General features: G+C 36.7%; 1 protein-coding gene across 3 annotated transcripts; it reads right to left on the reverse strand.

The window, feature by feature from the left end:
• Positions 1-1977: 1977 nt before the first annotated feature.
• Positions 1978-38248, reverse strand: PUM3 (pumilio RNA binding family member 3). 3 transcript variants are annotated; one of them, XM_074197435.1, is made up of 18 exons: positions 34776-36428; positions 34280-34371; positions 32540-33043; positions 31115-31250; positions 30523-30598; positions 27744-27837; positions 27215-27281; positions 26233-26407; positions 25348-25451; positions 22331-22409; positions 20854-20952; positions 19249-19302; positions 16610-16690; positions 13255-13397; positions 11655-11877; positions 7456-7543; positions 5748-5838; positions 1978-2257 (listed from the first exon to the last, which is right to left on the reverse strand). In XM_074197435.1, exons 2-18 carry the CDS (start codon positions 34359-34361, stop codon positions 2128-2130), a joined length of 2226 nt encoding a protein of 741 aa, XP_074053536.1. In that variant the 5' UTR covers positions 34362-34371; positions 34776-36428; the 3' UTR covers positions 1978-2127. The 3 variants fall into 3 exon arrangements, with proteins under 3 accessions (XP_074053536.1, XP_074053534.1, XP_074053535.1); XM_074197433.1 differs by lacking the exon at positions 34776-36428 and adding an exon at positions 38143-38248 and having other exon boundaries at positions 1979-2257; XM_074197434.1 differs by lacking the exon at positions 34776-36428 and adding an exon at positions 37829-38056 and having other exon boundaries at positions 1979-2257.
• Positions 38249-72089: the final 33841 nt, after the last annotated feature.

A 72089-nucleotide genomic window follows, 5' to 3' on the forward strand; every position in this document is an offset into this window, starting at 1 on the left:
ACATGGGAAGATAATACTTTTAACTCCCAATAATGTCATTATTAGGGCAGTGAGGAGTATAACAAAAAGGGAGAAGTTGAAGGATTATTTCTTAAAAATAAAATTAAGGGATGAAAGAGGAATGTACTGGGAGAAAGGTAAAGGTAAAAAGGGGCAAACCCTTTACAGTGGAGGGGAAGATGGAAGTAAGAGGGAGTAAATGAATCTTTTTAAGGCTTTTGCAAGGCAAATGGGGTTAAGTGGTTTGCCCAAGGCCACAAAGCTAGGTAATTATTAAGCGTCTGAGACCGGATTTGAACTCAGGTACTCCTGACTCCAGGGCCAGTTCTATCCACTGCGCCACCTAGATGCCCTGGAGTAAATGAATCTTGAAATGGTTCAAAAGAGGAACACTCAATTGGGTACAGAAATCTATTTTACCCTACAGGAAAGTAGGAGGAAAAAGGGATGAGGAGAGGTGATATTAGAGAGGACAGATTTAGGGAAGAGTTAATCAGAAGCAAAACACTTTTGAGGAGGGTTAGGATGAAAGGAGAGAAAAAAGAACAGAATAAACAGAAGAGGAAATAATATAATGGAGGGAAATAGCAATTGTAATTGTGAAAAAAATTTTGAAGGAAGTTTCTCTGATAAAGTCAAATTTATAAAAAAGGTCTTACTCCAATTGATAAATGATTAAAAATATGGAATTAGAGAAATGCAAATTAAAACTACCCTCATAACTGTTAGATTGGCTAATGGATCAGAAAAGGAAAATAAATCTTGAGGTGATGTGGGAAGAATGAGACAATAATGCACTTACTGGTTGAGTTGTGAACTGATTCAACCATTCTGTGAGCAATTTGGAACTATACCTAAAGGGCTATAAATAAATGCATATAGTAGGTTTGTGTCCCAAAAGAGCTAAAAGGAAAAAAAAACTGTCCACAAAAATATTTATAACAGTACTCTTCTGGTGGCAAAGAATTGGAAATTAAGGGGATGAGCATCAACTGGAAAATAGCTGAACAAATTGTGATAATGTGATCATGATGGAATATTGATGAGCAGAATGCTCTCAGAAAAACCTGGAAAGACTCAAATTAGAGGATGCTAAATGACAATGTACTATGTACAAACCAACAGCAATACTGTTAGGATAATCAGTGGTGATGACTTAGCTACTCTCAGCATTAAAATGACCCGAGCCAATTCTTAAGGACTTAAGAAAAATGCCATTTAGTCCCAGATAAAGGACTGATGGTGTCTGAATACAGATTGAAACGTACTTTTTTAAACTTCATTTTTCTTCAGTTTTTTGTGCTTCTTTATACATGTCTAATATGGAAATATTTTTGCATGATTATGAATGCATAATTGCTTGACTCTGCAATGAGTGAAGGGGAAGGAGAAAGGGAGAAACTTTGGAACAAATTATTACATGTAATTGGGGAAAAATAAAATACTGAACACAAAAACCTCTCAATATTTATTCATTTGACTTACTAAATTTCTTTACTGTGAATCATCTGTAATTTTCTGCAGACTGCAAAATTTCTAAAAAAAATCTCACTTAATTATCATTATAATTAGTAAAATAAAGTTATACAACCCATGAATGTTGAGGGATGATTACCATATTGTTTCTGAAGGGATGCCAACTCTTTGAGGGAAAGGACTGATTTCTGCTATTGTATCTCTGGTACCCAGCAATGCCAGACAATAAATGTTTCTTTTTTGATTAAGTACTAAATTGTATTTTTTTTTTATCTTAAGTTGGGAAATACTAGAGGGTCATGCATTAAATGGCTTTGTACTCCTCATGAACTCTTATGAAAATGTTGGAAGATGCTCAGGATTTGTTGATTATCAATGAATAACCACTGAAACTATTATCTGACAAATCTGATAAAGAAAATAGTTGACACCTTGAAAGAGGATGATTTATATTTTAGAAACTATTTATTTTAGAAATAGACAAATAGATCTACAAAAAGACATTTATATTTATATCCATCTATATATATATATATATATATATATATATATTATATATAAGGCTCCCCCCAAAGACCATTCTAGATGGTACCCTTTAACCTGAATCAACTGTAAAAGTGATTCATTCTCATTCTCAGCATTATTATTCACTTAAGCTCTTAATTTCTCAAGTAAAGCAGTCATGCCTTTGTTGTTTTCTTCTTTTTCCAATGTAGGGATAAGGCTTTTCAGTCCAGATTTAACTTTATTTACCACTTCAGGATCAGGGCTTTGGAGAAGACTGAATAAAGAGGGAAAAAAACGTTAAGTTCATGAAATGTCAAAGGACCTCCTTTAGATCAAGTAACAAAATTCCAGGGTCAGATACATAGAGATTTCACTTAAACTTATGTGCAGAATTAAGAGGGTTAGATTAAATGATTTACCCAAAGTCACAGAGGTACATGTGTGTGTGTGTGTGTGGGGGGGGGGGGGGGGGGGGGGGGGGGGCATTATTCAAACACAAGTTCCATGACACAAGATTCGGTATCCTTTCTACTGTATCCATGGCTATTCTGGTAATTACATGATTGCTAAGAACTTAATAAAATTCTTTTTTTTTTAAGGTTTTTGCAAGACAAACGGGGTTAAGTGGCTTGCCCAAGTCCACACAGCTAGGTAATTATTAAGTGTCTAAGACCGGATTTGAACCCAGGTACTCCTGACTCCAGGGCCGGTGCTTTATCCACTGCGCCACCTAGCTGCCCCAATAAAATTAATTCTGATAATCCCCAAGCATTAAACTCTAAACCCAGAGATAGTAAAAGTGCTCAAGCCAAGACACTGTCAGAGTGATTCTCTACATTTATACAGATGGCACATATGTACTGTTGTTTGCACATACATTGTCTTATTTGCTTTCTGGCCTGGTTTCTCTCTGTTGCAATCATGTGGTGCACTGTGAAGTGTTGGATAAGCTACAGATATACTTTCTAAATGAATGGCAAATCAACAAATCAAAATCAAGGTTAAGTAAGAAGCTAAGAATGAGAAGAAACTAGGGGTACATTCTTGAAGAGATGTTTTGACTAATACAAAGTGGTTGCCATGAGTCACTAGTATGACTGCACCATGCCTTTACTTTGCTATAGGCAAGGGTTAGAGGGTCCCCTAAGAAATAGAACATTGGCTTCTGGATTTTCACTGTTCTTTTGCTTTTTTGGATGACAATAAAAAGAGTTAAATTTCCCAAAGTATAATGTAATCATATTGGAAAGTAAGTACAAGGGATAAATGGCCAGGTCCCAGTCTCTTTCTAGGTTTTTGGCTCTACCAAAAATTAAAATGCCATTATATAGGTAAGGAAGAAAACATATTTCTGTATATCCATATTATATCCTGTGAGACTCCTCAGTATAAAGCAAAAATTTACCTGAGGTGTAATAAAATATTAAATTGTGAATCAGGAAGACAAGAAGCAAAGAGATCCATAACTACATGCCCAAAATGCAGGCCACTGACCTAAAAATGAATCACAGTACATTAGACAGGATAACTCTTGTCTTTCATTTTTTAAGAATACATCAGGGAAGTGACAACATGACATGCAAAATCATCAGCCTCACTTTATCTTCAAGAGTCAATTGGATCCAGTGACCAGATACTTCCTGGATGCAGTGGGAGACACCTTGACCTTTTTGAACTGATGTCTTTTACCAGGTCTCAGTTTGACTGAGGCAACACCCATTCAGTGAATAAGACTAAATTATAAAGGGAAAGAATGACCACTTTTATCTATGTTACATAGCAATTCTTTTATTCTTCATTCCAGTGAATTTGGAGATTTGAATTGCATCCTGGTTTTGCTATATATTTCTCTGTGATGTTGGGCAAATCACTTTCCCCCTCTTGTTACTAAAAATTTCCTTTTTTTATTAGAGAAGAGAGTTGGATTAGAATCTACTTGAATTCCACATTTACTCACAGGTCAAAATCCCAAGATAGGATCGTTAACCATGACTTCAAACACTTAGGTTTAGCATGAGTACTACAGATGGGAAAAAAAATTGACACAAAGACTGTGTCTGTATGTATATAGCAAAAAAATTGATGTAAAAATGTTTACATTTTTACGCAGCAATGGACAAAGAAGAAAGGCAAAAGAGAAAAGATGATAAGATAGTTCACTTTCTGAAAATGCCATAATGAAGAATAATGAAAATAAATAACAAGCATTTGTAATCTTTTAAGATTTACAAGATTTAGAAGGAATTATTTCATTTGAGCCCTATAATGCTTTAACTAGCATAAAGGATAGAGTGAATATAATCTTTAGCACAATAACTATAGAATTTTGTTTGTAACTTGCCATTGCCATTCAGTCCAAATCTGATATTTCTTACATTTTTATTAGAGTAGTAAAATTGTAAAAATTCTGTTTCTCCAAATGCATTAGTTACTTACATCTCTCCAGATGCATTAAAGTCACAGGATTTTATTCTGACACTATCAGTTCCAGTTTAGCCTTCTCCAGACACCAATGCAAGCTTCTGGGGTATACCCATTTATGTTACCAACTATTTGCTTAGAAATTCAAAATTAATTTGAACTTTGGCAAAAATATAAATTACAAAGGTAAAAACAAGGGATCCTTCTATTATACATTGTTTAGAATGGTATAAAAGATGGAATATTAGTTTTGGGTTTGGATACCTGGTTCAGTTACATCACTTTTCTGAGCTCCAGTTAACTCATTTGTAAAATTAGGGAATTGGAACAGATAATATTCTCTTCCAGTTTTAAATTTATGTACTCAGATAATGGAGAGCTGAGTGCAAATCCTTGTAATTCGTAATGACAGATTCTATACCAAACTTATAGGCAACATTCAGAGGTTTAAATAAAATGAGAGGCAATGTGGTACAATGGAAAGAAAGCCAGCCTTGGGTCAAAAAGACCTGGGTTGAAGTTTTATATCTGACACATACTGGCTGCATGATCCTAAGCAAAATAGATGCTGATCTGAACTGCTAAGGGAAGTTCTTCATCAGGAATATTCTCCACTAATGAAATGCCAGACCCCATAACAAATAAATATTAAAATAAACCAGAATTCCTTTAAGCTGACTTATCTAAACAATGGGACTTAAAACAAGGTTTCTTGACATTCTGACTCCCCTAAAAATAAATTTGATTCTTCTCCAAATCACTACAATTAAGAAATATTTTTTGAGACAACTTCCCAAGGTGTCAAACAGTTATTAAGTATTATTAAGACTGGATTTGAATTCAGGTCCTCCTGATTCTAGGGAATTCTGGATTCCACTACATCACCTAGCTGCCTCACTGATGGAGAAATTGGATTAGAACATATTACTTACATTCAGGGTCCAGAGGACAGTATGTGTATTGAAGGAAAAAATACAAATGGAATGGAAAGAAAAAAAAATAAGAACAATTCAGATGAAATCACTTAACAGAGTGCACATGGAGAGAGTTCAAATTCATAGCTATTGTTAAAAATACAGTCTTCATTTCAGCTATGATTTTCTAATTTTTAAGAAAGAAGTTACTTCTTCATTGACATTCTTAAAATTTTAGGAGGCTTGGGAAGAGAGAAAAGAACTTGTCTGCTTTCAAACATGCAATGTACTTGTGTATGTCAATATCTTGAGAGAAGCATGGAGTGCTGTGAAGTGAATGTATACTATCTTCTGCTGTTAATATGAAAGAGAATCTGCCAATGAACATAGGGTTTGAGGACCAAGATGATTCCAAGAAATAATACTCACCGAGAAAGAATAATAGCACCCCGATTAACTCTTGCCCAGGTCTTCAATTTCTCGACACCAACATGTTCTACCAATATTTTTGCAAAAGAACCTAAATTGACAGGTTTAAAATTAGCCAGTAAAACTTTACTGAAGAAAAATTTATGAAAAAAATCTGCAAAACAAAATTCTTAGGTATTTTCAGTAAGAAATAGTCCCTAGGGGCGGCTAGGTGGCACAGTGGATAGAGCACCGGCCCTGGAGTCAGGAGTACCTGAGTTCAAAACTGGCCTCAGACACTTAATAATTACCTAGTTGTGTGGCCTTGGGCAAGCCACTTAACCCCCTTGCCTTGCAAAAACTAATAAAAAAAGTCCCTAGACTATTAACTTTGTCTTTTCTCCTAAATGCCACTTGAAGCATAATAAAAACAGTCACAATGAAGGATACAGATAATGAAACAAGGCCATAGAGACATTTTAGGGGTATCATTTATGATCTGACATTGTATAAAGAACTATCAGTATTTATAAAGTGTGTGTGTGGGGGGAGATGAGTTCATGAAATCAAGACCTTCATTAGATCAAGTGACAAAATTCCAGGGTCAGATACTTAGAAATGTCATTTAAATCTAACCCTCTCAATTCTACACATTAGTTTAAGTGACTTATCCAAGGTCACACAGGTATTAAGTGGCAGAGACATTATTCAAACACAGGTTCCATGACACCAGATTCAGTATCCTTTCTACTGTAGCTATGGCTATTCTGGCAGTTCATTACATGGCTGCTAAGAACTCAATAAAAATTAATTCTGATAATCCCCAAGCATTAAAACCACAGATATTAAAAAGTGCTCAAGCCAAGGCATTGTCAGGGCAATATCCGCCCCCCCCCCCTGCTTTTTCCAGTGTGGGGATGAGTCTTTTCAGTTCAGATTTAATTTTATTTACCACTTCTGGATCAGGGTTTTGGAGAAGAGAAAAGTACTTATTAAGCGACTACTGTAAAAAATCAAGCACTGTACCAACACAAAGAATGAACAATTCCTACTCACAAAAGCAATTGCATACAATATATAGAAGAAAAAATACAAATAACAGTAGTTAATTAACTACAAGGTTGCTCAGGAGGGAGGGCAGTTGGGGAAGGAGGATCAGTAAAGAGTTCATTTAAAATATGGGGTCTGAGTTGTGTCTTAAGGGAAGAGAGTATCTATGAGACTGAGGTAAGAAGAAGGGCATTTCAGAGATAGGAAATAGCCAATGCAAAGGCACAGAGACACAAAATGGAAGAATATGAATGAAAAGGATTAAGAAAGTTAGTCTGCTTGGACGAAACAGGGAATATAATTTCTACTAAGAATAGAAAGGATATATTGAAGTCAGGCTGTAAAAAGTTTTAAAGGGCAAAGAGAATTTATGGTTTATGTCCAGGAGGTAGTTAGAAGTCACTGCAGTTAACTTAGGGGAATCACATGGTCATATTTACATGTGCATCATCAGTGTGTACAATAAAAGGACATTGAATAGATGAACAGAAACAGTCTGATAAGAAATCAACATAAATATGCCTAAATCAATTGATATGCTGTACTGCCTTGTTATATCTGCAGAACTTATTGCAGTAAACTTCAGCTTAAAATTTATGTTCATCCTAAAAACATTAAGGTAAAGAAATTGTTGGATTTCTACACAATCTTTGAGAAAAATTCAATTTTCATGGCTCACCTTCTCTTCCATTTTCTTTCATTTTTTCATCTTGTTCTACTAACCATTTCAGAACTAGATGTCCAGCCGGATGTTCTGCCACGTGGAGCTATGGAGGAATCGGAGTGTTTAATATAGATGTGGCTTTCATTCATGACTTCACATTCATATAGCTCTGCTCTTAGATTAAGACTAATTAAATTGTACCAATGTAGACTACAATAAGGATTGATCCATGTATTCTTGTTTGAATATAACTTCCCCTAATAACATTTTCATACTACAAACCACCTATTATTTAAAGACAACATGACTCTTGGAAGTTAATTATGGCGGGGCAGAGCCAAGATGGCGACAAGGGATCAAGTCTTAGGTACTCTCTGATAAACTGTGAAAATAAGGACTCTTAACTAAACTTTTGAGAGACAGAACCCACAAAGGGACCCATTGAGGCAGTTCTCCTACTCAAGGTAACCTGGAAAAGAGCAAAAAGGCTCTGCTCCCCGGGTCGGAGGGAGCGGCCCGCCAGAGCAAAACAACTTTAGCCTCCTGGAGGCAGCCCCAGGCACAAAGTGGGGGGAACAGCGGGGGACCTCTGCCAGAGGAGAGCACTTGGAACCCAGCCCTCAGGGCACACAGCTAGCAGCTTGGTCTTTCCCCAGCCCTGATCCAGGAAACGGGAGCAAGCAGAGCTGGTAAGGAGGAGCCTCCAGGGCATAAGCCCATTGAGCTGAGGGAGAGGAGTGAAGAGAGACTGCAGAGCTCTGTCCCTGCCTCTGGGGCTCTGACCACATTCAGATCCTGATAGTCTAGGCCCCCCCATAGAACAACAGGGCCCCCCCCCCACCTCAGCCCCATAGCAGAAGGGGGCGCATATGGTCATTCACAGACCAGGAGGAAGGACAGAGTCTCACACACTGAGACCCTTGTGGGAGTGTCCCAAAAGCTCAGAAAGCACTCTAAAACCAGGCTTAGGCTGGGAAAATGAGCAAGCAGAGAAATAAGAGGAAGACCATTGAGAAATATTTTGCTCATGAGCCCAAGAAGGATCAAACTAGTCAAGTCTGAAGATGAGGAGGTACAAGCTCCTGCATCTAAAGACTCTAAGCAAAACAGAAATTGGGTTCAGGCTATGACAGAGCTCAAAAAAGACTTTGAAAATCAAATGAGGGAGTTGGAAGAAAAACTGGGAAAAGAAAGGAGAGAGATGCAGGAAAAACATGAAAATGAAGTCAGCAGCTTAGTCAAGGAAATCCAAAAAAATGCTGAAGAAAATAGCATGCTAAAAACCAGCTTAGGTCAAATGGATAGAACAGTTCAAAAAGTTATTGAGGGGAAGAATGCCTTAAAAAGCAAAACTGGCCAGATGTAAAAAGAGATAAGAAAACTCTCTGAGGAGAACAAATCCTTAAGACAAAGAATAGAATTCAGGGAGACCTGATGAATTTACCAGAAATCAGGAATCAACACTTCAAAAACCCAAAAAATGAAAAATTAGAAGAAAATGTGAAATATCTCATTGAAAAAACAACTGATATGGAAAACAGACTGAAGAAAGATCATTTAAAAATTATTGGAATATCTGAAAGTCATGATCAGGAAAAGAGCCTTGACATCATTTTCAAAGAATTACTGCAGGAAAATTGCCCTGATATTCTAGAAGCAGAGGGCAAAATAGAAATGGAGAGAATCCACTGATCCCCCCAAGAAAGAGATCCCAAAAAAACAACCCCTAGGAATATTACAGCCAAGTTCCAGAACTCCCAAGTCAAAGAGAAAATATTACAAGCAGCCAGAAGGACATAATTCTAATACCATGGAGCTGCAGTCAGGATCACACAGGACTTAGCTGCAACTACATTAGAAGCTGGTAGGGCTTGGAATACAATATACCGGAAGGCAAAAGAGCTTAGAATGCAGCCAAGAATGAACTACCCAGCAAGGCTGAATGTCCCCTTCCAGGGAAAAAGGTGGACTTTCAATGAACCAGGGGAATTTCAAATGTTCCTTTTGGAATGGCCAGAGCTGAACAGAAGGTTTGATCTTAAGATACAGGACTCAGGTGAAGCATAGAGAGTGGAGGAAAAGGGGAAAATATGAGAGACTTAATGAGGATGAACTGCATGTATTCCTGTATAGAAAAATGACACTGATAATACTCATATGAACCTCCTCAGTTAACAGAGCAGGGAAAGGGAGCTTTTATAGTAGAAGCACAGGAGAAAGCTGAATTCGAAGATAAAATATGGTGTAAAAATGGAGTCAATAGAAAAAAAAGGGAAATGTAATGGGAGAAAGAAAAAGGAGAGGGGGAATAGTCCAAGATATTTCATAAGATTTTTTTTATTATTACAATGAGCTATTGCAATGATATAGAAGGGGGGAGGCAAGGGGGAATGAGGGAACCTTTGCTCTCATCAGGTAGCTAGGAGAGGAAACAGCATATATACTCAATGGGGTATAGGCATCTGGAGTAAGAAGGGGGGGAGCAGGGGGAAGGGGTGAGGATGTGAATAAAGGAGGAGAGGATGGACCATGGTGGGACAGTGGTCAGATATAACACATTTTCTTTTTTACTTCTTGCAAGGGGCTGAGATTGGAAGGTCTGTCCAGGACCATAGGGCTAGGTGGATTCTAGGCCTAAGGGGTGGTATGGGGGCTCAGGGCTTCTTGGCCCCAGGACCAGGGATCTGTCTGCTGCGCCACTCAGCGACCCTACAGCAGAGTCAGAGTGAACGGAGGGAGAAAATATAGTACATGGTAGTGGAGAAATAATAAAGGAGGGAGTTGCAATCAGCAATGGCAACGTTGGAAAAATATGGAAGTAACTTTTGTGATGGACTTACCATAAAGAATGTGATCCACCGACGACAGAGTTGTTGGTGTTGGAACAAAGACTGAAGCACATTTTTTTTTATTATTATTATTATTTGGGGGAGGGTGCAGGGCAAATGGGGCTAGGTGGCCTGCCTGGGGCCACATAGCAGGGTGATCTTTGGGTGTCTGAGGCTGGATTTGGACCGGGGTGCTCCTGACTCAAGGGCCAATGCTCTGTCTGCCACCCAGCCACCCCCACTATTATTACTATTTTATTTTATTTGGGGTCTTTTTTTCCCCTTCTTTTAGGTTTTTGCAGGGCAGATCAGGTGGCTTGCATGTCACACGGCTGGGTGATTGTTGGGTCTACGGGGCTGGATGTGGGCTCAGATGCTTGTGGCTCCAGGGCTGGTGCTTTGTCCATTGTGCCACCTGGCCATACCTACAATTATTACTATTACTATTATTCTTTTTTTTAATTTTAATTCTTTTCTTTCCCCTTTACTTTATCGCCCAAGCAAGTCTATATTCATGGGAGGAGGGGTATTTTGTTTACTCTTAAATAAAATTAAAAAAAAAGTTAATTATATACTTAGAAAGGTACATTAACACACTTCCTAACTTTCTCTAGTTTTTTTTGTAGGAATCATTCTACAACATTTTAGAATTACACTGAAAGTCAGTCAACATTTTTCAATCATTGGTTCTGTGCCAGGCAAAAGACAAGTTCCTGCTCTCAAGAAGCTCAGAGTCTAATGGGAAAGACAATATGCAAACTAATGTACAATAAAGCTATATACCAGATCAACTGGAAATCATCAAGACAGCATTCTAATTAAGGGGTGCGAAGTAGAAGGTTTCCTATAGAAGGTTAACTGTTAGATGTGAAGTCAGTAGGTAGAGATGGGGGGGGGGGGGACACTGCAAAACTAGGGAGTCAGACAAAATGCCCAGAGTTTGTAGATAATATGGTAGGGGGTTGTGGAGGGGTAGGAATAGGGCTCTTAGGTGAGCAATAGCAAAGAGGCCAGAGTAACTGAATCATACATGGGAGGAACAATTGGAAAGACTGAAGAGCTCTAAACAGCAAAACAGATAATTCTGTAAGTCTGAGGAATTGGAGTGGGGAGAGACCTGTGTCCAATGGGTATGTGACCAATCTGCAGACTACTGCAGTAGTCCAGATGCAAGGTCATGAGGGCTGCGTGGGGGCTTTATCAGAGAAGGGGATTTATGTGAGATGTTACAAACGAAGGTTGTGATATATTAGTCTGTTAAATTTTGTTTACCCTCAAAAATGTTGTAACCTTAAAAGTAGTTTGTTTAAATGTACTGATGTCAGCTGATTCAGCCTTTTTTACAAGTAAGCCTCTTTCCACCGTTTCACAATTTGGTGTATTTACCTCGCCATCCTTGCCACCAGGAATCATTTCAGGAGCAGCTAATTTGGCAATGGTATTCATAGCAGGCTGAACATCTCCAATAGCAGATCCCAGGACATTAACAACAAATACACATGTCGATTTGTCTGTCATCAATTTTTGGACATGCTCCTGCATATAGCTTAACAGAGCTGGGGAAATAGACTCCAAGAGCTCCTTACGGCGAATTATATTATCTTTCTTACTGAAGGGGGAGAGAGATAGAGAGAGGAGAGATAATGTTCTTATTATAGGTACTTTGCTTTAAATAATGCACTCATAAAAATTCAATGAAACCTGTTGTTTCAGAGCTTACAACCCTGCTAGAATACAACAGGCTAAGTAAATTTAAGCATTTTCAGAACCCATGGAACTTATGTGAACTTTGAAAAGAAAACAGATTATTTCATCAAAACCCAATTTTATACAATTACTTCCCTCCTTTTATGTTCCAAGAAAGAAATATCTACTTGTCTTTCTAGCTAACTAAAATATACACATTTCCTCAATTCATGCTATTTTTACTCTTTTCCTAATCTTATGCAAAAAGGAGAAATTTAAATGTTAGAAGAGACTTCAGGTTTTCTTGTCCAACCTCCTCATTTTATAGAAATCAGAAGCTCAGAGAAGTTAAATACTTGGACACAGGTAAGTTACAGAGGCAGAATCTCAAGTCTCCTGACTCTAAATTCAATGCAAAATGACCATAGGGGAAGTATGCGTCTTGAAACAGAACCACATAAGATAGCATCTGAGAAAATATAGAAGCCAGATGAAATGGTGAGTTAGGAACTAGAGACAAATATTTCCTTTTGTTCTTACATCATCTCTATCTCTAGATCAGTAACCTGATTTAACAAAGCTGCCCTGCGTAACATGTCATTTAACCATTTTAGGCCTGTTTCCACAAATGTAAAATTGAAGGAGTATTACTAGATGGCCACTGAGGAGCCTTCCAGTTCTCCACTGAAGGTGCCTATGCATAGTTCTTTGCATTAAGACATGAGTTTGGTGGGGATAGGGAGATATGATATTTCCAAAGGAAGGAAGTAAAAAAAAATCTGTGGATTTTGGAACTCAAATTTTATAGTAAGGTAATATATACCAGGTTTTCCAAATTAATTTTAGGTTTAGAAAAAGCAATTTTCCTTACTCTCCAAGTATCTGGCAAAAGCACAGTATTCAGCAAAACTTTTTATAAATTGAAAGATTCAACAAATATTTTATTAAGAAAAAAGTGACATGTTATATATTAAGAGGTACTGAGGAAGGATTACTTCAGTTTAAAAAATTAAGAAAGGATTTCATTATGTAGAGATAAAGGGTAAAGGGAAACACACCTGGAATTCAATGGAAAGAGATGAGGAGAAGGTACTCAGGAAAACTGAGCAAGAAATACATTTGCTCTAAAGACTGCTATATGAAGGCATGCCACCTAAATGTTTATTTCTGTCAAAAAATATTAAGAATCCATTTAACAGTTTAAACATGAAATTATACATATATAGTTTCAAAGAAAATTGCTGACAAGCATACTCTTGTAAAAAAAACCCAAAATAATAAAGAGGAAAAAATTATTTACCTATGTGCATTTCCATCACCCTTCTGTAGAACTTCAATGATTTCAGGTACAAGGTGTGCAGGATCTCTAGGACTTAGTAAATACAAAAGAACTTTCCTTCCATATTTATTGCTCACTATATTTGATAGGGAACTGATGATTTCCTATAAGAATATATGAATAGTAAAATCAAATTACAATCAAATTGTGTTCTTAAGTGTTGGGACTATTGATGAGACATTATTAATTTTTAACTGCATTTAAATGTAGCAGTAGTAAGTGGAGAATAACTTTTCCTTGAATTTGGCTATTGAGGTGCATGTAATGGGGCTATTATAAAAAAACTCTTACCAAAATTAGTGGATAAAACTTTGTAAAATTAGGATATCTGTCTGTTTATAGTAGAGAATAGGATAGAAGTCTATTTATAGTAGAGGAAAGAAAACTTTAAAGGGGGGGGAATTTAGTCACAATATAATGAATACTTAAATACCAACTATAAGAAATGACATTTTTGACTTCCTCACCCCAGATTAAAAATGTGTTTTCTAGTTAATAGGAATCATCTTAAAGCAAAGGAAATATTTCTTTGCATCTCACTCAAAAGTAAAGTATATGATGTCTTCAAGTATAGAAAGAAAATCCTCCAAAACCAATGTTTTCTAAAACATTTTATTCTTTGCTGAGAAGATAAATCTTTTTTTTAATTTTTTTTTTTTTTTTTTTAGATTTTTCAAGGCAATGAATGGGGTTAAGTGGCTTGCCCAAGGCCACACGGCTAGGTAATTATTAAGTGTCTGAAGCCGCATTTGAACTCAGGTACTCCTGATTCCAGGGCCGGTGCTCTATCAACTGTGCCACCTAGCCACCCTGAGAAGATAAATCTTTTTAAAAAAATCATTTACTAACTCCTATTATAAAACTAAGATGAATTAACTGTTCTCTTATTTTACCTACCAAATTTAGTAAATATAAATATTATTGATAAAATGAGGTTTACATATGAAAACCAATCAAGGTAAATTAATTCACCAAGATGCCTAGTTGATCTATCTTAAGTACAGTTACAAGAAAAAACAGCAAATTGAAATTAATGGCAATGGTGAATAAAACACAGAAATGGACAGGTCTCAGTTCAGCCTTAAATCCTATGACAGTATCATCTAGGCCAGGGCTGTTCAACCTTACTTTTAAAAAACTTTATTCAAAAAATAGACAATGGATTTTGATTTGCCATTTTAGTGGGAGCTCTGTGATAGCTTGGCTTTGTTTACTAAAGCATTTAGTAAACCCACAGGCGGGCCACATAAAGTTGGCACAGGCCGCATTTTGGACAGCCTTGATTGAGGCTTACTTTCATTTGTGTAAAGTTGTAGGATGAGGTTGATAGCTTTAACATTTACATTGAGCTTTCAGGTTTACAGTTTTATTGGATAATAAGTTATTTTAAAAAAATATTAAGATTGCATTTCCATCTGACAGACTCAGGTAGTTGTGGCAGAAAAGCATTGCAATGGACAGTGTCAGACCTAGGATTCAGAAAGAATTTTTTTTTAAACTCTGGCCTCAGACACTTCAATCTGTCTTAGTTCCATGTCTGCAAAATGAAGAGAATAATAGCACCTAACTTCCTGGGCTGTTGTGAGGCTCAAATGAGATAACATTCTAAAATGCTTCACCTGGTGCCCAGAATACAATGTGCTAGGTAAATGTTAATGATTATAATGATGATGTTCATATTTATAAAGTAGTAAAAGAGGAATCAGTCAGAAGAACTCTGATGATTCTAAATCTGCACCTCTTTGATACTCCACTTTGTGTCATCTTGGGAAAGGGATACTCTTGCCAGTCAACTGCTTTTCCCAAAGTTTCCAAAACAACACTACAAACATTAGGGGAACAAGAAGTATTTTAGATCATGATAAGGTCTGTGTTCAACAGTGTCAAAGCAAGTGTTTGGCATATAGCAGTTTCTTAAAAATGTATACTGAAAGACTGGGTTATGGGTCTGAGATGTCCACGGTTGATAGATTGGTATATTTCCCATTTGATATTTAAATAATTCATGTGAAAAGGTAGTATTGGTTTCTGTATTTAATTAATAAAAAAGGGACAGATCTTAAAAATCTGGGGTCAATTTCTATATATTCTAAAGTCCATGATACTTCTGAATCTGGATCTTAATTCGTAATTTTTTTTTTGGAGAGAAAAATTCCTATGGTAATAATCAGTTAAGACACAGTAAAGGACCCATGTGGACAAAAATGTTTAAAGTAGTATTTTGGAAACCAGGGAGGTGCACTTCAATTTGGGAATGATTGAACAAATTCTGGTACAGGTATAATGGAATATTATTATATCTTAAGAAATGAGATCACTTTGTAGAAACTGAAGTCAATTTCTATGAACTGATACAGAATTAGAACAATGTATACAAATGTAAAAACACTGTAAAGAAAAACTACTTTGAAGACTTCAGAACTTTAATCAATGAAACAAGCAAGATTCCTAAGGACAGATGATGAAACAAGCCTATGTCCCACTACCTGACAGAAAGGAGGTGAACTCAAGATGGGGATTAAGATATCTGCCTGCCTGATACAGGAATTTATTTCTTGATTATACATATTAGATGGCATACTGCACACTTGACACTGAATTAGGAAGACATGAATTAAAACATGGCCTTCTTGGCAGTGCACCCTGGACCTATAGCTGCGTCATTTTCTGGGGTTAAAGATAACATCTACTGCCCAGAATTGTAGTGAATATAAGATAGTATTTATAAAATGTTTTGTAAACTTTAAAGCTCTATAAAAAATGCTAGCTATTATGATTGTTGTAGTTGTCGCGAAGGCTTTATTTTTTTTCATTTGGGAGAGAGGTGGAGGTGAGAAAGAGGGTTCCCAACCCAAGAAAACAAAGGAGAGGAAGGTCAGCCATGATAGCTCTGAAAGTTACAAATTATATTTGTTATATATTTAAAAAGGAAAGTTGTGTTTATAGTAGGAATCCAGTTTTATGTATCATCTTTTTCTGTTCAATTCTGTATGTGAATAAACTATTATATGGTGTTTGCTAGATTCAGAATTCAAAACTATATATGGACCCTGTAACCAAATAATAATCAAATATTAACAAGTTTTTTTTTAAAGTGGGGACAAAGGAAAGACTAGCAACAGTGATGTCAAAAAGCAGAGGAAAGGTTCATTAAATACATTTTTCAATAATATACATGAAAAGATATATGGAAGAAAAAGGTATGATTTTATATGTAAATCTCTCATGTTCTATACTTAGTATATGGAAACATGGAATTTTTTTGTTTGTTAATTTAGAATATAAACTTCAAAAAATTTAAGGAGATATTACTCACCGACATAACTATTTGCTTCATAAGCTTAGTATCATCAACACAATCAAATGCTGCCAGCAAAACTAAATGAGAATATTCACCCTGTTAAAATTTAAAATAAAGGTTAAAAATGTATTTTTCTTCTTAATTCATTGATTAGTACATTTTATAAAAGTCATTAGTAATGGCAACCTTTGTGATTGAACATGCACCAAGAAGTTAAGCTGGATGAAATGAACGACCAAGCTATAAACACCAATCATTGTTAAGTTGTCAGTTTATTATATAAAAATATGAACTTTACTAAAAAAATATCAACTTTATCAGAATGAAACAATGAAAAGAATATTGAAACATTCCCCAAAGCGGTAGTTGCTCCAATTACACCACTAGGTCTTAGCTTACCCCACTTTGGGAGTTGGACTTAATCTCCAAGATTCCCAAAACCATATGTTTACATATGCATGCTGTTATTGTTTGTCATGCATTCTCTAAAACTGTGACATTGGGGAGATGATGCTATGACAAGCAAGTGAATTAACTTTAAGAGAAACAGAGTTGTGCAAATGCAAATGAATTAGGGAGGGTTGTACAAAATCCCCAGCCTCACTTTCTCCTCCAGAGCCATCTGGGTCCAGTGGCCAGATATGGATCAGTATGACTGAAGATGGCCTTAGATCCAGTGAAAGACCTCAGCCTTTTAAAGCTAAAGTCTTTCCCAGATCAGTTTGGCTGAGGCAACACCCATCCATTCAATGATCAAGACTAACAAGGAGGTTTTTGCTTAGTTACCCCCAAAAGTTGAGGGGACAAGACCCTCAAGGTTTCTCAGTGATTAAGGCAGGTAAGAAAGAAATGAAACAATATTTTCTTTTGCAAAGTCAACCCCCATAAAAACAAAATCAAAAAATAATCTGGGAGAGGAAGACCCTCAGAGTTTTCTGGCCAAAGCAGAAACAATTACTATTTGCATTCACTTTGACTCAATTAGGACCCAAATAATGACCAAGTGAGCTTAGCCTGAGATCCATTGTGGACCAATCAAGAAGAGCCAGGTTTTGAGGCACTATGGGGAATATATAAATAAAAGTTTGTATTATGTATATTGATTTCAACATGAAGATTATAAGGAAAATATGGTTTATAAAGTTTTTGCTTATTTCTTTTAAACACATTTTATAACAATAGGTAACATTTCTATAACCTTTATGTGTGAGGCACTGTGCAAAAATGCTTTTACAATTATCACCTTATTTGATTCTCATAAACATGATGAAATGGAGACAGAGGTTAACTGACTTGCCTGGGGTCACTGCTAGTAAGTGAATGAAGTGTGACTTAAACTCAGATCTTCCTAATTGCAGTTCAGATGCACTATCTTTTAGTAAGAAATTTATTATCTAACAATACTTTCTTCTAAGACCATATAACTCCTTTGCTTAAAAACCATCCATGGTCCCAATTCTCTTAGATAAATTGTAAACTTTTCAGCCTGGCTTGTAAAGTTCTCCAAAATCTGGCCCCAAATATACTTTTTCAGACATTTCAAAGTATTCTTCTCATGTATTATTCTGTATTCCAGTTAAATTCATTCCCTACATCTCAGATTGTTTCCTAACTTCACGCTTTCATAAAGGCTGCCTCCTAATCCTAGAATAGCTTTTCAATTCTACATCTACTGATTCTTATTCCCTTTGAAGGTGAGTTCAAATGCAATCTCCTCTTTGAAGTCTTTTTTCTCCTCAAATCACCATAAATTAATGTGAGCACCTTGGAAGCAGGGATTACCCCTTTTATATTTTTGTATTCCAGCCCCAGGCAGTTTGTTGAATTGAGTAAATACTAAACACTATTATGAAGATACAACAATCTTCTCAGAGATTGGGAGGATATAGATAAATGTTAAGTAACAACTCCAACCTGTCATATTAAAAAGTTATTGATGATACTAAATAGAAAACGACTAAAACCCTAAATCAGATAAGGTGCTCAACCTTCCAGTAATTTAATTTATATAAAGCAATTACCATACCAAGTCAGACAAAAAGGGCAAGCTGCAGACTTAATTGTCTTGTCAACATGGTTGCAGAAGTCAATGCTAAATTAAAATATGAACTCATTTACAAAATGTTTTGCAGAACAGAGACTGTGTAGTTGATAAGAATTTTACCCTATCAATAAGAACTCAATTCATCTGATCACCTCTCATATACATTGACTTATATATACTTATACTCTCAAGAGCCCTAGGCAACTTTAAATTAAATATGCTAATTTCTATGGGGAAATGGTGTTTCTTAATTAGTAGTTATACCAATAAAATTGAAAAACATCAGTTATTTGTAAAGCATTTAGTATATTGCCTAATACATAATAGATATTTAACAAATACTTATTTCCCTTCCATTAGTTGATTGTTAATAAATAAATCTTCCTCCCCGCTCCCTGCAATAAAGATTTTGACTGAAAAATATTTCTCGAAACCAACTATACATCCCCAGTTGTGTGCTCCTGTGTGCACACAAATTAGTTATATTGAATAAATGTAAGTTTGCTTAATTACATTAAGTTCAGAATTATTAGTTTCAAAAGAATAGACGTTATAAAACTTATCTTTCTCTAATCTGCTACAATAAGAATGTATTTAAGTTTTTACTTACATTGGCTACTTTTTCAACATAAGTCTTCATTGTTTTAATAATAACTTTTCTGTCCTATAAAAAGAAAAATCCTTCAGTGAATCTGATCCAATAAAACAGTGTTTTTCCTGATGAACATTATTATACTCTCATTTATTGATTTCTCACAGGATACCCATATATTCTTTTTCTTTGTTTTTTGCAATGCAATGAAGTGATTTGCTCAAGGTCACACAGTTGCTCCTATATACTCTTTCTATAAACTTTTTTAAATTTACACATTACTAAAATATTCTTGTTTAAGAGTAAACATAATACCCCCCCCCTTCCCCACAAAAATATAAAACCTCATGAGAAATAAAGTAAAAGAAAGGAAAAAATGTGTTTCAGTCCATGTTCTGATACCATCAGCTCTGTCTTGGGCGAATCAAATTCTTTATCATAAATCCATCATAAAAGTTACTTCCATATTTTTCTACAGTTGCTGTTGCTGATTGTAATTCCTTCTATCCATTCCTCCCCACTACCATCTATTACATTTTCTTTCTCTTTTTACTCTGTCCTTCAAAAATGTGCTGTGTGCCCCCATATATACTCTTAACAAATGTAAATGATGTCTCTACATTTGGTTCTTGAAGTCTACATTGAGATCTCCAACAATAACACTAAAATTCACAATAAGATGTGGCGGGTACCATCTTATCAGAATCTACATATTAGGTTGGAAATGTGAAAAAATGGACAGGAGTTCCAATAAATTCAGGTTGCTATAAAACCATTTTTGGAGCTAGCTAAAATATGTTTCAAAGACTAAGAATTTGAACTAACTCTGAATTGAGTGCAATGGTCTAAATTTAGATAAAAGATTATTACAAGGCTTCTTTCCATAGTCCACTTGCTTCTCTTTTTTTTAGTCTTTGGCTCACTAGCCCTAAATGATGAATGGCTATCAACATCTAGTCTTACCTAGCATTAGTTCAACTAACATTCTACCCCTATGCACCTCAACCCTTTTCTTCAGATTATGTTTAGCTTGGAGACCATGAAACTAGGAATTGGAGTGCTACTACTACTGTAAAGAGCTTTAGGCAAATTAACTGATGGCTAATGACTACACTCATGTGTCCAAGAACAAATCTGAAAGGTGGAACTTTCTGCAATAATACAGGTATATAATCTAAAGGATTAAGTAAAATACTAGGACCCATTTTAATGAGATCATGCCCTCTCAACAAATGAGCTCTTTCCTGATTTATTAAAATAAGAAAGAATTATATCCTCTATACCAGGGAATAACTGACCAGAATGGAACAGCATGGCAAATACTAATCCCTTTATATAGTTATGCCAAACATATAAGTAGTTTTATTTAAAAAAAAAATCTCTACAAAACATTTAAAATTATATATATAACTGTGGAGAATTTCTATATCCAAGAAAATGCTGATCTATATTATCTATATGAATACATAAAGAGGGAATTTTGGAAAGAGAAATGCTATTAATGTGCATTAGGTCAAATTTCAAAGGAGATTTTATACCTAAATAGAGACAAAGAAACTTGGTGACAACTTAATGGATTTGTTACATTCTCTCCCCCTTGGTTGCTGAGTCTGTACGGCATACCTTTGGTGTGCCATGCCATAGACAGTACATGGCTACTCTAGCTCCATCATGTGTGTGTGCAAGGTATATTACAGCTTCTCTGATTGCTTCAATCATTTCCTAAGGAAGGACAAAAGAAAATGGATTTACTTCTGCACAAAGCCTTTCCTCATTTCCCCAACTGATTAGATTTGGGTAGACATGGTATTAGGGAATGATCACTCTAAGAATGATATCCTAGATTCACCATCAGGGAAACAGACACAATAATGGTGGAGCTGTAATTGGTAGTTTCATTCTTTAAGTATTTTGGAGCTATGCCCCAAAAGTTAATACACTGCAAATATATTTTGATTAACTGATACCACTAAGAGGTCTTTATCTAATATGACTATATTAGATCTTTTTGAAGAAATAAAAACTGGAAACTAAGGGGTTGTTGCTTATCAATTGAAGAATGGCTGAAAAAATTATGAAGGCAATAGAATATTTGTGCCAGAAGAAATGATGGAGATGGAAGGGTTTCAGAAAGTGTCTAGTTTTGGACCTGGTGAATTTGAGATGTATCCAGGACACATTATCTGAAATGTCCAATAAATTGGTAATTTCAGGACTGAAGCTAAGGAAAAAGAAACCAAGGAAATCATTCTTAGAGTGACCCATTCCTTCTATTTCTTTATGGCCAAACCCCAAAATAGACCTTCTCATTGTATTCTTGGTTTTAAGAAACTTAGTCATTCCTCTAACCCCTAAGAGCTCCTGGTCCAGTTTATTGTTAAAATGACTATATGAAATATTTTTAAACAAACTTCCCTTTTACCTCCATCATACAGTCAATAACCAGTTTGTATCTGTCTTGCCATTGTGCAGTAAGGACTGATAATATGGAAAGGTGTTAAAGAGGTACTAAATAAGGCCTATTGTGGAACTTAGCTTTTTCTTCAAATTCATTATTTGTGGGGCAGCTAGGTGGCACCGTGGTTAGATCATCAGCCCTGGAGTCAGGAGGACCTGAGTTCAAATCCAGCCTTGGACACTTAATAATTACCTAGTTGTATGACCTTGGGCAAGTCACTTAACCCCAACCAATGCCTTGTAAAAAAAATTCATTATTTGTTATTAGCTCAATATTGGAGGCATCACCTTTTTCTTCAATTATATAGTATCTCCCTATTGGTGTTCTATCTATCCCTAGAAACTTTTAAGTATCTAGCAAATGCATTATTGAGGGGAATTATAAAAGCAATAAAGCCTATTATTTATCTTCTAGGATGCCTTTTAATCTATTGGGAATACTATTCTAGGTCATTAATACTCACCTGGGTGAGAATGAAAACATTCCTCCTATGGAGTAGAATTCTATATAATGAATTACTCTTATTTCTTGGAGCAATATTCATTCCCCCTCCCCAATTCTGCCCAATTTCAAATAAGAACATCTGGCACTAAAAAAAAGACTCTACATGGTAAATATAAAAACAATTATGGAAAAACTTACCGATCTGAGTTTTGGTGGTGCATAAGTAAAAAAGTCCAAGAATACTTTATGCACCAGTGAATGCTTAATTACAGTTTCTCTGTAAATTAAAACAAAAAAAATTTCAGAGTTAATCACGTTGAGAATTTATTCTACATTAAAAATAATAGCATCAGACACCATTTAAAACTGACAAACTTTTGCTAATTGCAACAACAAAACAAGGCCTAATGTAGGTTGTTTGGAATATTGCAATAACTATTTTTTTTAATCTTTAACACTCAAATGAGTTTTAAGACTAAGGAATTAAAAGTTTTAGTACCTAATTAGAAAATATAAACTAGTTCCTATAAAGATAGTCACTTAACAGAATTGCTTTTAAAGTCAACTACAATGCTGCATTTTTTTTGCAAGTACATTTAACTGTGATCAAATGACATTTGGTATTCATATGTATATTGTGCTATATGAAACAGGATAAAAGAAAGTGTTTTTATATAATCTACAAGCTTACAATATATCAATCAAAAAGCTGTATCTATAAAAAACTATTTTACAATACCACCATCTTAGAACTTTCTTAATTTTAGAACATCAAAAAAGAAAAGAAAGAGGGTGATTGATTTGATTCTTGACCCTGTTATATAAGGGCTGTTGTTGCTTAGATTTGGTGAAGGCAACATTGGCAAGGGTTCTAATTAAACTAACCTATTCTTCTAAGCTCTAGGATACAGAAAAATGGAATTTACCATTTTTCCTTGAGTTACTAGAAATACCATCTTCCTGATGACATGGTTGAGACATGGCCAAACTATTAAATGATATGCTTAAGCTCACACAATTGACCTTGGCACCTGCTTATATAACTTCTGCTTATGCAGAAGAGCCAGAATTTAAACTAAAGTCATTTGACTTTAAATTTAGCATTCTTTAATTTACTATTTTTTATTTAATTTACTCTTCTTGGGGTCAGAAGATCCATATTCACATCTTTTTTTAATTTGCTACCTGCAAGTCACTGAATATATCTGGGGCTCTAAAAAATAAAGGGGGGTTGAAATGAGTAGATGAAATCAAAATTCCTTCCAATTCTAAACTGATGATTGTATGAAAAATGTCACAAAAAAGCAATAGCTAGGGGTGGCTAGGTGGTACAGTGGATAGAGCACTGGCCCTGGAGTCAGGAGTACCTGAGTTCAAATCTGGCCTCAGACACTTAATAATTACCTAGCTATGTGATAGCTTTGGGCAAGCCACTTAACCCCATTTGCCTTGCAAAAACCTTAAAAAAAAAAAAAAAAAAAGCAATAGCTCTAATGAATTTGTTGAGCTCCAAACTTAAAATGCTAGTCTAACCTGACTCAGGGAAACAAAACAGTAATATTTAAGTCATTATTTAGACATTTTTCTCCTATAGTCTGAAACCTGGTTCCAATGTCTTTCCATTATCTTTAGAAAACTGAAAGGTATTCCTAGAAGAATCAATTGAAATGGCAAAGGGAAAAATTAAGGGAACTACAAGTCTGGAGAAAATAGGCTGAAGGTATCAAATGAAATGGTGGCACTGAAACTAAACTCAATTTTTTTTTAAAGGTTTTTGCAAGGCAAATGGGGTTAAGTGGCTTGCCCAACCACACACCTAGGTAATTATTAAGTGTCTGAGACTGGATTTGAACCCAGGTATTCCTGCCTCCAGGGCCGGTGCTTTATCCACTGCGCCACCTAGCAGCCCTTAGACTCAAATTTTTAAAGAATTCAAGGATGTAGTTATAAACTGTAAGCCAAAATATATCTCTTACAAGAAGTCACTGTGCTCAAGTTTGACTAATTCCAAATGCATCCTTGGTTCAAAAAGGTTTCAAAGTAATTACAAGAAATACAGAATGATAAACTAACTATTTATAATAAAAGGAAAAGGTGATCACTAAAGAGAAAATAGTAAGATTGAAAGCAACATAGTTTTTTAAGTGGCTATGTACCAGATTTCTTTTAGAAAGACAATGATGGGGTGGCTAGGTGGCGCAGTGGATAAAGCACCGGCCCTGGAGGCAGGAGTACCTGGGTCTCAGACACTTAAATAATTACCTAGCTGTGTGGCCTTGGGCAAGCCACATAACCCCATTTGCCTTTCAAAAACCTATAAAAAAAAAAGACAAAGATTAGATGATTAATAGTAAAGTAGAAATCACTAAGATTTACAAAAGGCTTTTAAGTAAGGCACCTGGTAAAGAGAGAAATCTGGTGTCAAAGCAATTGGAAAGCTTTGCTTTGAGTTCCTATTTGGGTACTTCTCACCTAGTCTTTTTGGGGCAGGTGTGACAAGGAATGGATAGTTGGCCAGCCAGAGACATATCTAGCTCTAATAAGTTGTAATTTCCACTATTTTACTGAAAATTGGTTTGACAAATTCTTTTTTTTTTATGAAGTAAGGTCATTCACATTTCTATCATGCTTTGAAGTTTAAAATGTAAATTCCTCCCAACTCTGTTGGGACTGAGATTTTAACAAAAAAGATAAACTGAGGCAGTTCTCTAAGCAAGATAATATCTATTAGCAGGGACGTGTTTTCTATCAACAAAGGGTCTAAGACTTGACTCTATTTGAATTTTCTGCAGTATATGATGTCATTAATATATTCCCTTCATGGATAATTTTTGGCACGGATTTCCAATGGTTCTTTTATTTGTTTGACCTCTCCATTGGATCTTTCACTAATTTCCTAATTTAATTCATTAATTCCTTTGCTAATTGTCCTTGTTTGAAAATATTTGTAAATATCTAAGAAAATTTGAATTACAGATTTGGCAATTAAGGCCACTGGTCACCCTAAAGAAAGTATCTTCAAGTAAAGTGGTAGGGCCAGAAGCCAGATTATGGACATTGAAACACCAATGGATAATGGGGAAGAAGTTTCAAGGGTAGAACAATCTTTTTTTTATGGAAAATATTTAGACAAAGTTCACTCCTCCCCACCACCTTCAACCAAAAGAATAAATTTTATCCACTTAGTTTCTAAAAGAAGAAAAAATTTTCCTTACTTTTGAGCCATTGGTATAAGAATCTGTTTCATTTCATCCATAATAGCCTCTTGCTTATCAGGTTGTACTTCTAATACTTTTTCCAAAGTTGCGTGAATTGCAGACTGAAAAGAAATCAGCAATAAATTATAAAGTTTTTAGAAGTTCATAGTAATGAAAGATATCTGCATTACATGGTGAATAAATTTGTATGGGCTTCTAGTTATTTAATTATTTTTTCCTCTCAGTGTACATGTGTCAGGCAAATCAAACTAACCACAAAATCACCACCAACTGCAACAGAGTACATAAAAGTAGTTGTTAATAAGTTTGCTGATTCATTTTATGTATCAGATAACATAGAAACTAAAGTATAGTAATACTTTAACTGTGGGGGAAAAACGGCAATCCTAGGGGCTAAAGCTGTATTACTTCCAACAAAAGTATTATTACTGTGTATTTCTTAGAATTGTCACTGACTCTTTCCCTCTCACTTTTATTACCCATTTCCCTCAATCTTCTCAGGTCCAATACCTTCAATGATCCCAGTTTTCTTCTTCTGCCAAAATGTGGAAAATGCCATTTGTACATTCTTCTGAGACAGTACAATTTCAAATACATATTAGCAAAAGCAGTTTTTGGTACAAGATTCAACTATGGGGGGGGGCTAGGTGGCACAGGGGGCAGCTAGATGGCGCAGTGGATAAAGCACTGGCCCTGGAGTCAGGAGTACCTGGGTTCAAATCCGGTCTCAGACACTTAATAATTACCTAGCTGTGTGGCCTTGGGCAAGCCACTTAACCCCATTTGCCTTGCAAAAAAAAAATCTAAAAAAAAAAAGTAACAATAGCTATAATAAAGTCTATTACATGACCAAACAATAAAATAATGCATAAGAAGCTGTACCTTGTAAAGTTGGAATGTATTCCCATAAAGCTCTTCTACCAGCATGTTTCGCTGTTCCAAAATTGCTTTGTCATTGTAAGCATATTCCACTACTGATGATGCTTCAGCATGACGCAACATCTTCCGCACTTGACCTTTAAAACTTTTTATTATTTCTGCAATTTGTGATTTATTTCTATGTCACATAAGGAAAAAGAGAAATGGAAGAAGAGTAAGGTAAGTTCGAGGTTCAAATTTACCTCAGTTTTACAAATCTCTTTAATCTGTGTAGAGGAAAGAAAAAGTGAAATGAGAAATGAGAGAATAGGTAGAAATAATATAGGTAGAAATATAGATAGAAATAATATAGATGAACCATCTCTTCTAAATCTGAATTAATTTTGGTATGATTTATTTTGGGGGGGTGGGGAGAGGAGAGGGAGGATGCTATCAATTATAAACCACTCTTTCTCTTTTTGCCTCTACTTCCTGGCTTCCTTCAAGACTAGTCAAAGCCTGCCTTCTAAGGGAGGCTTTCCCAACCATTATAGTCCTCTCTTCTTACTCCCTTTCTGTCCCTAGCAGCCATTGTCTTCCCTCACATTACCTTCCATCTATTCTTGTATGTATAAAAATAGCTTGCTCTGGCACCCATCAGAATATGAGTTCTTGGAAGGTAGGACCTGTTTCCGCCTTTGTATACCCACCCCAGGGCTTAGCAAAGCTCTTAAGCACATAGTAAGCACTTGGCTTCATTCAATTCAGTTGGCCCAACTTTCTCCAGAAAATTCCTAAAATAACTTTAAAGCATTTGAGTTCTAAAGGAAAACATGCATGAAGAATGGGTTGAATAGTAGCAATATATTTATTGTCCCATCCGCCCACCATCAGCCCTTTCAGAAATTGCAGAAGCTTTATTATATTTTGTTTATTTTAGCATGTTTTCTTTCATTTTTTAGAAAACCAAACTAAACTAAATCAAAGACAAATCTAAATTGCTTACCCATACATGAGAAATTTCTTAACAACATTTCTGGAATATTTGGCTTTACTCAATTCAACCCAATTCTCTGAAAAACAAAATAAATTACAATTCTTTGGTATTTTCATTTGAATTTTTGTTAAACAAAGAAAATGCCACATATAATTTAGGTCACAATCCTGGGGACTCATTGGTGAAGGAACTTCTTCCTACCAATACAGAGCTGGATGGCAGGGACAATATATACTTTTTTTTATTTTAGTTTTTACAAGGTAATGGGGTTAAGTGGCTTGCCCAAGGCCACACAGCTAGGTAAGTGTTTGAGGCTAGATTTGAACTCAGGTACTCCAGACTCCAGGACCGGTGCTCTATCCACTATGCTACCTAGCTGTCCCAACAATATATACTTTTAATAAAGACTAATGCCAGGGGCACATCTCCTGAGCATTAGTACTACTACTACCACCACCATTAACCAACCTTTAATATTGCATTAATACAAGAAAATACTAGAAATCTTCAACTTGAATATAAGAAATTTAAAAAATACCTGCTAGCTCTTCAAATGCCTCTTTCCTTTGTTCCTCATTACCATATTGAATGTAACACTGGATAATACGGGTTGAATCATGTGCAAATGCAATCTACAAGGAAAAGATTTGTTATAATTAACCACAACAGGAATAACAATCTGAAAGTTGTCCACTCAGACACTAGTGGTTCAGAAGAACAGGAGGGAGTGACTTAGGTCATCTCCTCCTGGCCCTTGATGAGCAAGTATCTCAAGATGAGAAGCATTATTTTTCCTCTTAACAACCACTACCACCCTTACACAATTCCCTCTATGGCAGTTTCACTATCCCTAGATGCATAGGAACAAATTACTCTCAGCTGTCAACCTGCATTTTCTCATCCCTACCCAATCTTCTGTTACATCCTCAAATTCTTTCGTAGTGAACAAACTTCTTTCTCTTAACCTCCTATCCAAACTACTCTCATTAAGACCTTGTTTCGCTTCAGTGACAAAGCTAGTCATGCTCTTGATCACTCTTATAATTTCCCTCACATTTCATGACACTCTGATCCTGGAGAGGAAGTCAGGATATTCTTTGCTTCCCACTCCCGTATTGCTTCCCCTGAGATCTTCCAGTAAGAATGCTTTACTTCATGTGTACAGTTCTTCCCTGTCTCTTTGCCCAGGTCTGGGAAAAGAGCACCTGAGGGTAATCCTGAGTTCTCAGTAATTACAAAGGAGAAGAATATTTGATATCTTTTTAGATTATTGTTTTCAATTCTAATTGGAGAAATGGTTTTTATTTTATGGTATACTTCCCAAATCTTCACATTCCTGCATTTCACTTTTTATTTTTCCAATTACATGCAAAGACAATTTTCAACATTTATTCTTTTGCAAGCTTTGAGTGTCACATTTTTCTACCACTCTCCCCTCTCCCCATGGCAGTTTGTACATGTGCAGTTGTGTATAACATATTTCCATGTTGGGCATGCTGTGAAAGAAGAATTAGAATTAAGGCTGGGGGGGGGGGGGGAGATTATGAGAGAAAAACAACTTAAAATTAGTATAAAAAAAAAGAACATTGTTTTTCTCTGCATTTAGACTCCATAATTTTTTCTCTAGATGTGGATGGCATTTTTCCTTTACAGGTTTTTTAGAATTGTTCTTGATAACTGCTGAGAGGAGCTGCAGTCAACAAAGTTGATAATCTCACAATGTTGCTATTAACAGGTACAATGTTCTCCTGGTTCTGCTCACTTCACTCAGGACCAGTTCACATAAGTCTTTCCAGACTTTTCTGAAGTCCATCTGTTCATTATTTCTTACAGAACTTTAGCATTCATATACAAAACAGCTTGTTCAGCCATTCCCCAATTGATGGACATTCCCTCGATTTCCAATTCTTTGCCACTACAAAACGAGTTGCTTTAAATATTTTTGAACACATGGGACTTTTCCCTTTTTTTAAAAAAAGTATTTTTGATCCCATGACCCTCTATTGAAGGTTAGGATTAATTTTTTTTAATTTATCTACTGTCTTTGATATCTAGCACAAATTAGTAACTTGGGTATAATTTGAGAAGCACTAGGATGAATCTATGTCAACTGCTGAATATTCACAGTTCTAGACATCTTGCGGCATGCACTGTAGACAGAAAAGATCTTGTTTCTACTTTACTATCTCAATCAGTATCCCTTGAAATGCTCCTGCTTCACTGTGTACAATGGTTTAGCAAAACCCTTATGATACCTCCATAGTTACTGGACTATTATTATAGTTATTATAGCCTACTGGCATGAATGCTTTATACTTTATATTTTTCAACCACAGAAACATAAATATTTTGTTTAAGAGAACATAAATAAGTCCTAATGTCAATTATACCATAATACTAAGCTTTTCTGCTATAAGTCTTTATATATAATCACAAATTTAGAACAAGAAGGAACTTAAGTTATACATCCCCACCCCTTGTTTCAGAGGTAAAGAAACCATGACCTAGAAAAGGAAAGTGACTTGTCCAAAGGTCGCATGAGTAAGTAGAGTTGAGATCTCAATTCTTTTCCTCTGACTTCAAATCCAATGCTCTGTACATGATAGTAAGTTAGTGAAGAAATGAAGACCCAACAAAGAAACTGTAAAAATCTTGTATTAAGAGATTTTTTAACAAGCCAATAATTCTCAAGTGTTAAACTAACCTAACATGGAATTCTAAGATATTTTTAAAAGAGGGCTATTCCATTAAAAAAAAATCACCTGAATTTATGTGAGATCTCAATCTATTTAAAAGAAATTACTCAAATGAGGAGCACTTTGGTCTAGTGGACACTAGTCTTTACGGAATTGGGAAAATTTAGGTCAAGTGGCACCTATGAAATATACTAGCTGTGATCTTGTGGGTATAAAATTAACTACTCAGTATCCTAGGCAACTCTTTATATTAAGTTGCAGAACAGTTATAGATCTACATTAATATAGTGAGTTGAGTTTCTTGGACTTGAAACACCAATTAAATCACAGGACTGGATTTAAAAAAAAAGTCCAATGACAGTCCAACCTTTAATAGTAATCTAGTAAAGCAAGGAGGAAGAACTGGAGGGAACACTTGGCATATTTAAAACCCACCAGTAAATCTCCCATTCTATGAAATTTGATTCATGAATTATAGCTGAAACATTTAATTATGTGGTGTTTAAGGAATCAAAAATTTTATTTGCCACACATTTATCAGCCATACTGGTTAATATTAATATAATATCTCATGGTGAGGTTAATGAATTTAGTTCTGAAAATTACTAAAATTTTACTTACACTTTTAATCTTGCCCTGAATCAACTTCTGTAATTCACTCATCAATTTAGTTCTTTTTTCTTTGTCACAATTTTTTCTGTAAATGAAAAGAGAATTAGAAATCACAACCTAAATAAGGAAGTATCTTTCAAGATTACAAATTAGAAATTACCAATAGTTTTGTTTGCTCAGTCCAGCACCCTGATTCTATGAAGTTAGTAAATTCTCAAATAAAGATACATATATCTGACACTCCAAAGAAAGTTATTTGTTTTCAGAAGTATCATATAATTTTAAATGATACCAGCCAGAAATAACTTCAGAAGTAGATAGAAAAGAAAACCCAGTCTGTAATAAGAAACACTTAGCAAATTCAAACTCACAAGCAATGTTATTTTTCTGAGATTTTCAGAAAGGACAATTAACTAACACTAGTGCAATTTAATGAACATTTCTGATAATAGTTCAATCATTCCCAAATTTGTGTACTGACTCATTAATTGGGATTGTGACCACTTTTCAAATAATAGACTTTTATGTTCTTGACTTTGTCATTTCAATATTTACAAAGTATACTATAGACTAACATAACAATGGTCTGAACAAACATTACCTTCTTAGGTACTCCCAAATTTGCTTTGCCTTGAAAACGGTATCATAATTGCTTTTATCATTGAGTTGTCTGCTCTGCCTTAGTTCTTTTTTTTTCTTTTTCAAGTCATCCCACTTGGGTTTCTTAGCAGCTGTCTCTGAAAATTATAAAGCAAATATAATTTATTAGATCTAATGTACTGATTCCTCCTACGCTTCCCTATTAATAAAGTAAATAAAATAACTACAAATTGTTTTTTTGTTTTGTTCATCTCAAAAATGGCATCACCATTCACTCATTCTTATATGTATAAATAATATAATCTTAAGAGTTGAAAATGGAAATTGGTAATCATTAGAAACAAGCAGAGACAAAGAAGACATTCCATCTGCATATTCTATCTTCCCTTCCTTTTCCTCCTTCCTGCACTTCCCAAGCATTTTCTTTGTCCAGAGTAATATGATGGTACAAACTGTAATTATCTCCCCACCTCATACCACCACAGGATAAATAATTTTTTTATTCACATATCTGCTGATGTGATATATTTCTGCTTAAATCAAATCACACCTTCCTCTCTATAGAATAAAATAGGAGTTCCTTTGGTGAACTTTCAGACCCTGGCACCCACCTGGCTCCCACCCTCTCCCCAAGTCTTCTTTCAAGTCATGAACACTACTCTATCCCCAAAACACACCCTGAAATCTTTCACCTTCAAGTCTTTGCTCACATTTTGCTGCATGTCCAGGGTTCTCCCTGCCACTGTCTCTTGGGAAATTCTTATCCTCTCCTTAAAGCCCAATCCAAATATCTTTTCCTTGAGGAATTCTTCCATACATTTATTTGCCTTGTTCTTCCAATGTATTTATCATGACCTAGTACCACCAGGCTGAAAGTTACCTAAAGGAAAGCCCTACAGTCTTTTTAACTGCAGGGTGTTCTGTACACAGTAAGCAATTAAAGTGCACTGAATAAAAAAAATCTATACAGCTTCAAGTTTTGTTATATGTATGTCAGCATATATTTCCTTTTAATGCTGCACAGTGATTCCCTTTGTATCATTCTGAGTTCATTCTTTGCAGAACTACCTTCTTCAATCAATAGAAAAAATTTCATTTTGAGATAACTTTAAGAAAATTGATTTTCATTTATTGAGTTGAAAATTTGTCTCCTATATCTGTAATGGTACTTAACTGGCTACTCTGGAGACTCTTGGATTTTTCACTGTGGCATAGAAACAATGTAAAGAACACCAAATTTGGAGTCAAAGGATCTAGTTTCAAAAATTATTACTTATTAACTGGTGACTTTGGACAAGTTACAATTTCTCTCTATGAAGACTCAGTTTCCTTTTCTGTAAAATTATGATAATAATACCTGTACTATATATGTCAGTGGCTAGAGTAAAGCAACCTGGCAGGGCAAGTTTTCTCCCAATGTATTTACCTTCACTTCCGCCCTCGGGTTGGAACTTTCTTTTTGTCTGCAACGTGTTTCCTTCTTGTTTATTCTTCAACTGTTTCATGTTAGTTTTCTTGGAAAAGACATTCCCCTCCTGTTTATACTTGAATTGTTTTGCACCATTTCTCTTGGGCAACATACCCTGTTCCTGCTTGTTCTTGAACTGTTTTGCACCATTTTTCTTGGGTAACATGCCCCCTTCTTGTTTGTTCTTCAACTGTTTTGCTCCTGTTTTTCTGGGCAGCCCCCCTTCTTGCTTATTCTTTATCTGTTTCTGGCCAATCTTCTTGGGCAACATATCTCCTTCATGTTTAGTTTTGAACTGTTTTGTGCCAGTTTTCTTAGTCAATATGTCCCCTTGCTGTTTTTTCTTGAATTGTTTCAGGCCTGTTTTCTCAGACTTTGTGTTACTTTTATCAAACTTACTGGAGCCGAATTTAGGTTCTCCTCCTTCTCCTTTACTTGGAAATTTCTTTGGAGATTTAGAATCTATATTTATCAAAACATAACAGAAGGGAAGCAAAATTCTTAGAACTATGCCCTTACTCCAGATGACCATGAAGAATATTTTGTGAGAAATGCTTAGAAATCAAAAAATTAAGATGAAAAATACCATATTATATATCTTAAATAGACTTTAATTCTTTCCTGTTACAAAGATGAATTTAAAACTGTTCATTCACTCACAGCCGATAGAACAAAATTGATATGAAAAATAAATACATTACAGTGTCTCAAAGATCACTACCAACTCCAATTCTGTGAGGTTAACTCTGTTAGACAACATTTACATGGCACAGATTTGGAGGCAGTTTGTATTTCTAACTGCCCAAAAGTCTGCATAACACCAAAAACTAAACATGCTTAACAAAGAAAACTGAAATTAAAGATTCTATCTTAAAATTCTGCAAGGAGGTGCACTGGATAGAGCACCAGTCCTGGAGTCTAGAGGATCTGAGTTCAGATCCTACCTCAGAGACTTAATAATTACCTAGCTTTGGGGCAGCTAGGTGGTGCAGTGGATAGAGCACCAGCCCTGGAGTCAGGAGTACCTGAGTTCAAATCCAGCCTCAGACACACTAGCTGTGTGGCCTTAGGTAAGCCACTTAACCCTATTTGCCTTGCAAAATCCTAAAAAAAAAAAAATTACCTAGCTTTGTGACCTTGGGCAAGTCACTTACAAAAACAAACAAAATAATAATCAAGAAATAAATTTTATGTTGAAAACCTGGTTAATCAATTACAGTTATGGAGATTTATTTTTAAACACTGACTTCTAAGGAATTATGAGCAATGAACAATAGATATATTTGGGAATGAGCTGAAAGCTAAAAATATTCTGCTTACTGATAATGTATGTTAACAAATTTATACGAAATGAAAATGTTTTTGTAATTTACTTTCCGTAAAAAGGTAACAACATTGTCAAAAATTTCAAAAAATATTGAATTTGTGATTTCAATTAGAGGTTTTCTTCAAGAGAAGTGTTGGGACCATATACACTACACTACTGATTTATTTTTAGAAATTTGAAAATTCCTAGATTTGAATGTGAATGGTCCTAGATGCAGCAAATGACATTCCAAAATTTCTGATTCATTTAAATACTGATTTTTACCAAATGATGCAATCTAATATTTACTCTTTATATTATATTCTTTCCCTTCAAAGTATCCAAATAACTAAAGCAGCTTTATGGAGCATATTTTCACATAATTGTCTTACCATTGTCTTTTTTAAAACTTTTTTTTCCTTGTGATGTCTTTCCACCCTTTCCTGTCAATTTTTTTTTACCTTTGACTTCCATAGCAGTAATTCTGTAAAACAAACCAAAGATCTAATTTATATGTTAATAGTTATCAAATTAAACTCTCAATAAAGAGGGAAAGCACCACCTCCATGAACCTGACACATTAAATAGTTCTCCTCAAAGGACTTAAAAAACAAAACTAACAAACTACACAATATTATATAATATGATTAATTCAAAAACATTCTGGTAATTACAACACCATGGAAACTTTTTCAGTCATTAGATAGACTGAAATTAAGTAATTACTTATGTTTTATGAGAACTGGGTGGCAAAATATCACCATTTTGTTTTGTCTCCATCCTAAAACCCTAACATTAAGATATAATTTACCTCTATCCAATCCTATGAAAGATATAACATATATAACAAAAAAGATATAACATATATAACATTAAGATATAATTTACCTCTATCCAATCCTATGAAAAGGAGGCCCAAGAAAAGAACATCTCCAAACAACACAGGTCTTATCTCAAAAATCTAACTTCAGGTTGTGAAATCTAACAGTGTAGGACTTTTCTACAACAATATTAAGACAATGGATACAAAGTATACAAGAAGTCCCTGTAATCAACAAAATAAATCTTTTCAGAAAGTCTTTTCAAAGTAAAAATATTGGTTAATAACTTCTTTCAACAAGTATTTATGGAATAGTTAGCACGCAAAGGACAACAAGTTAAGTATTATAAAACATTTAAATTTACAGCCTAGGAGAGATTTGACATTTGACATTTGACAGAGAGAAAAAATATTAATGTTTTAATGTGAACTGGCATAAGTGAGGCAGAAAATATGTGTCAGATCAAAGGCAAGAGATTTCATGATGTAGCTATGTATACATAAAATAATTACCACAGATAGTTCCCTATCCTGTGACACTGTACAAGGTAGTATGTGCAAGGTGTTTGGAAAGAAAAAAATTTTAAGTGAGCAAATTCCTTCCCCTAAAGTTACATATCAGAGAGGGTAAGGTGCATCTTACAGCTAGGTTTAATAAAAGGTAAATGTCATAGGAGCAAAAGAGAGAGCTAGATTGTGTTCTCTAATACAATCTCAAGATCTTATCCAGGGGTGGCTAGGTGGTGCAGTGGATAGAGCACTGGCCCTGTTGTCAGGAAGATCTGAGTTCAAATCTGACCTCAGACACTTAATAATTTCCTAGCTGTGTGACCTCTGGTATGGATAAAAAAAAAGATTTTATCTAGGAGAATCAGAAAAAGCCCCACTGAAGAGATGGCACCAAATGTGAGAAAGATAGAGATGGATGATTGCTTTCTAGAACAGAGGATGAACTATATCAATGTAAAGTGGGAAGTGGCAGGTCATGTTTGGAGGAAGGGTGTGTGCAACATTGGCTGGAAAACAGAGGAAATAAGTAATGTGAAATGAAACTGGTAGCAAGGAGATTTATTACAAAAGATTTTGCATATGAGGTTAAGTAGACTTGTATTGGCAGGCATCAGGAAATTATTTAATTTTTGAACAAGGGGGATGCTGCTAAATTCTATCAGAAAGATTTTTGGTGTATGTGTTAAGGATTAGAATGGGAAAAACTTGGGACAGAGCAATCCATTAAGAGACTATTATAGTAGTCCAAATAAAAAATTATACATGCATAAATTATTCTAGTGATATTTTAAGTAAAAAGGAGAGCTATCACAGATTTAAGGCTTAGATAAAAACCACTGTCTAACCCATTTATTTGCCAGATGAAGAAACACATGGCACAGGGAGATGAAATGATTTGCAAATACCAGAGTTGGGATTCGAATTTAGGTCTCATGACTCAAAAATCCAGGATTCTCTGCACTGTACCATATAGAAGGGGATGGATGCTTAAGAAGCTAGGACTCAGAAAACTTAGCAAATAGCTGGCAATATTAAGATGGGCGTGGGAAGAAAGAATAGTGAAAAAATGATCCTGAGTTTTCTAGTCTGATTAGAAAGATGCTGAAATATGAATATATTGAACCTTAAGAATAAGAAGGATAGGGGCGGCTAGGTGGCATAGTGGATAAAGCACTGGAGTCAGGAGTACCTGGGTTCAAATCCAGTCTCAGACACTTAATAATTACCTAGCTGTGTGGCCTTGGGCAAGCCACTTAACCCCATTTGCCTTGCAAAAAACCTAAAAAAAAAAAGAATAAGAAGGATAAGCAGATTGAGATATTTAATAGGCAGTTATTGGATTGTAGAGATTATCATTGGTTAGATCAGTTGGGTAGAGGTTAATTTAATGTATGGGAGTAGATTTATGAGAGAGAAAACATGAATATAGGTAAAGCCTAGGGAAGAGGGAAGATGAATTAGAAGATATCAAAAAGAAGTTTTTACCGTGGTCCAGAGGGAGACTGTTCCAGAAAAAAAGTATAATTCTGTAGCAAAATGGTGTATAAGAACTAAGACAAAGCCAACGAATTTAGAAATTGAAAAACTGCTTTGAAAAATCAGTTTCAATAGTGGTGGGTTAGATTACTTGGAGGTTGAAAACTGAATGGATTGTGAAGTATGAAATAGAAAGTTTAAACTCTAGTAGAATGAAGAAATATTTTCAGAAGGGATGTTAGGAAAATAGGGAGAGGATTTTTTTAAAGGATGGGGACACAAAATCATTCTTGTAGGTAATGAAACAACATAATTCAAATTGAGAAGTTACAACTGTTATTAAGGTTAGAAGAGTGACTTGCAGCCCTCTGCTATGCCACAACACCATACATTTATAAAAATAGCTATAGTGCAGAATAAAAATTTAAAAACATACAAACATAATAACTCTCTTCCTACTCACCTCAAATCAACTGTAAGAAATCACATCTTAAATTTATCTTTTTTTAATTTCATCCCCCCTCCACAATGGGTATTGAGCTAAACTAAGGTGGCTATACAAACTATGTAGTAATAGCTACTGCTGCTGTCTATCCTTTATATTCAAAGATGACCACCACATGCAAGTGAATTGCATTTAAGGGGGGGAGGGCTATGCAAGGTCATAAACTAAACTAAGGTGGCTACATGAAAGCTGGTTAGTGAAAAGGCTGAAAAAAGAACTCTGGAAAAAAGAGGACAAAAGACTGGGTATATCTCAGGTTCTTATTTAAAACTCATACAATACCCCTATATAGAAACTGCTATAAGATTGCTGGGCTTTCCTGGAACCTTATTCTGTTAAAGCCTCTGCACATTTTAAGAACGACATCAAGAAAACTTATCCTGTAGTGCTAAGGTTTACAAAGTTTTTGGCAAAAAAATAAAAATCCAAAAACAAAAAAGCAAATTTTTTGCTCTCAGGTCTTATACTTTAATGTTAAGAACTTTATACTTTATATTTTTAAGTTAAGAACCGAGTCCTTGCCTTCCCCCCCGCCCCAGTTTTTCACGTGAGTTTTATCCTACAAGATTAGAGATAGAAACGTATTATTATTATTATTATTGTGACCACACTTCGCCCCAGAAAACTGACTTGCTTAAAGACCCGAAGGAAGAGTCTTTTCAAGTCGCCCAGTGGTGGAGGGAGACTCCAAATCCAGAGCTCTTCAGCCCTTCCCGTGCCAACCCGCTCCTTCCAGTGTCCATAGGAAAACCCGCCCCCTATCACGGAGTGGCTGGGTTTGGGAAAGAAAACGGGGGGGTTCGGTTCGGTGGGATTTCCTGGAGAGACGCGAGCCTCCCCCAGCGACTACCAGGCCTCCCCCAGGTCGCGGGAAGACGGAGTTTCACCACTGCCCGACTCGCCCGCACAGAGAGCCCTGGGGCCCGCGCCAAACCCGCACTCACCGCGCACGTGTCGCCGGCCCCGACCTGGCAGCAACGCAGCTTCCGCCCCAACCGCGGCCGCCAGTCACAGCACGCCGCTTCCCGACTTCCGTTTTCCGGTGGGAAGGGGAAAGATGGGTAGGCGGACGGAAGGTGGGAGCCTGGGTTCCTATTGGACTGCGGAGGGTGGGAACCTGGCTTTCTATTGGATCACCTTTGCTTAAACGCGCTCGTAGGTGTTGAGGAGGAAGTTTGGCCTTAAAAGCTTCCGTAATTTAAAAGGAGGAAGCGGTGACAATGGCTGGTGACGTCTTTTCCCCGCGCTTTTCCCCGCCCTTTCCCCGCTGATTCTTTCCGGGTCAGGGCTGCGCCCTTTGCTTCCGTAGTGGTCCCGCCAGCCCCGGACTCAACGCTTTCCCCGAGGAGCTGAATAAAGACTCGGTTCCCCTTGCTCTGTCTCCTGAGGCGCCGGCAGTGGACGGAGCCCTGGCCTAGTGGGCACCTGCCGCAGGGACGGGGCTATGGAGGGGCCTAAAGCCGCACAGGCAGCCGGCGCGGGGAGGGCGCTGTGAAGGAAGCGTCGCGCCTTTTTTGCATTTCTGAACTTTTCGGACCAGAGAGAGCACGGGCATTCGCCAATGAAAGAGCGTATGTTGCAAATAATCATGAAACGCACTTTTCAAAACGTGTGTCCCGACCAAGCCCAAAGGACCACCAACCTCTGGAGAAAGAATGATACTTGAATACAGACTGCAGCATGCTGCCTGCACTTGCATTTATCGCCTCTTGTACAAAATGACTAATAAGGAAACGTTTTACATGATTGTGCACATTACCTAGAGCTGATGGCTTTACTGTATCGGGGAGGGAAGAGAGAGATCAGATTTGGAACTCAAAACTTAAAAAAATCCAAATTTTAAAAATTGTGTTAACACGTAATTAGGGAAAATTATGTTTTTATATATCTATAGATAGCTTCCATCTATTTCTATATTAAAGAAGGAACCTACCCTGGAAATCCAGCATGTTCCTTTTAAAGTTGTCCTGTTTGTTTTTGTTTCCAGATTCCTGTACTTTTTATGTGCATTTAAAACATGCTTCAAAGAGCTTGTTATTCTTAACCCTCTGCCCATCCTTCAAACTGGAAGGGGTGGGGAAGACAACAGAAAATGAAAAATGAATACAAACTCTTGTTCAGATAAGCATAATCAAGCAGAACAGATTCCTACTTTGATTGGGTGTGTTATTCTATGTCTTCAGTTCCTGAAGTCTCTGTCAGGAGATGGGTAGCATGATTCATTATCAGATCCCTGGAAATTTGGTTGTTCATTGCACTGATCAGAATTCTTTGCCTTTCAAAAATTTTTTCACTTCTTTTTTTTTAGTTTTTTGCAAGGCAATGGGGTTAAGTGGCTTGCCCAAGGCCACACAGCTAGGTAATTATTAAGTGTCTGAGGCTGGATTTGAACTCAGGTACTATTGACTCCAGGGTTGGTGTTCTATCCACTGTGCCACCTAGCCACCCCTCAAAAGATTTTTTTCTGTAAAATGTTAATTGTGTTATTCGGATTGTTTACTCAGAATTCACTTTATACAAATCTTCCCAGATTTCTCTGAAATAGTATTTTTCCTTATTTGTTTTATTCACCAACCATGAATTGTTTAGTCATTCTCCAGTGATGGCCAAACCTTGAATTTCTAGTTCTTTACTATTAAAAAAAATTGCTCTAAATATATTTTCACACATAGATCCTTTTCTTTTTCTTTTTAAAAAACATTTTGTAGTATAGACTTAAAAATGATAAAAGCTGGCTCAAAAGAATTTTTCCTATTTATTCTTATTTTGTACAAATAATTTTTTTATACATTACTAAAATATTCTTGTTTAAGAGTAAACATAATACTCCCCCCAAAAAATATAGACCCACATGAGAGATAAAGTAAAGGGGAGAGAAAAGAATTAAAATTAATAATAATGATAATAATAATTGTAGGTATGGCCAGGTGCCACAGTGGACAGAGCACCAGCCCTGGAGCCAGGAGCGCCCAAGCCCAAATCTAGCCCCATAAAACCCAACAATCACCCAGCTGTGTGACCCCATGCAAGTCACCCCAACCTTATTGCCCTGTAACCCCCCCCCCCAAAAAAGACCCAAAATAAAATAATAAAAAAGGGTGGCCAGGTGGCAGACAGAGCACTGGACCTTGAGCCAGGAACACCCGGGTCCAAATCTGACCTCAGAGACCCAACAATCACCCAGCTGTGCAGCCCCAGGCAGGCCACACAGTCCCATTTGCCCTGCAACACTCCCCCCAAATAATAATAATAATAATAATAAATGTGCTTCAGTCTGTGTTCCAATACCACCAGCTCTGTTGCAGATGGATTACATTATGATAAGTCCATCACAAAAGTTAATTCCATATTTTTCCAACATTGCCATTGCTGATTGCAACTCCCGCTATTTGTACTTCTCCACTACCATGTACTATATTTTCTTTCTCCTTTCACTCTGTCTCTGCTGTAGGGTAGCTGAGTGGCGCAGCAGACAGATCCCTGGCTCTGGGGCCAAGAGTCCCTGAGCCTCCATACCACCCCTTAGGCCCAGCATCCACCCAGCCCTATGGTCCTGGACAGGCCATCCAAGCCCAGCCCCTTGCAAGAAGTAAAAAAGAAAATGTGTTATATCTGACCACTCTCCCCCATGGTCCATCCTCTCCTCCATCACTCACATCCCCCCCCTTCCCTCCTTCTTACTCTAGATGTCTATACTGCATTGAGTATATATATGCTGTTTCCTCTCCTAGCCACCTCTGATGAGAGCAAAGGTTCCCTCATTCCCCCTTGCCTTACCCCCTTCCACATCATTTCAATAACTCATTGTAATTGAGAAAAATCTTATTATATGAAATAGCCTATTCCACCTCTCCTTTTTCTTCCTCCCCTTACATTTCCCTTTTATCTATTAATCCCATTTGTACATCACATCATATCTTCAAATTCAGCTTTCTCCTGTGCTTCATCTATAAAAGTTCCTTCTACCTGCTCTATTAACTGAGAAGGTTCATATGAGTATTATCAGTATCATTTTTCCATACAGGAATACATGTAGTTCATCATCAAGTCCCTCATATATTTCCCTTCTCCACTCTTTATGCTTCACCTGAGTCCTGTTTTGAAGATCAAACCTTCTGTTCAGCTCTGGCTATTCCAATAGAAACATTTGAAATTCCCCTGGTTCATTGAAAGTCCATCTTTTTTTCCTGGAAGCGGACATTCAGTTTTGCTGGGTAGTTGATTCTCGGTTGCATTCTAAATTCTTTTTCCTTCTGCAATATTATATTCCAAGCCCTATGAGCTTTTAATGTAGTTGCTGCTAAGTCCTGTGTGATCCTGAATGCAGCTCCATGATATTTTTTGTTGTTGTTGTTTGTTTTTTTTTAGGTTTTTGCAAGGCAAATGGGGTTAAGTGGCTTGCCCAAGGCCACACAGCTAGGTAATTATTAAGTGTCTGAGACCGGATTTGAACCCAGGTACTCTGACTCCAGGGCCGGTGCTTTATCCACTATGCCACCTAGCCGCCCCTTATGCCACCTAGCCGCCCCCAGCTCCATGATACTTGAATTGTGTCCTTCTTGCTGCTTGTAATATTTTCCCTTTGACTTGGGAGTTCTGGAACTTAGCTATAATATTTCTGGGGTTTTTTATTTTGGATCTCTTTCTTGGGGAGATGGGTGGATTCTCTCAATTTCAATTTTGCCCTCTGCTTCTAGGATATCAGGGCAATTTTCCTGTAGTAATTCTTTGAAAATGATGTCAAGTCTCTTTTCCTGATCATGACTTTCAGGTATTCCAATAATTTTTAAATTATCTTTTCTGAATCTGTTTTCCATATCAGTTGTTTCACATTTTCTTCTAATTTTTCATTCTTTTGGTTTTGAAGTATTGTGTCTTGGTTTCTCGTAAAATCAGCAACCTCCCTCAGTTCCATTCTTTTGTCTCAAGGATTTGTTTTCCTCAGGGAGCTTTCTTATCTCTTTTTCCATCAGGCCAATTCTGCTTTTTAAAGCATTCTTCTCCTCAATAACATTTTGAACTCTTTTATCCATTTGACCTATGCTAGTTTTTAACATGTTATTTTCTTCAGCATTTTTTTGGATCTCCTTGACTAAGCTGCTGACTTCTTTTCATATTTTTCCTGCATCTCTCTCATTTCTTTTCCCAATTTTTCTTCTATCTCTCTCACTTGATTTTCAAAGTCTTTTTTGAGCTCTGTCATAGCCTGAGCACAATTTCTGGTTTTTTTTTTTTTTGGAGTCTTTAGGTGCAGGATCTTGTACTTCCTCATCTTCATATTGAGTATTTTGATCCTTCTTGGGATCACAGGCAAGTATTTCTCAATGGTGTTCCTCTTTTTTCTTTGCTTACTCATTTCTGCAGCCTTTGCCTGGTTTTGGGGTGCTTCCTGGGCTTTTGAGTATTATTGGAACACACCCCCACAAGGATCTCAGTGTGTGAAGCTCTGTCTTCCCTCCTGGTCTGTGAATGATCACAAGTGCACCCCTCTGCCATAGGGCTGATGTGGGGGGGCCCTACTGTTCTATGGGGGGCCTAGACTGCAATCAGGATCTGAATGTGGTCAGAACCCCAGAGTCCTGTTCCAGAGACAGAGGACAGACCTTGGCAGTCTCTCTCCACCCCCCTCCCTAGGGTCAGTACTCATGCTCTAGGGGCTCTTGCTCACCAGCTTCTGCTTCTGGTTCCTGGATCTGGGCTGCTGTGGCCAAGCTGCTCACTGTGTGCCCTGAGGGCTGGGCTTCATTGCTCTGGCAGAGGTCCCCTCCCCATCCCTCAAGTTGTGCCTGGTTCTCTCCAGGGTGTAGCTCAGGAGACTTCCCTGCTGCCGTGAGCTGCTCCCATTGCCCTAGGGCTGCCTCTGGGAGGCTGAAGTTCCTTTGCTGTGGTGGGCTGCCCCTCCAACCCTGTGGGGCAGACCCTTTCTGCTCTTTTTCCAGGTTACCTTAGGTTGGAGAACTGCCTCACTGTCTCCCTCTGTGGGTTCTGTCTCTCAAAAATGTAGTTAGAGTCCTTAGTTTATAAGTTTTAAGAGAGAGCACCTAAGAGAAGATCCTCCCTTGTGGACATCTTGGCTCTGCCTCCCCTCAAAAGAATTTTTTAAAAAGTCACAGTGCCTTTTTTTGGTTAATAATTGTTCCAAGCTACTTTTCAGATTGATTAGATCAAATCTATATCACTTAATTTTAGTAGAGTCTTTAGGGGCCTTCTGTAGACAATCAGATAATTTTCATAAAGAAAAAAGTCATAGTTTTTCTTTCCTCTTTGATAATGCTTATTCCCTTAACATCTTATCACTATGTTAAATAGAATTGGTGATAATGGGTATCCCTTCTTTAAAGACTCCTGATCTTATTGGAAATACTTCTATGCCATTGAGGGAAGATAAATGTATGTACATACATACATACATACATGTGTACATGGGCATACATAGTACATAAGTATGTATATAATATAAATATTGATATTGCTTTCTAGCCTTTAAGTAAGGATAATGAGGCCATGCTTAAATGTCTTTTTTTTGAGTGTGTTGTCTAAATTTCATTGGCTACCTGGGCTTTTTTTTTTTTTAAGTTCACTTGAAGCAAAACAAATTTTGCTCTAGACCTCTTTTAACTCTGTGTATCTTTATTTTTCTGTCTTTCTTGAAGGGCCACCTCTTGCTATAATGCGTTTCCTTTAGGCTTTTATCATGTTTGCCAAGGTATATTACAAGAACCTCCTATTTGACCTCTCTACAGCTAGTCTCTTTCTTTTTCAATATATCTCACACTGAGCTGACAAATTATATTCCTTAAGTATGGGTCTGACCATGTCAACACATTCCTGAAGAAATTTAAGTGGTTATCAGTTGCCTGTAGAATAAAACACACACATTTCCAGCATTTAAAACCTTTCACAATCTGGCTCTAGCATTTCCTTCTGGGCTGATTACATGCTTTTTCCCCCTGATACACTTTTTGTACCCTCACCAAATGGACTTTGCTGTTGCTATAAACATGAAATGCCATCTAGCTCCTCAGTGTATTTGAATAGGCACATGCTATGCCTGGAAGGCTCTTCTTCCTCACTCACCCTCTTGGAATAAACAACTAGCTTTTATTAAAGTTTAGATTAAGTAACACCCCACCTCCCCACATGGCCTTTCCTGACTCCTACATTATTAGTATTTCCTCCAGTGCTTTTTAAAAAATTCTATACTGTATCATTGTTCCAGGAACTTTGCTAGACCCTGGCAATACAAATTCAAAAGTGATTTTCCTCTAAGACTTTGCTTTTTCTTGGGAAAGTATAACATATTTACAGATCAATAAATTGATGATGTATAGAAAATAAATACACAAGCATGGTGGTAGGGGTAGCAACTGTCAAATTGGGAGAGGGAAGATCAGGAAAGTCTTGACAGATTTAGAATGGAAACTTAGAATAGTATTTACTGTTTCATTTGTTTTAGAGAATTAGAAGTTGCAATCATGAATTGGACAAAGCTGAATTCAAAGTAGAAAAAAATGAAAAGAAATATAGAAACAATTTCATACTTAAAAGTTCCATTGTTGGGGCGGCTAGGTGGTGCAGTGGATAAAGCATTGGCCCTGGAGTCAGGAGTACCTGGGTTCAAATCCGGCCTTGGACACTTAATAATTACCTAGCTGTGTGGCCTTGGGCAAGCCACTTAACCCCATTTGCCTTGCAAAAAAAAAAACAACCTAAAAAAAGTTCCATTGTTAAACATTCTCAATATTAAATTACTTGCCAAAAAGTATAGCAACTAGATTCTTAAAGGAAAAACTAATGGAAATGCAAAGAATCAGAAGAAATACAATAATAGATTTTTAAATACCACTTTCAGAAACAACAAAATTCAGAGAATACAAAAAAATGTATTTCATATACAGAACTCCCATATCAATTAACAGGCTTATTAGGAAAATTATTTTTTATTCATTCCTACCTGGTGCTTTCATGAAAACTGATCATATAGATATAAATGAAGGCAGAAAAGCAGAAACTTTATTTTGTAATCTGTACTTTGGGAATCTGTAATTCAACTTTAATTCTCCCTTAGTTGGGTCCCTGAGTAAAATAGACATCTTTCAAGATTTTTTTCCCCTCAAGATTTTAGGAGTATCCTTAAAGGTTTTTCCTCTGTTAGTATCAGCTTGAGGTCCTACTCTGGTGTGTTTTGCCAGTATCAGTCACAATTTACAGTATCTCCCTTATGTCATGGATCCCCAATAATGATTTGTGTTCCAGTTTCATTTGACCAAATAAATATCAATTTTTTTTTAAAAAGATGGATGAACAGAAGTATAAACTATTTCCCAAACACTGGGGGGATCCTATACCATTTATACCACCTGGGTCTCTAGGGTAAACGGGCTTAAACTTAAAGCAAATCAATAAAAAGTTCTATCGAGTTCATTTCCAAATGTGGCATAGTCAATGGACAGTCATTTTTTGCTAATAGGACAAGATGTCTTTGATGAGGGGTCAGTCAATTACTAGGCTAAATCATGATCATTCTTCCAGGCTATAGACTAGACTTGGCTCTATACAAACTGTTGTAGACTCTAGTTCCCAGATCTCTGATGATTCTCCTGACATTTTTTTAAAAATTATATTTATTTTATTCTGAACTTAAGAAATAAAAGCATTTCTATAACCTAGTAAAATAGAAAATGATGATTGTACATGAAACTGTAAATCTTTTATGCATAACTCGCTGTTCCTTTCAAATATATAATAAAATGTAACTTTTTTCCCCTCCTCCCCAGAGATAGATGCCATTAGACATTAATATGTATATATGTATGTATATATGTAAATGTATGTATAAAATCATTCTATACATTTTGCATGAAATGATGAAGAGCAAAATGAGCAAAGAGAATGTTATATGCAATAACAATATTGCTTTAAGAACAACTTTGAGTCATTTTAATATATGTGTGTGTGTGTGTGTGTGTGTGTGTGTGTGTGTGTGTGTGTAAAATCATTCTATATACTTCTTACCTTGGGCAAGCCACTTAACCCCATTTGCCTTGCAAAAAACTAAAACAAAAAAACAAAACAAAACAACTTGGTGGCACGAAGGCAGGAATTCCCAGAAACTCATTCCCCTAAAAACTCTAAAAGCCATCAAATTATGACTAGCCAAAATTTAGAGGGGCAGAACTCACAGAAAGACTGAGTGATACAATTTCCTAGTCCAAGACAACTTAGAAGTTCTGTGGGAAAGGTCTGTTTCACTGGGACCGGAGGCTGGAAAAAAGCTGCAGCCATAGTGTAGTACAGTCCAGGGAATGCTAGGAACAGTGTGAAGGGGTGGTGAGAGAACTCTGCTGCACCAGTGCGGAGTGCAGAGCAAGTGCTGGCCTCAGAGCAGTCCTGTGATGTGAACCTGCATTCCCTGAAGTGGGAATTGGGGAAGCCAGCTCTCCCTGTGGCAGGACTCTGCAGTTTGCCCACACTCAGATCCAGGTTGCAGATTGGGCTTCCATACTATGATAGCCAAGCAGAGTCCACCCTCACAGCTCCAGGGGAGAGAGGAGGACCTGTAGTTATCCACATATCAAAGCATAGACTAGAAAGCAGTCAGAGCTTCTCATAAGACCTTGGCAGAATTAGGGTTCCAATGGGGTGTTCTCCAAACCCCCCAAAGCCTTGGAAGTGCAGTAAATCAGTCATAGGTTGAGGAAAAGAGCAAACTAAAGAAAAAGAAGAATCTGACCATAGAAAATTACTTTGCTCCCATGGAAGATTCAGAAGATTACAAACTCAAAGCTTCTGTACTCAAAGCCTCCAAGAGAAATAGAAAATGGGCTCAGACTGTGAATGAGCTCAAACTTGTACAAAAATATTCATAGCAGCCCTGTTTGTGGTGGCAAAGAATTGGAAATTAAGTGAATATCCTTCAATTGGAGAATGGCTTAACAAACTGTGGTATATGTATGACATGGAACACTATTGTTCTATTAGAAACCAGGAGGGATGGGAATTCAGGGAAGCCTGGAAGGATTTGCATGAACTGATGCTGAGTGAGATGAGCAGAACCAGAAAAACACTGTATACCCTAACAGCAACATGGGGGTGATGATCAACCTTGATAGACTTGCTTATTCCATCAGTGCAACAATCAGGCACAATTCTGGGGTATCTGCAATGGAGAATACCATCTGTATCCAGAGAAAGAATTGTGGAGTTTGAACAAATTCGGAAAACAATCTAGAAAAAATTAGAAAAAAATTATGTAATTTTGCTATCTCTTACACTTTATTTTTCTTCCTTAAAGATATGATTTCTCTCTCATCACATTCAACTGAGATCAACATATACCATGGAAACAATGTAAAGACTAACAGAATGCCTTCTGTGGAGGGTGGGCTGAGGGAAGCAAGAATGGGGGAAAATTGTAAAACTCAAAATAAATAAAATCTTTCTAAAAGAAGACTTTGAAAAAGCAATTAATGGAGGTAGAGGAAAAATTGGGAGGAGAAATGAGAGTGATGAAGATAAATCATTAAAACCAAATCAGCAGCTTGGTGAAAGAAATACAAAAAAAATGTTAAAAATCAGTTTAGGCCAAATGGAAAAAGCAAGCAAAAAAAAGTAAATGAGGAGAAAAATGCCTTAAAAGAAGAATTGGGCTTCATTCAGAGGGTGGGGGCTGAGATGGCAACAGGAGAGGATCTTCTCTTAGGTGCTTTCTCTCCAATATTTCCAAACTTATAAAATAAGTACTGTAACTGAATTTTTGAAAGACAGAATCCACAGAGGGACCCAGTGAGGCAATTCTCCAGCCCAAGGTAAACTGAAAAATAGTGGAAAGGCTCTGGTCCACGGGGATAGAGGGGTAGCCCGCCAGAGTGAAGGAACGTCAGCCTCCCAGAGGCAGCCACAGGGCACTGGGAGTCGTGGCTCACAGCAGCGGGGGCAGTTTCCTGACTTACACCTCAGGGAGCACTGGGCACAACTTGGGGGATCAGTGGGGAGACCTCTGCCAGAGAGGGCAGCTGCACGTGAAGCCCAGCCCTCAGGGCACTCAGTGAGCATGTGGCCATGGCAGCCCAGATCCAGGAATGGGAAACAGGCAGACCAGTAAGCAGGAGCCCCCAGGCCGTGACAGCTGAGCCTAGGTAGTGGAGTGGAGAGAGACTGCCAAGGTCTGTCCTTTGTCCCTGGAACAGGACTCTGGGACTCTGACCACATTCAAATTCTGATTTCAGTCTAGGCCCCCCAATAGAACAGCAGGGTACCCCACCTCAGCCCCATGGCAGAGGGATGTGCTTGTAGACATTTACAGACCAGGAGGGAAGACAGAGCTTTACATACAGAGATCCGTGTGTGTGTGTGTGTGTGTGTGTGTGTGTGTGTGTGTGTGCCAATAATACCCAAAAGCTCAGGAAGCACCCCAAAACCAGGCAGAGGCTGCAGAAATGAGTAAGCAAAGAAAAAAGAGGAACACCATTGAGAAATACTTTGTCTATGATTCCAAGAAGGATCAAAATACTCAATCTGAAGATGAGGAAGTACAAGGTCCTGCATCTAAAGACTCCAAGAAAAACAGAAATTGGGCTCAGGCTATGACAGAGCTCAAAAAAGACTTCGAAAATCAAGTGAAGGAGATAGAAGAAAAATTGGGAAAAGAAATGAGAGAGATGCAGGAAAAATATGAAAAGAAGTCAGCAGCTTAGTCAAGGAGATCCAAAAAGATGCTGAAGAAAATAACATGTTAAAAACTAGCATAGGTCAAATGGATAAAAGAGTTCAAAATGTTATTGAGGAGAAGAATGCTTTAAAAAGCAGAATTGGCCTGATGGAAAAAGAGATAAGAAAGCTCCCTGAGGAAAACAAATCCTTGAGACAAAAGAATGGAACTGAGGGAGGTTGCTGATTTTACGAGAAACCAAGACACAATACTTCAAAACCAAAAGAATGAAAAATTAGAAGAAAATGTGAAACAACTGATATGGAAAACAGATTCAGAAAAGATAATTTAAAAATTATTGGAATACCTGAAAGTCATGATCAGGAAAAGAGACTTGACATCATTTTCAAAGAATTACTACAGGAAAATTGCCCTGATATCCTAGAAACAGAAGGCAAAATCGAAATTGAGAGAATCCACCCATCTCCCAGAGAAAGAGATCCAAAAAAAACCAACACCTAGGAATGTTATAGCCAAGTTCCAGAACTCCCAAGTCAAAGAGAAAATATTACAAGCAGCAAGAAGAATACAATTCAAATATTGTGGAATTGCAGTCAGGATCACACAGGACTTAGCAGCAACTACATTAAAAGCTCATAGGGCTTGGAATATAATATTCTGGAAGGCAAAAGAGCTCAGAATGAAACCGAGAATCAACTACCCAGCAAAACTGAATGTTCTCTTCCAGGGAAAAAGATGGACTTTCAATGAACCAGGGGAATTTCAAATGTTCCTATTGGAATGGCCAGAGCTGAACAGAAAGTGTTATCTTCAACTACAGGACTCAGGTGAAGCATAGAGAGTGGAGGAGAAGGAGAAAATATGAGGGACGTAATGATGATGAACTACATGTACTCCTGCATAGAAAAATGATACTGATAATACTCATACAAACCTTCTCATTTAATAGAGCAGGTAGAAGGAGCTTTTTGTAGATGAAGCACAGGAGAGAGCTGAATTTGAAGGTATAATATAGTGGGAAAATGGAGTCAATGGCTAAAAGGGAAATGTAATGGGAGAAAGAAAAAGGAGAGGTGGAATAGGCTGAGATATTTCATATAATAAGATTTTTTTATTACAATGAGCTATTGTTGGGGCGGCTAGGTGGTGTAGTGGATAAAGCACCGGCCTTGGAGTCAGGAGTACCTGGGTTCAAATCCAGTCTCAGACACTTAATAATTACCTAGCTGTATGGCCTTGGGCAAGCCACTTAACTCCATTTGCCTTGCAAAAACCTAAAAGACAAAAAACAAAACAAAACAAAATTACAATGAGCTATTGCAATGATATAGAAGGGGGGAAGGCAAGGGAGAATGAGGGAACCTTTGCTCTCATCAGAGGTGGCTAGGAGAGGAAACAGCATATATACTCAATGGGATATAGACATCTAGAGTACGAAGGAGAGAAGGGGGATGGGAGAAGGTGGGGATGTGAGTGATGGAGGAGAGGATGGACCATGGGGTGGGGAGAGTGGTCAGATATAACACATTTTCTTTTTTACTTCTTGCAAGGGGCTGGGATTGGATGGCCTGTCTGGGACCATAGGGCCGGGTGGATGCAGGGCCTAAGGGGTGGTATTTAAGAAGGGGGACAAAGTGAAAGGAGAGAGAGAAAATATGGTATATGGTAGTGGGGAAGTATGAATGGAGGGAGTTGCGATCAGCAATGGCAACAGTGGAAAAATATGTTAATAGTAGCTTTTGCAATGGACTTATCATAGATTCACCTGTGACAGAGCTGGAGAGGTGTTGGAACACAGACTGAAGCATGTATTATCATTATTATTATTATTATTATTATTATTATTATTATTATTTGGGGGGTTACAGTGCAAATGGGGCTGGGTAGCTTGCCTAGGGCCACACAGCTGGGTGATTGTTGGGTGTCTGGGGCCAGGTTTGGACTCGGGTGCTCCTGGCTCTAGGGCCGGTGCTCTGTCTGCCATGCTACCTGGCCGCCCCTTCTATTATTATTATTGTTATTATTATTATTTTATTTGGGGTCTTATTTTTGGTTTTTGCAGGGCAATGAGGTTGGGGTGGCTTGCCCAGGGTCACACAGCTGGGTAATTGTTGGGTGTCTGGGGACAGATTTGGGCTCAGGTGCTCCTGGCTCCAGGGCTGGTGCTCCATCAACTGCTCTACCTGGCTGCACCTATTATTATTTTTTTAATTTAAATTTTTTTTCTCTTTCCTTTACTTTATCGCTCATGTTGGTCTATATTTTTTGGGGGGAGGGGTATTATGTTTACTCTTAAACAAGAATATTTTAGTAATGTATAAAAAATCATTTGTACAAAAATAATAAAAAAAGCAGAATTGGTCAGGGAAATGGAGATAAAAAAAGCTCTCTGGAGAAAAGAACTTCTTCAAATGAAGGATGGAACTAAAAGTAACTGATAACTTTGTGAGAAATCAGGAGGAAAAACTATTCGAAAAAAGTCAAAAATTTGAAGAAAATGTGAAATATCTCTTTGGAAAAACAAGTGACCTCAAAAACAGATCCAGAAGAGATAATTTAAAAATTATTGGGCTTCCTGAAAGTCATGACCAGGAAAAGAGCCTAGACTTCATTTTTCAAGAAATAACACAGCAAAATTTCCCTGAGATCCTAGAAACAGAGGGTAAAATAGAAATTGAGGGAATTCACCAATCTCCTCCTGAAAGAGATGCCAAAAGAAAAACTTCCAGGAATATTATAGCCAAATTCCAAAACTCCCAAGTCAAAGAGAAAATACTAAAAGCTGCCAGAAACTAACTATTCAGCTACCGTGGCTCTATAGTCAGGATTACACAGGATCTGGCACCATCTACATTAAGGGCTCATAGGACTTGGAACATGATATTCTGGAAGGCAAAAGATCTTGGTTTACAACTGAGAATCAACAACCCAGCAAAACTGAACATCCTCTTTCAGGGGAAAAGGTGGACTTTCAATGAAACAGGGGACTTTCAAACCAGAGCTGAACAGAAAGTTTGATCTTCAAATATAAGACTCAGGTGAACCATAGAGGGAGTGGATGAGAAAGACTAACAATGAGGAACTTTAATGATGTTGAACTGTTTGTATTTCTGCATGGGAAGAAGATACTGATAACTCATATGAACTTTCTCATTTATAAGAGCTGTTAGAAAGAGCATATATAGACAGAACACAGGAAGGAGTGGAATATAATGGTATAATATAGTAAAAAGATGGAGTCAATGTCTGATAAAGGAAAGTACTGGGAGGAAGAGAAAGGAGAGGAAGAAGGGGCTAAGATATTTCACAAAGGAGTAAAAAAAAGCTTTTTCAATGGAGTGGAATGGGGGGATGGTGAGGGGGGGGCTTCATTCTCATCAGAAATGACTCAGAGAGGAAATAACATACACATTTAATAGGGTATAGAAATCTATCTTACCCTAGAGGAAAATGAGAAAAAAGGGATGGGATAAGGGAGAATGGGGGGAGGGAAGGGGGACATAAGTGATATAAGACAGGGAAGATAATGGGAGAAGGTACAGCCCACTTTTGAACAGGGACAGGGTGAAAGGAGAGAGAGAGAGAATAGAATAAATAAGAGTGGGGAGAAACAGAGTGGAAGAAAATACAGCTAGTGATAGCAACTGAGGGAAAAATAATGAAGCAACTTCTTTATTGGACTTATGACAAAGAAGACAACTCATCCTAGAGACAGAGCCATTGGAATCTGAACACAGACTGAAGTACGTTTTTTCTCTCTCACTATTCTTGAGGTTTCTCATCTTCTTGGGGGGGGTGTTTATATTTACTCTCATAACAAGATTATTGTAATAATATAAAATAAATAAACCAAAAAAGAGAACAAATTTGAGTGACTGAGTCATTTTAACAATTATAAATAACCAAATTAACTACAAAGGACATATGAAGGATGATGCTATCTAAAGAATGGATAAATAGAAATATGTACAGAATGGTTTTACACACATACATACATGTACATAAATGTATAAGCATACATATTTGTGTCTAATGGTAACCACTGACCTTTTAAAGCTCACAAGATCACAGATTAGTTAATTTTATCTCCAATTTGCCTTAAGACAAGAATTAATAGACACAACAAGGACATCATTAACAGGAAGGCCAAGTGCTCATAGTTTCATATTAATTCAGGTTGAGGGAATGGGAAAATGGAGCCAAGAACTCATGGATTCAGTCCAAGGTCCCTTCCTATAGAAGTCAATAGCATCTAACTGGAAGGATAAAGACTTCAGTTTGCCCCATAGCTATCTTTGTATGCACTTATTGGTCTAGCTTAGCAGTCATTTGAATTTCACCACATGGTTAGAGAATCAAAAACAGTCATACTCAAGTATTCTCTGAAGCAGAGAGCATCATCACATCATACTTTGAGGAAATGAATATGGCCTGAGGACATGATTCCTATTGGCTACTCCCCAGTTATGCTTTACAAAATTTAGCAGTGGATGTGGGGTAACATATGGATTTGTGATTTTGTGGTATAAAGAAATTTTGGGAAGGAAACTCTCCATAGATGCAGACCAGCAACTTAACTATAACTTAAAATCACCTACAGTACTTCAAGCAAGGTTAGGTGGTTTGCCAAAAATCACAAAGATTGTTTATATCAGAGACAGGAATTAAATTCCTGATTCAAGATAAGCCATCTATTTGCTAAATCATCTTACTTTTTAATTCCTTTATATATCATAATGCAACAATAATAGTAATTAATAAAGGAAATTTGATAAAAATATAGATCTAAATAGAGTCAAAAATAGTATTAATGCCTGGATCAAAGAGCATATTTTAAAAAGAAAGTTATAATCAAGATAAACATAGTAATAATATTTCTTTAACATGAATAAATCTGTGATCTTACTGATATGAGTATTCCTTTCATTAGAATAGACCACAGTCCTACCATACATTCTCATCTTGTTTGATTTCTTATTCATGATCTTTCCAAAACCTTCAGAGTGAATCCATTGAACTTGCTAGAGGCCCTCCCCTTCATCCTTTTTGCATTTTGTGAGGATTACAAAAATTTATAGGTTGTCTGTCTGGCTTACCTCTTTTTCTGATCACACATTTCCTCAATTATATTCTTTCAATTTTTGCATAAGGATCATCATTGGAAGTGTACTGCAATTTACTTGTGCTCAGTTTCTTTTTTGGTTACTTGAAAATTCAATGGGGTTTTCTAAGATTCACATATACAACATCATCAAAATTAATGGATGAGCACCTTAATTAGAGGCAAAGGGATATTCTTGAGTACTTAAGTTAACAAAAGAGATATAAAAGGAAACCTAATGAGTTTGGCATGTGATTTTTAAAAGAAATTGGAAAATCTCCAAAATCACCAAATTATCTGACCCCCTAAAGCCAATAGAAAAAATTATAAGAGACAAAATAGATAAAATCAAATGTAGACAAGAAAGCAAGCTGGGGGAAATAGAATCATAGATTGAAAGCTGGAGAGAGCCTCGGAAATCATCTAGATCCTTCTTTATTTTACATTTATAAGAAAATTGAGGTCTATAGAGATGAAGTGATTTGCCCAAGGTCAGTAAGTCAGCAAGTGGAAGTGTCAGAATTTGAACCCAGATCCTCAGAAACTAAAGCACTTACACAAATTTATAAGAATAAGAACAATTTCTAAAGGATAGGCAATTAAAAGAATATTAAGGCATTTCTCAAGGAAATTGGTAAAGATAATAAAATATCCTAACTTTTATCGTTGCAAGAAAATTGGCATGCTACTATATTGCTGATTTCTGATGATGAGTCAGAATGCAATAAAAAATTTCATAATAAGAATTACAAAAATATTCATATACTTTGATCCACTGGTTCTGCAGATTGGTACAACTCTAATAAGAAACTTAATTGGGATAAATACAATGGAAGTTCAATTATATTTCAAGCTCAATATGAGTTAATAGTATGATAAGCTAGCTAAGAAACCTGATGCAAAGTTAGGTTGCAATAAGATTGAGATCCTGTTCAGGGAACGGGGAGGTAACAGTCCTGTTGTACTCTGAACTCCAATCATATCTTGAGGGTTGCCTTTCGTTTTGGTCATTACACTTTAGCAAAAACATAGTTGAGTGGGAGAGCATACAGAAGAGGGGAGCCAGGATGTTGAAGGAGTTATTCATGTCACTTTTTAAGACCCTTTTGAAGGAATGGACTCTGTCTAATCTAGAGAAAAGAAATAGTAGAGGGGTAGGATAAGTTATTTCTAAGTAGCTGAATTGTCAAGTGGAAGAGAGTATTTTACTTGGCCCCATCAGGCAAAACTAGGAATGTTGGATGGAAGTTTCAAAAATAAAATTTTAGGTTCAACATATGAGAACACTTTCCCAATGATTGGAATGAGTTCCCCATCACTGGAGACCATTGGAGTCTTTAATTAGTGGCTAGATGAACATTTATTGGGCATGGTGAGAAGATTTTTGCTCAGATGAAGTTTGTACTAGATGACCGCTGAGGTCCCTTCCCTACATGAGATTATGTGATTCTCTGTGATCTGATACATAAATTAATGTAGAATAAAAGAATCCTGAAGATATTATGTAAATAGTTATTAGAAAGCAATAAAAGCTAACAGGAAATACTGATTTTATTGCTCCTCTTCAAAGTTAACATTCATAGCTTTTGTTTCTTTTTTTAAAGAATTGATTAATAAAACGTTATATGTATTAAAGTTTATTATCTTTTTCATTTTTCTCACTTTTTGACTTATAGGAATTTTATTGTGCCTACATTTGATTGCTTATACTTTTTATTGAGTGCTAAAATTAAATTTATTAGTGCTTTTTTTCCTTATAACAAATTGAGGGGAAAGTTTGTTACCATCTTCAACATAATTGAGTAAGAGAAATAAAATAAATCATATTCAAATGTTTAAATCCCAGGGATTACTTATTAATAAATGGAACATCAATGCATGTGGTTTTAGAAAACAAACAGAAACAAATCCTGCTTTCCCCCCTCCTCTCCAAGAACTTTTTCAGTTGGAAATACAGGTTTCAGCTAGAGCAGTAGGAAGAATGATTACTTTATTCATGAGATTCATGAGTTATCCTCTGTTGACACTTCAGTTTCAGTGGTTGGATTTTCATTTAAAATTCGCTTTAGGCTTTCTGTTCCAAAGAGAATGCTCTTTCAAACAAGAAGTATAAAACAAAAATAGTTAACACAAATGTGTGAAAAACAAATCTGACCATGTTACTCCCCTGACTTAAAAACCTTCAGTTATAATCTTTTACTGAGAGTATTATAAAATCATTCTCTTTAGCCTAGTTCCATTCTACCTGTCAGCCTTATTTCACTCTTCTTCACACACTTTGCATTGTATCAAATTGAACTATTGGCTATTCCCTGAACTTAGAATATCTTCCTCATTCATTCATCCATGTAACTTCCATGTAACGTCCTCTTCTTCTCCCCGCCCCCTTCACTGAATGTACTTCCTCTTCATTGTCACCTGTCAAATTCTTCCTTTTCAATATTCAGTTCAAGAGCCATAATTCTCCTTGAAATCTTTCTTGGTTTTTCTAATTGTTAGTGTTATTTCCACCCAGCAATTTTGTAGAGGACTATATCTGGATTTTTTTTTTGTCTTCATCTATCTTTTATTATAACTTATCTGTTCACATATTGTAGCATCCAGTAAACTTTAAATTTATTGAAGGTAAAGACTATGCTGTTTTTCAACATTACATCCACAGGACCTCCTTGTTGAGTCCCTTTCTGGACTTCCTCCATCTTCCCCAGGCCAGTGTTGAAGGGTCAGGAGACAAGGAAGACAAGTTCTCCCTTTGTATACCAAGGTCTCTGTCTAATTGCCAAAATATAAGTGCTTAAATATCCTCTCCAGTCCCTAATTCACTCCTGTGGCACTTAGTAAAACAATGTTGTGGAGCTCAAGGGGCCAGGTGATGAAGATTCCCAAAGGTAGAAACGGTAAATTCTTAGATGCTTCCCAAGTTATCAATACTTTGGGAAGCTTCATATCTCTCATAGCTAAATGAACCTAGGTTTTATACTCATGTGGACACATTAACATTATTATATAAAGTTCCTTTAGATTCATACCTGTCTTGGTGTTTGCAAGGTTCTAACACTACATTCCTCTCTTCTTCACAAAAAAAAAAGATAGGAAAAAGTAAAAACAAACCCACAAAAAATACTAAACACATTTAGAGCATCAGTATCTTCATAAATCTATGTTTCATAGGTATCCTGGACAAGATCTTAAGATGGACTTGTGTCTTTCAGTTTTGAAGAAGTTTCTTCGTTTCTTGACTCAGGCCTTGCTAAAACATAATCTAGCTTCAAGGAAAGTTAAATAGTTCATGGTGAGTCATCCTGATCACAGAGTGTGAAATAGGTAGTCTGTTTTATCCCAATCCCAAAACAAAACAATCCCATAACCATCCTGACCTTCAAATTGTCTGGATCAAAAAAAAAAAAAAAGATTAAATAATCCCAGATAAACTGACTAGTCTCCTACCTTGCTAAGGGGAGGAGTCCAACTCAAAGAAAATCCAAAACCTTATCTCAAGTCTTAGAGTTTGAGACTCCTTTTAAGGGGCATGGGCATTTCCAATTAATCTACACTGACTAAAATATACCCTATATTAAGACAGGTACTTAATTCCCCCACAAAAGGCTTACTTCCTTGTATACTCATCAAGTTGATTTGGGCACAAATCAGATCAAATCCTTCCCTGTAGCTATACTGAATTTCCCCTTTAATAATTTTCTGTGAGTAGATTCACAATTTAAAGATAATTGTAGGAGCGGCTAGATGGTGCAGTGGATAGAGCACCGGCCCTGGAGTCAGGAGTACCTGAGTTCAGATCTGACCTCAGACACTTAAAATTACCTAGTTGTGGCCTTGGGCAAGCCCTTTAACCCCAGTTGCCTTGCAAAAACCTAAAAAACAAACAAAAAACTGAATTATACCATTGAGTAAAATTGGTAGCCACCAGATGGCCCCATTTCTCTGAAATGCTAAGCCTGTCTAACATGCATAGTGATGGAATCCTTTAAACTCACTTGCAGAATTGTGGACTAATGGAGGTTACACATGACTGGATTTTTTCCAATGTCTGAAGTTTCTTGATCTGTGTGAATTGGGATAATTTGTGTGCATCTGTATCCATTCTAAGAGAACTTCAAATGAAATTCTCTTAATCACTTCAATCATTGGTAAGCTATCTTTATAAAATATAAAATACTATTTATAAAAGTAAACTATGTTATTATTGTTTTTATTATTATTGTAGTTCAGCCTGTTGACCTATCACTGTCCCCTGAGATTCTTTCTTTTGTATCTTTTCTTCTTTCTCTGATGTTTTCTTTGATACAAATCTTTCCACGACATCAACAAGTTCTCTATATAGAGGATTCCTAGGTCTTTATCTTCAGTCCTGATTTCTTTTTTGAGTACTGAACCCATATTTCTGATTACCTATTAGATACATTTACCTGGATGTGCTGCCAGCATCTTAAGCTCACCAAGAATTCATCTTACCCCTAAAATCCTGACTATCCTAAAAATACCCCTATTTCTATTATGGGACAGCTAGATGATATAGTGGATAATGTGCTGGGTCTGAAGTTATGAATACTTATCTTCTTGAGTTCAGATCTCACCTCAGACATTTATTAGCTGTGTTACCCTAGGCAAGTAACTTAACCCTGTTTTTTTCAGTTTGTTCATCTGTAAAATGAACTGGAGAAGGAAATAGGAAACCACTCCATTACCTTTACCAAAAAAGAAAAACTCCAGTTAAAGACATAAAGAGTTGGACATGACTGAAAAGACCAAACAAACTAACAATTTTTATTATTGGTGCCACTATCTTCTCATTCACCTATATTAAAAAAATCTTTAGTGCTATTTTGATTCTTTTTCCTTTTCCAATTTCACAAGTTACCAAGTCCTGATCTATCTCCTCCTTTCTATTTCCATTTTTGCCAACAACATTAAAGTCCTCATCTGTAGCATGGAATAGTCAAAAAAATGATGGATTCAGAGTCAGGATAGGTGAGTTCAAGTTCTGGTCATATTAGCTTTTGACCCTAGCCAAGTCACTTCCCATCTCTGAGACTCTATTTCTTCATCTATAAAATAAAGATAATTTTTATAGCACCTAGCACAGAGTTGTTGTGTAAATATTTAATAAATCTTAACTCACTATGAAAATGTGATTCGTCATTCTCTCTCACCCAGACTTTCATAATTTCCTTTTAACTAATCTCCTTGCCTCCAAACAGAGTTATCTCTCTAGAGCACAAATGATCATTGTTGTTCCCTGGTATAAAACTATCCATAGCTACTAGAAAAAGAAATCTAAATCCTCATTTGAGCATTCAAGATCCTCTATAATGACCTTTTCTACTTTTTCATTCTTTATATTTGTCAGGGGTCTTATGATGTCCAACACTGACATAGCTCTAGGAAGAGAGAATGGAGACTGAAATGGTGAGAGAAAAGTGATTGACCTTGTGACACTGATTTTTAACCACCTAGACCCTTTGACTTTCACTGAACCTTACTCCTTGACCACCAGGTCAGCAGCCTGGCTTGGCAGATACTCAGGGTTTCCTAACCCCTAAGACTATTCTGTTCCCTTGTAATGAAATTTTCATTTCCCCTCATCTCTCCATCTAATTTTTGCCTGATAATCAACAGCAAAAAAATGGAAGTTCTTTACCAGTCAGCATTATACCATCATTCTTGGAACCAATGGTCACAACAAATGGAGAAATTTTGAATGCTGTGGATCAGTTCACTTACCTTGATTGTAGTCTTTAGAGGGATGGTTGCATAGATGATGAGGTTGATATACGCATTGCCAGAGCCAGCTCATTATTTGGGAGACTCTGAAGGAAAGTGTGGAAAAGAAGAGGTTCTAGGCTGTGAACTAAATTGAAGGTCCATAGAGTTATTGTGCTAACTTCATTGTATGCTTTTGAAACCTGGACAGTCTACTAGCACCATGCCAGAAAATTGAATTGTTTTCATTTAGATTGTCTTAGTAAGATTCTGAAGATCACCTGACAAGATAAGGGACCAGACACTGAAGTTCTTTCTGAACCTGAACTACTGAGCAGTCAAACTTTATTGCAGGGAGCACAACTCCAATGGGCTAGCCAAATAGCCCAAATATCAAACATGTTTCCCTAAAAGACTAGCTTACAGAGAACTTGCACAAGGCAGTGTTCACGTGGATGTCAGAAGAAGTGGTACAAGAGACACTCTCAAGGTCTCTCTGAAGAATGATAGTATTGAGTCATGGGAAACACTGGCACAGGACTGCCCAGAGTAGTGTGCCCACATCAAAAAGGCCCTGTGCTCTACAAGCAAAGCCAAATTTCAGTACTCATAGAAAATGTAATGTGCAGATCCAGAGATAGCTCCATCTCAAATGTCTGAATGGACCATCTGTACCTGACCTGGTGGCAGAGCCTTTGAAGCTTGTATTTGATTGATCAGGCAGAGTCAAATATACTCTACCTTGACCCTAACATTGTGATGACATCGATCCTCTTCAAATATTAAGATTGAACAAAAACAAAACAGCAACATTCTCTTACAATTTTTATGTTCTGAAAAGACAAGGTGATGAAGGCCAGCTTCAAAACATGAAAGCTCTATTCTTCTCTGTTTATTGGCATTTGCTAGCTACCTGTCTAAATTTTCAAGGTCCATTTCAAATGTCACCTCTTCCAAAAATCCTTCCTTGATTTCTCCCAAATCAAATGAAAGCAATCTCTCCCTCTTCATAACTTTCCCCCAATTCCTCCCTTAGCACTTTTCTTCAGCACAGAAATTGCCCCCTCTTTTGAGTGGACCTGGTCTGAATTCTCCAGTTCTGATGCTGCTAATTCTGCTGGTACAATGACTTTTTCTTTCTTCAGGGCTATAGTTCATAACCAAAACAAGACTGTCTTTGCAATTTATCACCACATTCTCTAGTCCTCATACAATGAATGAACATTGGCTACCATGAAATATAAAATCTTTGAATTTTAAAGCTTTTCATAACCTGTTCCCTTCCTTCCTTTCTTATTTTTTTTTCACTTCATTCCCCTCCATTTATCCTAGGAACCCACAGCAGTGACTGACTTGTCATATGTTTTATACGATCCTCCATTTTTCAATATTGTCTTTTCACAGACTTTCCTCCATAAGTAGAATCCTCTCCTTCCACACTTATGCCTGGTAGATCCCTGGCTTCTTTTAAAACTCAGTGTGAAACCCATCTTCTACCCTCTTCCCCTACCCCTATCCAAGTGCTTTCTCTCTAAGACTACCCTGCATTTATACAGTTTAAGTCAGGTTCTTTGGGTCCTTCAGTGAATTCTTGGCATAAAAAGAATTGAGACAATCCTTGATTAGAAAATAAGGAAAGCAAGTGTATGATTCTGCAGTTGGACCAGCAGGGCTGAGATAGGAATGTCATGGCCAGATCATGTTGTAAAACACTTCTGTACGTGGTAGATCAATTTGTGACTCCAACTGGTAACTTACAGGACTTAAGGCTAAAAATTGGAAAAATTAACCATTCAACAGAGCTTGATAGCCATTGTGGAAAAAAAAACGTTGTGTTTAAGTTCATGATGAAGGAGTAAGGCATATGTCAAAAGCTTAACTCAATGCCAAATTATATAATATAAGTAATTGCAGAAAAAAGGGTATGTTGCCTATTTAAGTGACTTTTTAAAAAAAGATTTTTAAAGGTTTTAAAAAAATTTATTGCTTTGATACACTTAATTATTTTTGTTTATCTCAGTTAATTTGCATACCACTATTAACTCAAAAGCTATTTCAACAATGGGTAAGTGGTTAAAAGACATAAACCAATAATTCTCAAAAGAATAATTGTTAAATCATATGAAAGACTGAGTCAGATCATCAATAATGAGCTAAACAAATCAAAAAGAATTCTTATGACCAGCAAATTGACAAATTTGACAAAATATGGAAAAATCAGTATTAGGGATTTATAGAAAAAGAGGCATATTACTACCCTGTTGGTAGAGTATCCTTTAGTTACTCTTTAAAGCAATTTGGGATTATGCTAATAAGACTAAAATGTCCATACTGTCTGACTCAGAGGTGCCATTGCTAAACATATATTCTAAGTCATTCAATGATAAAATGGAAAATCTAATATCATCAAAATATTTACAGCAATTTCTTAAGTAGTAAAAACTGGAAACAGTTTTTTGAGTTAGGAAATTGCTAAATAAATTGTACTATATGACTATTATAGAATATTGCTGTACTATAAGAAATAAAGAATACATGTATATTATCTCATTTGATCCTCACAACAGCATTGTGAAGTAGATACTATTTTGAGCCTCATTTTACAGATAAGGAAACCGAGGCAGACAGAAGTTAAGTGTCTACCTAGTAAGTGTCTAAAGAGAGGATTTGAAATCAAATCTGAGGATCTCATTTGATCTACATGGCTACACTGTGAGGTAGGTGCTATTATTGTCTTCATTTTATTGGTGATAAAACTGAGACAGAGAGAGATTGGGATTATGTAGTTAATCTACGTACTGCATCACCTAGCTTCTTCTTGCATGTCTTAAATTGCCTTTAACTTTTACCAAGCACTTTTCTCACAATAACCCTGTTACTGTGAGTAGTGTAAATATTTGTAGATGAAGAGACTAAGGATTAAAGGAGGATTGGTGATTAGCCCAGTCACAGGTTTAGGAAGTATTCAAGTGGGATTTCAAATATCGGCCTTCTGACTGAATTCTAGTGTTTTTACTACTATTCCATGAATTAGGCAAAGTTTATCTTTATTGCATATGTCATCTCTGTTCTTCAGGACTTTCCCCTGAGTTAGTACCTCCAGATTTCTCTTTAAAAGGTACCTGGAGTCAAAACCTACTCTCATCAATTTTTGTTGTTGATGAGTTGTTTCAGTCATGTGTGACTCTCTTGACAAAAATTCTGGAGTGGGTTGCCATTTCCTTCTCCAGCTCATTTGATAGATGAGGAGCTGAGATAAAAAGAATTAAACTTACCCAGGGTCACAATTAGTCTTGAGGCTGCATTTGAACTCAGGTTTTCCTGACTCCCCCTGGATCAACTAGCACTCTATACATTGTACTAGCTAATTGCCCTACTCTCACCATTTATATAAAATGTATGTAAACAGCAGCATGCATAAGACAGCTTGAGCTGGTTTACTAGAGCCAACTGTTAAATTCACAGTTTGAACATTTATACTTTGTAAAGCAAATCAGAGATTAGTTTATTGTTTTGTTAATTATCTAGACTTAAGAAAGTGATGGGGTTTTTTTTTGCAAGGCAAATGGGGTTAAGTGACTTGCCCAGGGCCACACAGCTAGGTAATTATTAAGTGTCTGAGGTCAGAACTCAGGTACGCCTGGACTTCAGGGCTGGTGCTCTATCTACCGCACCACCTAGCTGCCCCAAGAAAGAAATAGTAATTAGAAGAACAAACTTAGAAAATAAATAAATCAATAAAAACAAGTAAAATGTGTCTTGCATACATTATTCTCCCTGGAATACCAGTTGTAAAACATTTAATACCACAACCACAGCCTCCATTAAAAAGTGAATTTCAATTGGCATTAAACCCTTGATCTAAATGGGTAAGATTTTTTTCCAATCTAGTGAATTTGAGAGTATGAAGGGACTGTTTTTGCCTTTTCTTGTATTCCTAGATTTTAGCCCTGTATCTCACCCAAAGTAAATGCTTAATAAACTCTTGCTGATTGAATGACTAGCATTTTGCCTTCATGGTACCTCCAGGCTTTTTCTCAAGTTCTTCTACAGTAGTGTCAAACTCAAATAGAGAGAGAGTCACTAAATGCTTCATTAGGAGTTAGCATAGTGACTCAGAAGACCATACATTAACATTGTCTATGTTTTATTTTATTTTTATTTGTTTTGTAAATATTTTAACCAAGAGGTTCCATGAGGAATGGCAAAACAAATGAGAACAAAAGGAAAATTAAAGGCTCCCATCACACTTAAAAAGTGTGTCTGGCTAATAGGATTGTGAAATTAAAATAAGATAAAAGTTTTGTAAACCTTAAAGTGATATATGTATGTATGTATATATATATATATATATTTAACCCTGATTGACTCACATCCAGGGCCATCTCCAGTCATCTTGGTCCATCTCTGCCCACTGGACCCAGATGGCTCTGGAGGAGAAAGTGAGGCTGGTGACAGCATAGCCCCCCCCCCCCAAATCCAATTCGTCTGCTTGTCATGGTATCACCTCCCTCATGTCATGGTACCCTTAGAGAACGAAGGACAAACATCATCCTCAAGGTTCAATCAAAGAATTAAAATTAACTCAAGTTGCATTATCTAATTTGACCACGAGGTGGTGGACAATACCCATAAATATTTGTCAGTTTTCTATGCATCCTGATTTGTCACTTTTTAACAAGTCTAGAAGGCTGAGTACATTCAAGGTGTCCCTTCACTCAACACTGTGGTTTTGTTTGATTTGGAAATGGTATTTTGTTTCTTTTACTTTCTTTTTTATTTTCTATTCTATTTCATTTCAGGTTAGATTTGCAGAGCTTCTTAACCTGGGGTTAGGGAACATGTTTTAAAAATATTTTTATAATTTCAATGTAATTTATTCCCTTTGTAATCTTATGCATTTTTATCTTGCTCATTTAAAAACATTACTCTGAGAAGGGGTCCATGGGCTTCTGCCAACAAGGTACAGGACATAAAAAAGGTCAACAACCCTTAGTACAAGGAGATGAAATGGAATAATGATCTTTAAAATACAACACGCATCCGCCTCATTATGTTTCTACCTCTTGAAAGGATTCCCCTCTTTCAAGCCACTTCCCATTAATTCAGACCCAGTATGTGGTGATCACATATTTTTTTTAATAATGTAGAATAACATGCAAAAGAAATACATAAACTCTCTGTTGCACCTGCTCCCTTCTGATTCCTTAGATAAGATAGGCTGCAAAGACAAAAGAAGTAAAGAGAATGAAAAAGAGAAAGAAGACACAAAGCACTGTTATTTTCCTTTTCCTCCTATTCTTTCTTCCTCTTCCTGTCACAAAAAAAAGAAAGGATCATTTCGGTCCCAGAGAGAGGAGAAATAATCCTTCTTCTGGATCAGGATCATCAGAAATTGCACTACTGGTCTTTGTCTTTTGAATCATTTTTTCAGGCCCAGAGGATCTCCATAAGACAGGAAGGTGATGCAAATTCTCTACACAAATAAGGCATACAATACTGATTATACTATTCAAGGTCCTTCACAATTTGGCTTCAGATCTGTACTTTGGATTCAGATTAATTTTCTGTACTTATTACATAGCACTTCCCTTAATGCATTCTGTGATCTGGCCAAAGGGAACTATTTTCCACCCCCTTTGCTTGTTATCTTCAACTCAGCACCTTTTTTCACTGGGTCCTCCTCTAAATTTGGGGACATTCATTCTTCTCCTAATCTCCATCTGTTAAAATCCTTCTCTTCCTTCTAGTGCCAAGTTAGATATCTTCTCCTTTCTGAGTCTTTCCTGAACCCACCCCTCTGACTCTTAATCTAAATGATTTCTCCCCTAGATCTTTCTCATAGTATTTTGCCTGGTTAGCTTCTTTTCCCCTTAACTCATTCTCTCTTGTATTATGGTTATTTGTGTGTCTGTCTTCTCTATTATGTTAATAAATTCTCCTTGAGAATAGGATTTGGATAGTTCTATCTTAGCACTAAGTATAATATTTTATACAATAATAAATGTTTAATAAATTTTGACTAGATTAATAACTGAAAATCACTAATTAATTATTAAATTTATTTATTAATTACTATGTGGCAGGTACTATGTTAGCATTGGGAATACCAATGTATTCCCTGCCCTACCCTGAATGAGGTCTCTATTTCTAAACCAGGCCACTTGAATTCCTGCCATCATCAATATTTCTCTTCTACTGGAATTTTGGACTCCCCAGGTGAACTTTGCCCTTATTTTGTCCTCTATTTCTCAGTTCCAAATCGTAGCCATCCTCTTTTTTGAGCTTCCCCTATTAAAATGTAAGCTCTTGAGGGTAGAGACAGTCTTACTTGCTTGTTTTTGTATCCATGCTTTAGCACAGCTTTAAAAAAAAAGCTTTTTCTGCTGTCTATCCCCAGGGAGCTTACATTCTAGCAGAAGAGATAGCATATATAGAGCAGCTAGGTGGTTCAGTGGCTAGAATACCAGGCCTGGAGTCAAGAAGACATCTTCATGAATTCAAATTTGACCTCAGTCATTTACTATCTATGTGACCTTTGGCAAATCACCAGTTTGCCTCAGTTTCCTCCTCTGTAAAATGAGCTGGAGAAGGTAATGGCAAAGCACTCCAGTACTGTTGCCAAAAAAAAAAAAACAAAACCCAAAACCAAACTGAATTGAGTCACAAAGAGTGGGACATGACTGAAACTATTCAACAACAGAAGCAGATAAAAGTGAATGATGGCTAAGGAATGGTTTTAGTTTTGTGAGTCACAGGGATGGTGAGTGAAGCCAGAGGGCAATCACTTGACATGTATTGTACAAATGTGAGGTAATGTTGATTTGACTTTTGTTCCTGGAGCAAGAGTTAACAATGGGGGGGTAGGGGATGGCAGGAAACAAAGCAGTTAGCAAGGAGACAGCTAGCATGGAAGGTTAAATGGGAGATGCAGCAGGGCTTGGTCTGAGATGAAGTGGGCCAGATGAAGTGGGCGGGGGTTCCAAAGCTAAGTGGATGAATTCCTCTAGGGCATTGTTTTTGGAATGAATGAATTTGTGTTTTACAGGTTTGACTATCAATGCTGGAGCTACCTACCAATTGATATTTACTGGATTTTTCCCCCAACTACAGCCTGGTTGGAAACTAAGGTCTTTCAAGAAAAGTTGAATTAAATTTGGAAAATGAGGACTTCTAGGTGGTCCAGTGTATAGAGCAAAGGTCCTGGAGTCAGGAAGACCTGAGTTCAAATCTAAACTTAGGCACTTAATAATTGCTTATCTATGTGACCTTGGGCAAGTCACTTAATCCCATTGCCTTAAATAAATTTTTTTAAAAATTGGAAAACAAAGCCTCAATAAATTCTTAAAATTCTTATCATAAATCCCTAATCAGTTTTCTTTGTATATTGGCTGGACTAGATTTCCTTGCCTATTATTTATCATTTTTACAGAGATTTCACAAAATGGCCACATTAAAAAAAATGCACAACAAAAAAATCTCAAACTAGAAAAGTTCTTTATTAGTGCTGAAGTTTCACAGTGTTAAGAAGAAAGCATACTGTGTCCAAAGGCCTGTAGATACCAGGAAATATAAGCTAATGATAATGCTGCCAAAGAATGAATCTGAATCAACTAAAAGCATTAATGGAAGTAATTTAATTCTTACAAATAATTAAATTGAATTTTATCTATTGTACAATTATATGTGAATAATTGAATTACCCAAGTATTTCCACAACATCATGGTATTGGATACCATTGATACTATGGATACTAGATACCACTAGATACCACAATCATATAGTATTGGCACTTATTAAGTGCCTTCTATATGGTAGGCCCTGGGAATTCAAAGATGAAAATGAAGCAGTCTCCTCTCCCAAGGAGCTTACATTCTATCATTTAGAGTCAGTGTAGCCCTTAGTATGCACACTGACCAGAGAAGTTCATAGCATCAGTTGCAAAAAAAAAAAAAAAAATCCCAGGTTCTCAATCTGTCAACCTCATGTCATGGATTTAGAATTAGAAAGGACCTTGGAGGTCCCCTAGGCCAAACCCCTGGCTTTGGGGGGAATTGAGTCCAAGAATTTAAGTTACTTGCCCCATAGGCATTATGTGGCATAGTTGGTATTTAAAAGTAGGTTTTCAGAATCCCACACTAGTTGTGCCATGTAGCCTCTGAAAAAGCAAAGAAGAATAGTAAAATAAAAAAAAGGATTTGGAGTTGGAGGATCTGGGTATACATGTGGGATTCTTACTGTCCAGTCCCTGAGATATAATTGGATGTTTAGCCCAATGAACTAGACAAGTTATATGTCTTGGAAAGATCCCTAACAAATAATAACAATAAAAGCTATCATTTATATAGCATTTTACAGTTTTGCAAAGCCTTTTATAAATATCTAATTTTTATCCTTATAATTATTATCCTTATTTTATAGATAAGGAAATTGAGGCATGAAGAAGTTAAGGAACTTTCCTAAGGTTGTTGTTCATTTTTCATTCTCAAAGAGGACTACTGAAATGATGATGGGATCAAGTTGTAGTGTGTTCAGATGTAGCTAATCAGTCAGATATGAGCTCAATTATATATCAGGCACAGAAAGTCCATTTGAACATTTGGGATGAGGACATTTCTTTTGTGCTACTGCAATTCTGCTTTACTCAAAGAACACAATAACTTCTTTGATTGAGGGCATGTCATGTTACATTGTCCTGTGTCAGCATCTCCATTGTCTCACAATCAATACTAAAGTTCAGAGAAACCTTGAGAATGTCTTTCTACCACTTCTTCTGACATTCATGTGAACATTTGCCTTATGTGAGTTCTTCACAAAATAATCTTTTAGGTAAAAGTACATTTGGGCTATGTGACCAGACCATCAAATTTATATTCTCTGCAGTAAAATCTGAATCCTTGCTACTTGCTTAATTAGCCCTTTGCAGGGCTGTTCATTTACTTTTGGTGTTCATCTGTCACAGCTCTCACCTGGGACTCTCAGAAGTTGTAGCCTGCACAGTGGTCACATTCCAAAAATACTTTCTTGGCAAATGGGCTAAACCAGATTGAAGGTAACCAATGGTCCTCAAATCTGTCAGTGAATTAGGTGGATGTCCACCCCAAGAGTGTGGAGATGTCTGCAGAGGAATTTGAAGGTGAAAGCAATTTCCCTCAGTTACAAAGCCAATATTTGTCTGAGGTTAGATTTGTATTCAGGTTTTCTTGGCTCCAGGTCCAAGGTGTTAAGGACAGTGTCACCTACACATGTTATTGAAAAGGAAGAAGGGCAGACTGGATTTGGGAAATTGCAAAGTGCTTTTGACAATTCAAAACTGTTTCCTGAAACAAAACTATAACTTTAATGCTAAGATTCTTCTGTTGAAGCTATGCAGAATCACAGAGAAGCACAATATTATAAGGAATCAAAATTGCAGGTGACCAAAAGTATCATGGGGAGATCTGGGGGTGGACTGGGGAATAAGTCAGTGGCATCATATTAGTAGTGATGCTTTGCAGGGGAAAAAAAAGTGTTACATAAAATGTTATCCAGGAGTGAGGTATGATGGGAAAAAAAAGTGGCCTGGTCATGTAGTGTAATCAAGGGATAAAAGTTAGACAACCATAGCATTGTCCTGGGATCTGAGCAAAGAAAAAAGAGCTGAAGGGAGGGCTTTGACACATCTAGGTGTCTCCCTGTGGAGAATTGGTGGGAGGCTAAGAGTTGCACAGGATGAACAGCACATCAAGGATCTGCTGGAACATTAAAGAAAAAGCCTTATTTGAGTCTCCTCCTTCCTCTGACATATATTAGCTGTGTGATTATGAGCAAGTCATTTAACCTCATAGTGCCTCTAGGCAGATGAGTTGCTGATCTGCATCAGTGGAGACTGGGGGGGGGGGGACTCCCAACCCCCCCCCCACTCCCCTTTACTTGAGGCCATGAAATGCTGGATCTGGGGTCTGGGTCATTGAATTCTGGTGACACAGCACCAGCCTCTAGTGACTTGATGTTTCCTTACCTGGAAAAGTCTTTTGGTTTCAAAAAAAAATCACAAAACCTCTTTTGTTTATGAGCTACTTTTAACCTGCTGCATTTCATTTAACTTAATTGGCACATTCAGGTTTTGATATGGGAGCCTAGGGGCCTTGGAGTAGCAGCATATTTTTAATAAATCAAAATAAATGAAATAAGCTGCTCTCACATCTGTGCGGGTGCCCTTCAGCCCCTAGCTGGGTGAAAGGCTCATCACTCATCAACTGCAAATGCTCAGGAAGAGGAATAGACTTAATGCAGCACAAAGCTCTGTTGAAAAGCAGAGTTTGGAATTTTTAGAGCCCAGTGGCATATCTTGCTATCTATTAGCTCTCTCTGGAATATAATAGCTAACATTTATATAGGCACTGAGTTAAGTGCTTAACAATTATTATCACATTTGATCCTCTTAACAACCCTGAGAGGTAGAAGCTATTATTATACCCATTTTATAATGAGAAAACTAAGGCAAACAGGTGGTTTGCCCCAGTTCAAAGCTGGATCTGAATTTAGATCTTCAACTCAAGGTCCTGTGCTCTCTATATACTGCATCACCTAGCTACTCTCTCTCATTTCCCCAGCCCTTGTTAAAGAACAACATCAGTTTTCTTTAATTAATCATCATCCTCATGCCCACCGCTTCTCACAATAAGGTAAGTCTCCAAGATCACAGGATCATAGATTTAGACCTGGAAGGGACCTTCAAGATCCATTCATTCTGTAGTTAACTGAAACTCAAAGAACTTAAATGATTTGTTCAATGTCACATGGATATTTAGAAGCAGACCTGGGATGGTCTGACACTAACTGCTTACATTTTATTCAAGATCCCTTCTTTCACACATGCTACACTCCAGCCCAGCTGACCTCCTTGGTGTTGCCTATTTTCAACATTCTATCTCCTTCTCTAAGTCTTTGCCTAGCCTGTTCTCCATGCCTGACAAGCCTCCCTTCCTCACTTCTTCCCCTTAAAATCTCTAATTCTCTTCAAGGCTCAACTCAAATGTCATTCCAGAAGTCTTTCCAGATTTACTTTGCCTATTCTCCAAATTATTCTCCAAAATTACTTTGTGTATATTTTCCTATGTACATAGATTAGATGATAAACATGGTTCATCCATTATTTTTTCCTATATAAATTAGCAAACTGATCTCTTTTGAGAAATCATGAATTTTATTGAGGAAAACCTGCATTGTTCTGGGGTTTGATAAAACCAGTGTATTATCATTTTCAAACAGGAGAACATCAACAAATATGTCTCAAGTACAACAATATCAACTTGCTGTGTTGCGTCCCTGCTACTCTAATTAAAGACTATGTACAGGCAAACTCTCATAGATACTATAATAGCTGCATAAGAGAAATTGAACTTGGGTGCATTTAGGTACTAATGAGATAAGGGATATGTGGCTTCATCATAATGATGGAAACACCAATTTAGGATGAGCATATAACCCAGAAAGATCACTAAGAGGTGAATGGCAGCCATCCTTTAAGAGTCAAAAAGAGAAATAGAGAGCTTTATGGTTCTCTCTAGACTAGTCTTTGGTCTAGGGTGGTTTATCAGTTGGGGATAAAGACTTCATTGAAAGCAATCAAGACTGAATTGCTTTGTTCTTGAACAAACACTAGTCATAGCACCCCTTAGCTGTCATGAATAAAAAACTAATGCATAAAAAGACATGGGTGCACTTAGAAGCTCAAATGCATTACAAAAAGAGCAAACAATATGCTATATAAAGTCAGGTAATTTCAGACTAGGATGAGATGGATTAGGAAAGACTACCAGAAAGAGGTGGCATTTGATCTGAGCTTTTTTAGGATGGGTAGAAATTCAGAGATTGGAAGGTGACCAGGAAGGGAAGGATAGTATTATAAAAAAAGGAGTACAGCATAAACTGAGGTACAGTGGTGGGAAAAGGCAAGGGATATAGGGACTAGGGTACACTACATCTTGCTGGGTGTACAGAAATTACAAGGAGTATAACTATACCAGATAAGCCTGTAAAGGTATGGTGGTGACAGATTATAGAGGTCCCTGGATCCCAGGTAAAAACATTTGAATCCTCTTGGAGAAGTTCAGTGGAACACTATCCGGTAGAGCATGCCTGCTCCAACCCTGTCTGGACACTTTAGATGCTCCAGGACAGGACAAATGGACCAAAGATGGTGCTCTCTGACCTGAATGAACCTATATTCCCAAAGGAGAATCCATTTTATCCTTAGTCCAAGGCCAGTCACAGACCACATTGCAAAATAGACCTAATTTGTCTTTCTTACCATTCCACCTCCTTTTCCATACTTCTCTCCTACCTCAGATCAAGCTACCCTTTACCTCCTTGGACCCCTTTCTAATATATGGGCAGAAGTTTTAAAATGGCT

Source organism: Macrotis lagotis, chromosome 8, assembly GCF_037893015.1.
Source record: "Macrotis lagotis isolate mMagLag1 chromosome 8, bilby.v1.9.chrom.fasta, whole genome shotgun sequence".
Classification (NCBI taxonomy): domain Eukaryota; kingdom Metazoa; phylum Chordata; class Mammalia; order Peramelemorphia; family Peramelidae; genus Macrotis; species Macrotis lagotis.

Bases quoted from the DNA above. Each gene is read 5' to 3' on its own strand.
- PUM3 (XM_074197435.1), bottom strand. From the start codon at position 34,361: ATGGAAGTCAAAGGTAAAAAAAAATTGACAGGAAAGGGTGGAAAGACA. The intron at 31,251-32,539 runs GTAAATACATTG...TATAATTTTCAG, and splicing joins ACCCGAGGGCGGAAGTGAAG to AGACAGCTGCTAAGAAACCC. The intron at 26,408-27,214 runs GTAAGCAATTTA...TATGTGACATAG, and splicing joins AAGAAATTTCTCATGTATGG to AAATAAATCACAAATTGCAG.